The sequence below is a fragment of the Trichomycterus rosablanca genome, chromosome 5 (assembly GCF_030014385.1).
Source record: "Trichomycterus rosablanca isolate fTriRos1 chromosome 5, fTriRos1.hap1, whole genome shotgun sequence".
NCBI classification, from domain to species: Eukaryota; Metazoa; Chordata; class Actinopteri; order Siluriformes; family Trichomycteridae; genus Trichomycterus; species Trichomycterus rosablanca.
The window spans coordinates 35,463,585-35,521,355 of record NC_085992.1 but is presented as its reverse complement, the minus strand read 5'-3'; the positions used below and the strand labels follow the sequence as shown (position 1 = coordinate 35,521,355).

Genomic DNA, 57,771 nt, shown 5'->3' with positions numbered 1-57,771 from the left:
ATTAGCTTTAATTGCTGATATTAATAGACTTTAATATAATAGAACACTTATTTTAGCAGCTAATTATGTCTGCTTTATACACTTTTCTTAATGCTTGTTATATCATGACTTCTGTTGATTTATATTATGTTTAATAATTACAGTGTTAATTTCAAGACATATTATGTAAGCAAGTTACATTTGGATAAGAAGTGTGTCAGTTCTTGATAATGCTGCAAATAAAAAAAAATACACTTTGGTTTTTCCAAGGGACAGGGACAGTTAATAAACACCTCCTCCTATTTCTCCTGGTTTAATAACATTTAAATCCCACTGCTCTCGTGATACACTATGTACTTTGTGTTCCTCTACTCATGTCAGTGCTTTAATCAGTCAGTAGTAGTTACTGTTGCAATGGCAGGGGGATGTCGTCCCATCTGGCCTTCCTTCTCTCTAACAGACCAACTGTGTGAATCCAACCCAGGTCTCAGCAGTGCTGGGCTAGTGCAGTAGAACACTGTGCCACCCAAACACCCCCATTAAACAACAAAAATGAACTTGTTAGTACAAACGATTAAATAATCCGCAGGTAATTATGAAACTTGTGGAACTGTGAAACGTGCCTGTTCAGGTGTGCAACACAAGATTAATAATCATACTAATGATAAATAAGAAAATGCAGCAGTTACTCTTAAGAGTTGCAGGATGACCTGAAAACAGAGTAAACAACAAGCAATAAACTGCAATACAATTTTCTCCATAAATCAGCATTTAGACAAACTAAATATAATTTTTTAAACAGTAATTTAACTTGTCAGCACTAAACCATTGTGAGTAAATTTGATGTGGATATACACACAAAGTATATTAACAAAATCTGAGGTTGAACACTCCTTCACTGTACATTGGTTATAGGGCAGCACAGTGGCTAAGTGTGTAGCACTGTCGCCTCACAGCAAAAAGGTCCTGGGTTAGATCCCCAGGTGGGGTGGTCTGGGTCCTTTCTGTGCGGAGTTTGCATGTTCTCCTCGTGTCTGCGTGGGTTTCCTCCGGGTGCTCCGGTTTCTTCCCACAGTCCAAAAACATGCAGTCAGGTTAATTGGAGACACTGAATTGCTCTACAGGTGAATGGATGTGTGTGTGTGTGTGTGTGTGTCTGCCTTGTGATGGACTGACGCCCCATCCAGGGTGTGTGTGCCTTGCGCCCATTGAAAAGGCCCCCCCCATTTGGATAAGCGGTTAAGAAAGTGAGTGTGAGTGAGTAATAAATAGAGTTTTTTAAAATGCGGACATTTTTTGAAGAACCTTCGTAATAATCATTTTATTTACAATAAACTCAACATATATAACTTCCTTTACATAATTTTAAGCAACCAATTACCTGAATTTAGGTAAAGCATTCAATTATTAATAAAGTTAAATTATTAATGATTGTGGCTTTATGAAAAATACTTTGTTACTCATCTAGTGAAGTAAGCCAGGTGGATCAATTTTGCAACAGCGTCTACAGAAACACCCCCTTCATTACACAGTTCAAACTGCAACAGAACAAACAAGACACCTACAAAGAGATTTGCATTAATAACATTTTTGTTTGTTTCAATGTTGGCTATGCAATTCTTAAAATAAAAGTTCAGCCTAAATATACATTAAACATACAGTATATCACAAGAAACAAGTTATTTGAATTTTAAATAAAAGAATTATGATGAACTGTGGAACAAAGTGCAAAGCAACAGTTTAATATTTGTTCGTTAAATTGTATTACAAATGTGCAACATTTAGGTGGCCACCTAGTTTTGTTCTCTGCAGCTACATTCAGGTACAATTGTTATACTAATCCTTATACTGTATGTCAATGTTTTCCCAAAGCACATATACTGAACAGACATAGCACCACAACAATCACTGATATGGTTGAGATTTTCATTATACAGTAAAGTCAGCATGTTTTATGCAATAAGGACAGAATCAGCTCATGTGTAGTGATGAATTCCTAGATAAGCTGAAACATACACTGATCAGCCATAACATTAAAACCACCTTCTTGTTTCTACACTCACTGTCCATTTTATCAGCTCCACTTACCATATAGAAGCACTTTATAGTTCTACAATTACTGACTGTAGTCCATCTGTTTCTCTGCATGCTTTGCATGATGTTCTTTAATGGTCAGGACTCTCCCAAGACCACTACAGAGTAGGTATCATTTAGCACAGCAGTGTTGATTGAGTTTTTAAACACCTCGCTGTCACTGCTGGACTGAGAATAGTCCACCAACCAAAAATCTCCAGCCTACAGCGCCCCGTGGGCAGCATCCTGTGACCCCTGATGAAGGTCTAGAAGATGACCAACTCAAACAGCAGCAATAGATGAGCAATCGTCTCTGACTTTACATCTACAAGGTGAACCAACTAGGTAAGAGTGTCTAACAGAGTGGACAGTGAGTGGACACGGTATTTAAAAACTCCAGCAGCACTGCTGTGTCTGATCCACTCGTACCAGCACAACACACACTAACACACCACCACCACCATGTCAGTGTCACTGCAGTGCTGAGAATGACCACCTAAATAATACCTGCTCTGTGGTGGTCCTGTGGGGGTCCTGACCATTGAAGAACAGGGTGAAATTAGGCTAAAACAAAGTTTGTAGAGAAACAGATGGACTACAGTCAGCAATTGTAGAACTACAAAGTGCTTTTATATAATAAGTGGAGCTAATAAAATGGACAGTGAGTGTAGAAACAAGGAGGTAGTATGGCTGATCAGTGTATTTTCATTACTTCTTTAAATTGGTTTGATACCGTAGGACCACTAATACACAGCCTGTGCATATTTTACATTTATAGAAATACTGCAGGTAGGATTAGTAAGGTGTCTAAAAAGAAGGTCTCACAAGTAGTACAGATGCACAGCAACACCAAGTAGGCTTTTCATTGTGAAAAACATGCTGATTTCCTTAAAACATCTGTTGTCCGTATGAAAATGTTTAAATAGAAAACTATAATCCTTATGTTGGACCTTAAATAAAGGTTCTATAATGACAAATGGGAACACACAAAATAAACAGTTCTAAGAATTCATCATTTCAACCATCAAGACAAAATTAGATGCCTTTCTTCATTTCTCTCTGATAAAAGTATTGAGAGCATTGCTGACGAGAAAGAGTAAAACTCCACAGCATAGCTAAGTTCAAAGAGCTCCAGGTTAATGCTGAGCGTCCACTCAAAGATGGCAGAGATGTGCTTGTAGTAGAAGCCCTTTTGTGCAAAGAAGATGCAGTCTGATACAAGAAGAAGTTAAGGATTAAGCATCATAGTTTCAGATGTTGTGTATTTCTATCCTATTTCGGTTCCTAAAACTCTAAACAACCCACCGGTCAGTACACGGTCAGAACCAGTGGTGGGAATGAACCTGGGGACTTGCTGTGCAACTTGCTCCAATGCATTTAAACACAGAATGTAATTACAAAGCATGTTCTAAATGAACCTGCACCATAATAAGGCTGGGATTATTTATCACATAGTGAAGTCATCATGCTTTACACAATCAGAATGGATTCTGTGGATTGGATTTCTGGATTAGACAATAGAGGATTAAGGTATTGTGTAATTAGGATATTAAGGTATTTAAGAGCCTGCAGATATTGCATTTATTGTTTGTCTTTAGTGATGTCTTCATGCTGATCTGCTCTTCATGCTGATCTGCTCTTCCTGCTGATCTGCTAAATAGCCAAAATCTAAATCTAAATTTTCATGGACTATGTGATTGATTAATATGTTGCCCTAAAGACACATTTAGATTACATTCTGGATATTTTTTTCTGAAGGCACGTGGTATTTGTTTGAATAAGAAAAGCATTGTAACTTCAGGCATAGAAGCATTTGTGAGGTCAACCACTGATATTGGACCAGAAGACCTCGCTTGCAAGTGACATTTTAATTCATCTAAAAAATGCCCTATATGGTTAAAGTCAGGGTGCAGTGCAGGCCACTGAAGGTCTTTCAAACCAAGCTCATTAAACCAAGCCTTTTACACTTTATTTTGTGCACAGGGCCACAGTGATGCTGGATGCAGAAAATAACTTCTCTAAACTGTTGCTACAAAGTTTGAAATATGATATGTTTCATATAATTGTTGTGCAGCGATAAATGACAAGCCCACTACAACTGGGATCCAGGGATCAAATACCTGGTGGTTCTTTTAGCCTGTCAAGCATCTACATACAGGCATGACTGGCTATGTTTGAGGAGGGTGTTGGCTGCGGCCCCGCCATAGACTGGCGTCCTGTCCAGGGTGTATTACTGCATTGCGCAAAGTGATTCCAGAAAAACTGGACCCACCTTGATTACAACCAGATAAAGCAGTGGTAATACATGAAAATATATTGAAATAATGGGGTTTATACACTTGCTAGCAATACGTGTGGCTTAAACACTTACATCAGAGCAATTCCTGGCAATGTACAGTATAGAGAATCACTGGCGCTAGTTATTTATTCATTATTTATTTATCCTAAATAGGGTTGCAAGGCAAGAACATACCCTAAACAGGATGCCAATCTCAAGGCATCAACCACTCGTCATATCTATCTTTTTTGGAAATGTAGTTTCTTTGTACTTTCTAAAATGTAATGATAATGCATCAATATAATTATACAAAACCTAGATTTCTTAGATAATACAAGATAATTGTTGTTGAAAAAAATAGTTATGTTTTTTGCCCCAAAATATACACCGATCAGTCATAACATTAAAACCACCTCCTTGTTTCTACACTCACTGTCCATTTTATCAGCTCCACTTACCATATAGGAGCACTTTGTAGTTCTACAATTACTGACTGTAGTTCATCTGTTTCTCTGCATGCTTTGTTAGCCCCCTTTCATGCTGTGGTCAGGACTCTCCCAGGACCACTACAGAGCAGGTATTATTTGGGTGGTGGGTCATTCTCAGCACTGCAGTGACACTGACATGGTGGTGGTGTGTTAGTGTGTGTTGTGCTGGTATGAGTGAATAAGACACAGCAATGCTGATGGAGTTTTTAAACACCTCACTGTCACTGCTGGACTGAGAATACCCTGTGGGCAGCGTCCTGTGACCCCTGATGAAGGTCTAGAAGATGACCAACTCAAACAGCAGCAATAGATGAGCGATCGTCTCTGACTTTTCATCTACAAGGTGGACCAACTAGGTAGGAGTGTCTAATAGAGTGGACAGTGAGTGGACACAGTATTTAAAAACTCCAGCAGCGCTGCTGTGTCTGATCCACTCGTACCAGCACAACACACACTAACACACCACCACCATGTCAGTGTCACTGCAGTGCTGAGAATGATCCACCACCCAAATAATATCTGCTCTATAGTGGTCCTGTGGTGGTCCTGACCATTGAAGAACAGGGTAAAAGTAGGCTAATAAGTATGCGGAGAAACAGATGGACTACAGTCAGTAATGGTAGAACTACAAAGTGCTTCTATATGGTAAGTGGAGCTGATAAAATGGACAGTGAGTGTAGAAACAAGGAGGTGGTTTTAATGTTATGGCTGATCAGTGTAAAGGATAGTGACCTCACCATTTATATACCCATTGATCATTAGTATGACCTATGACAAATAAAGGCACAACACCAGCATGCAATAATGCCAAATATCAAGTGTATATGTTTAAAGAGGATACAGAAAATGGTCATTAGGACCTGGATGATGGAGAAGATAATGCGCAATGGGTAAAGGAAGTACTCCAGTCCGGTGAGTACACACTTGTTGGTCAGATGGGTCAATAGCACAGTGTAGAAGCAAATACAAACAAAGCTCAGAGCAGCACCAATGTTATGCAGTAACAACAGCTCTTTTGGCTGTAAGAAACAAAAACAAAATACAAAAATACAATTATTTTACAAAAGAACAAAACATTGGAGGCAGTAAAAGAAAAACACCCAATTAAAAGGAGCTTGACTTGAAAGTCATTCATTGCAAACAGCTTCACAGCTGAGTTATATCCAGTTAATTGTTAATCAGCTACATATTAGCAATAAAAGTGCTCAGACAATAAGTCATCTATATGTGAGATATCGAGGCAGCACTAAGCAACTAATTGAGTTCCAACAGGGCCAAATAGAGTTAGCTTAAACTGCTAGTACACATAGGGGTGGTTTCCCAGACAGGGTTTAACTTAAAACAGGAGTAGGCCTTAATCTGGAATAGTAAATCATGTCTTTAAAAAAGACTTTCTGGAACACAGATTAACTACTGATTACTAACACCTGGACTATGGAGTCCCAAACTAGCTTAATTTAAAACCACCTGTGCTAGTCTGAATTAGGTGGAGCAAAGCTGCCTACAAAACATGAAATGGATCCAGAAACGCTTACAATTGAACAACGGAAGTGGAGAAGCAAACACAAGTATGACCATGGCAGCAGAGAAGAGACCACAATCAAAAAACTTGGGACAGTATGGAAAATGCAAATAAAATAAAAACACAGAGTTTCTTACATTTACTTTGACTTTTATTTCATTGCAGACAGGATGAAACCAAGTTTGAACCCAAATTCATGTTTTGTCTGCTCAACTAATTTTATTTCTTAATATACCTCCATTATATTTATTTATTTATTTCTTAATATACATCCAATATACTTCCACACTTTCCAAAAAAGTTGGGATGGGGGCAATTTAGGGCTAGTATTTTGTTTGTTTATTAGGATTATAATGTCGTGTTTTACACTTTGGTTACATTCATGACAGGAACGGTAGTTACTCATTACACAAGGTTCATCAGTTCACAGGTTTATATTGAACACAATCATGGACAATTCAGTATCTCCAATTCACTTCACTTGCACGTCTTTGGAAACCGGAGCGAACCCACACAGACACGGGGAGAACATGCAAACTCTACACAGAAAGGCGATCAAACCCAGGACCTTCTTGCTGTGAGGCGACAGTGCTACCCACTTAGCCACAGTGCCACCCTTTAGGGCTAGTAATGAGGTGAAAAGACTAAATAAGGATGTGATTCCAAACAGGTGATGTCAACAGATGATTGCAGCATCCAGGAAAGGAAAGTCTTTAATGAAAGTCTTTGTTTGTCCACAAATGTGTATGAAAATGTTTGAAATGTTTAAAAACAATGAACCTCAAAGAAAGATTGGAAGGGATTTGCATGTTCTCCCTCTACAGTGCAAAATATCACTAAACAATTTAAGGAATCTGAAGGAATTTCAGTGTGAAAAAGCCGAGGGTGCAAGCTTAAGCTGAACGCTCGTGATCTTCCATCCCTCAGATGGCATCAACAACCACCACTCAACAACAGCTGATATAACCACATGGGCAGGGGAGTGCAAAAAAGAAGCCTTATGTTAACCATGTCTAGAAGCGGCGTTGACTTCTCAGGGTTCGGAGGCATCTAGGATGGACCATCACGCAGTGGAAACGTGTATTGTGGTCAGATGAATCAGCATTCCAGGACTTTTTTTGGAAAAAAGCCAGGGTCTGTCATGGTATGGGGTGTGTCAGTGCCAGGGTCTGTCATGGTATGGGGATGTGTCAGTGCCAGGGTCTGTCATGTATGGGGTGTGTCAGTGCCCGGGTCTGTCATGGTATGGGGTGTGTCAGTGCCAGGGTCTGTCATGGTATGGGGTGTGTCAGTGCCCGGGTCTGTCATGGTATGGGGTGTGTCAGTGCCAGGGTCTGTCATGGTATGGGGTGTGTCAGTGCCAGGGTCTGTCATGGTATGGGGGTGTGTCAGTGCCCGGGGGTGTGTCAGTGCATGGGTCTGTCATGGTATGGAGTGTGTCAGTGCCCGGGTCTGTCATGGTATGGGGTGTGTCAAATGCCAGGGTCTGTCATGGTATGGGGGTGTGTCAGTGCCCGGGTCTGTCATGGTATGGAGTGTGTCAGTGCCCGGGTCTGTCATGGTATGGGGTGTGTCAGTGCCAGGGTCTGTCATGGTATGGGGGGTGTCAGTGCCCGGGTCTGTCATGGTATTGAGTGTGTCAGTGCCCGGGTCTGTCATGGTATGGGGTGTGTCAGTGCCAAGGTCTGTCATGGTATGGAGTGTGTCAGTGCCCGGGTCTGTCATGGTATGGGGTGTGTCAGTGCCAGGGTCTGTCATGGTATGGGGGGTGTCAGTGCCCGGGTCTGTCATGGTATGGAGTGTGTCAGTGCCCGGGTCTGTCATGGTATGGGGTGTGTCAGTGCCAGGGTCTGTCATGGTATGGGGGGTGTCAGTGCCCGGGTCTGTCATGGTATGGGGGGTGTCAGTGCCCGGGTCTGTCATGGTATGGGGGGTGTCAGTGCCCGGGTCTGTCATGGTATGGGGTGTGTCAGTGCCCGGGTCTGTCATGGTATGGAGTGTGTCAGTGCCCGGGTCTGTCATGGTATGGGGTGTGTCAGTGCCAGGGTCTGTCATGGTATGGGGGGTGTCAGTGCCCGGGTCTGTCATGGTATGGGGGGTGTCAGTGCCCGGGTCTGTCATGGTATGGGGGGTGTCAGTGCCCGGGTCTGTCATGGTATGGGGTGTGTCAGTGCCCGGGTCTGTCATGGTATGGGGGGTGTCAGTGCCCGGGTCTGTCATGGTATGGGGGGTGTCAGTGCCAGGGTCTGTCATGGTATGGGGGGTGTCAGTGCCAGGGTCTGTCATGGTATGGGGTGTGTCAGTGCCCTTGGTAAAGGTCATTTACACTCTGTGATGCAGCATTAATACAGAAAAGTACATTGAGATCTTCATTAATAAATGAAATGAAGTTGAGCAGATAAAACATTAATTATTTCAGGTTCATCCTGTCTGCAATCAAATAAAACCAAAGTAAATGTAAGAAACTCTGTGTTTTTATTATTTGCATTTTCCATACTGTCCCAACTTTTTGTGAATTGGGGTTGTACATTCTAAAACAATCTCAAAAACTAATGTCATCAAAATTATGTAATGGGTCACTTGTCAGCAAGAACATGTCTAGCTAGTGGTACTCGCTGATCTTCATTGACATAGTGCAAGTAATCCATTTGTTTTCTTTGACAAACAACATTAATCTGAACATTAACCTGCCTCCTGTAACCCCACGGAGCCCCTAAGGTGACATCCCCTAAAAAAAAAAAAACACGTTCCCACGCCTTTTTAAGTCGTGGCCACGCATTATTAACGCGTGGGAACGAGATAATTAAGTCGTGGCCACGCATTATTAACGCGTGAGAACGTGTTATTTATTTTTAGGGGCTCCGTGGGGGGGTGGGGGGTTGTGAGTGGAATTCAGTGTTAACATAAAAAGGAATAGAGCCACAGGGTGTGTAAAAAGATGAAAACGAAAAACGATAAAAAAAACAATAAAATACGGTAACGGTAGCGGCAGCCAAATGCGCCAGCGTCCACCATCACCATGACAACCAAAATGTAAGAAGATGTAATAAATATAAAGTAAGCAAGTACAATGCTTTTATCGTCCATTCTGTTTATTGACACGATAGTCAAGAAAGGGAACAGAGTAAACAATGTTCAACCGTTTCAACCTTTTTAAGTCGTGGCCACAATCTCATTCCCACTCCTTACTAAGTCGTGGCCACGCGTTATCTCATTCCCACGCGTTAATAATGCGTGCCGTTATTTTTTTTTGGGGATGTCACCTTAGGGGCTCCGTACAGGAACATGAAACATTTGTGACCACACCTTGACTTATTCTAGGTCGTAAATGGATTTGACGTTAGATTTCATAACATGATAACTCAGGGGTGATGACCTTGCTACCAGAAAACCTGCTAACCTTAGATACAGCAGACACAAATTAGGGCCCAAATAGCTGGACATGACTGATTGTAAAAGCAAAATAGAGTAAACTTATTATAATTCTAATAAAAGTAATCAGGCGTTCTTGGTTAATATGACCATCATAAAGTAATACATGTTACTGTAACCACTGTAGATACTTCAATTGCAAACCAATTTTACTTTATTTAAATTATACTGTTTATACATACATTGCAGTTTCCAGCCACGAAGGCACCAACAGCTGCGCCACAGCCTAAGACCATTCCACATTTACTGAAGAAGGAGTGTGCACTGTTCTTATCCAGGATATGTGCATGATGAAAAATACTGAAAACCACAACTAGAATAAAAGAGAGGATACACATTATTATATATCTTTTTCCACACTTGTCTTTAACTGGCAAACCTGCCATAAATCAACATTAATACTTATATATTTATTATATTTAATAATATTAATGTAGTTCTATACTATATATATTAATTAAATGATGAAGAAATTTTCATTCTTTTATTAAACACTATGATATTATGTCAACAAAGGACCAGGACACTTACATAAAAACGAACTAGCATTGATTGTAGCACTAAACAAGGAATTTTCTGGAAAATTGGTTCCACTTCCACTGTAATGTAAGAAAATGTAATGAACATAATTGGAATAGCAAAACCAAAGTGATGGTCACACTTCAAGTAATTGTTTTATGTAAGAATACACAATTGGCTAACCTTATGGTGGGTACATTACTTCCTGTGCAGCAAGTATCAGTTTCATTTGTCGGACAAGAGTTACTGTATTGCCTGGAAAAACAATGAGTATAAATTTAAATGTAAAAAAGTACTCTTTCTTGGCAATTAGGTAACTTGATGTAACATCTGAACACTACAGTTGCAATCAAAATAAATTAACCCCCATCGCAAATTAGATTTATTAGCAAAATGTACAAACTTTCAGCTGTTTGCAATAAATTAGTCAAACAAGAGCAATTTAAATAGCTCAACACAAGTAATATAACAAGTGATTCCTCCAAATTCAACACAAAATCCCACTTTTAATGATTAATGCCATCTACCTGACTACAAAGAAAGATCCAACACTGACGTCTACAAGTAAGTTTCAAATTTTACATACAATTGTAAGGGATATGGCTGTCTTGGAACATATATCCTTTTCTGTTTTTAGAAGTACATTCTCCAATTATTCATTTAAAGTAAGAACAGTTGCAGGAACAGCTAAAGTCTCAAACATGCAGTGACACAGAAGTGTATGTAAACTTTTGACTTTACAAAAGGAAACAAGCTTTTTTGGACATACCAGTTACTTAGTGGGCAGACATGGTTGAAGTTTAATGCAATTGCATACCTGGATGAAAAGAAAATATGACAAAAAACAACCTTAAAACAACTTTCATATAAATACTGTAGCTTTCCTTTTGGAACAGAGCTTTGATTTCTGTTTACATTAAGCCATGCCCTGCTCAGTAGCTGAGGTGTGTAACAGCAGTGGTTTAATGTGTAACCCGGATCTTAGTGACTAATGAATACAAAGATGCATGACAATCAGATTTAATGGGTATTATCAGAGAATTTAGGGATTACAGATGTTACATTTCTCAATAAGCATAAATCATTTACCAATAGAAATAATCTAAATTATTGTTAATTTTATTGAAATTCTGTTTATAATAGCATTCCCCCTGTTCATTAACTTAGGACTTTTATAGTTATTGATAAAATCTTTTCCATTTCTAACAGCTAATACTGAATCCAAAAATGTATATGGACAACTAATAACAACAGAGATACAGATTATTAACGTTTGTAGCAAAAACCTTCAAACAAACTATAAAACAAGAAAAATAAATTGTCATAACTGAAACTTTTAAAATGATGTTTATCATGTCATATTTTACAGCTTATATTGCTGTTTGAAATCATGTTTGTCATATTTTACAGCTACAGTATATATTATATTGCAATAATAATAATAATAATAATAATAATAATAATAAACATGTCCACTTGTCATATGATACAACTGTCAAAAAGCAATTTTGTTTTAATATAGTTTTCAGAAGAGCATAGACAAACTAAGAAGTCATGAAAAAGACCCAAAATAACCTTTGTGTTTTAATGACACCAACGCTAAAAAATTTCATTTTTAAGACATAGTTAGGTTAGGTTTATCATTTTATTGCTATGACTTCAGGATTTCTAGGATGGTTTCTAACTTGGCCATGTGTATAAAATCCAAAAGATCAGCTTTGTACTGTCTTTACAATGTAGACACTACAAAGATTAGTTTAAACACGTACTCAGTAAATACAGATAACTTTGAAACATAATGTTTTCATTACTTTCTGGTCACTCTGCCAGACTTTCTGGAAGTGGAACACATAATTTTGTTTTTAAATAATTTATAACGACTTCTCAACAAATAATGAAAACAGAATATTATTTGCATGTACATAAAAACACCTGAGGCCCATTCTGAAACTTGTCATTGACCCTTAAATAGGTACAGTGTTCTGTCATTTCCACATGTTAAAAGTGAATGAGAGAGTCTGACTTACACAGTCCAGCACCCGATGAATGAGACAGCACTGAGACTGATGGGTATAACAATCCAGAAGACCATGACTCATTAAATATTAAATAGGGGAGCTGATTCTAAGTCCTTTTAAAATCCTCATCCAAATCAACATTCACCAGACAACCAGCAACTTCAGTGTAGTCCTATTTACTTGATTTTCAGCTGAAGAAAGGATTTTTCTGGTTTGTCATACATTCCACCAACCAGACTACATTATTTACGGACTGCCTTCTGTCAGATTTAAAGCTCTCTGGTCCCTCTAACCACTCCTTATAACATTAAACCTGTCAGAAAGCAGCAAGAACAACTGGGCTGGGTCAAGTAAGTCTTGAGTGTTTGCTCATGTCTACTGCTGCCTGTTCTTTCAACTCTACACTTCCAATGATAAGACTGAGTTTTATATATTTACACTTTTTTATTTACATAAATCAGACCAAACACATATGTCTTAAACAAGCATTTAGTTTAGACACAACGGTAGAAACTAAATGTTTATTATATGGTGTTGTTAACAAACTTACAAACAAGCCAAATTAACTAATCAACTTGGTCTAGCTTGCATACTAACGTACTAATTAGTATGTCACTAAAAGTACTTCAACGGAGGTAAGTCCACTTAGTAAAGTACTATGTAGTATGTTAGTATGGGCTTTTTACGTGCACTTCAGTAGTACTTAAAGACCCATGAAGAATCTAACTACACAAAAGCAACGCAAGCATACAGCTGTGATGCAGTTTTGATAAGAGAAATATCCAGACACTCTTTTAATACCATTTTTATTGTTTTTACCTATCAAAAAGCAATTATACCCGATCAAATATAGAGTTTACCTTTAACATAAACGTTGGATAAGTTGCAAAACACATACTAGCGTACTAAACAGTGTGTTAAATGAGTACCCACCCAACAGTGCAGTTACTGTTTTAACATACTCTGTAGTAGTGTAGTATGCGCTCTGGGACGTAGCGGGGAGCCTGTGGGTCCTTCGTTTCAAAACAGAAATGGCGGCGTCCTTAAGATGGGCTGTACTGCAGCTCTCACGAGTACAGGTGTCATCACGTCCTGTTAGGTTTGTACGAGTTGACTATTTCTTAAGCTTAGTTATAAACATTTTTCTCACATAACACTAAAAGAAATGTTGATAGAGAAAATATAGTTAACAAGTTAATGCCCTAGCCTAAAAAGCTAACGGGTGATAAATCAGGTAACATTAGCGAAATAAGCTAAGCTAAGCTAAGCTAACCACACGAAACAAACGTATTTTACATTATTACAATATACTTGCATATTAAACAGCTGCAAATAAGGGTTTGTTGCATATTTTTAAACCTGTATTAATTATACTTTTGCATAGTTTTGTATTTTGTAAAGTTTTCGATAGAGGAAGCTTATTCTATACTTTATAATGCAACTAAATGCATTCAGGAGGTTTAACACCAGACTTATTGCTACTATTAGAAGATTTAGTGTTCTCTATAGTTACTGCACATCATTAATAAAATGGTAAATAGAGGCTGGTATCTAAAACTTTAACAAATTATAACAAGCTGTATCTGCACCCCAAATACCCTGCAATTGAATAATGTACTGTCATCAATTAGAAAATGTATTTTATTTATTTATTTCTGTCTGTATGAAATACATCTTTAAACAGTCATATATAAAGTGTTGTTGACATTTCTAGTTTAAAGGGTTTGTCGTATATGATGTATTATAAGTAGGGCTGTCAAACGATTAAAATTTTTAATCGCGATTAATCTCAGAATTTCATATAGTTAATCGCAATTAATCGCATTAAAAAAAATCTGTGTAAATGTTATAGAAAACAAGGATTTTTATGTGAAATGTTACAATTAAAATGGTGAACACATTTTATGCTAAATGTACTGATGTTAAAAACTGCTGGGACAAGAGAAAACTGTAAGGGAGTTTATTCACTCACATACTAGGCAGTAAATGTCAGATTGTAGTTTAGAATTTCTCCATCAGCAAACATTGTAGATCAGCGGTGCTTTAGGTGGGATAAGGCGTAGTTATTGTAACAGACTTTTCTGTGGTTGTATTGTGACAATGGTTTGATGGCCGTTTCTACACGAAGTGAGTGTGTTTTGACCCTTTGGGGCTTCCATAGTTCATGGACTAACGTCCTTGACTCAGCTTTCCGGTATTTGGTACGTAACAGAATAAGTTAATAAAAGTGTTCTGCTCCCGACAACTTGTGAATATAGCGTGTATTTATTTCTTTATAAGTGCATCACTACAACGCTCGGTTACATTATGTTAACAAACCGCAAATGAAAAACGGTGGCAAGTCCGACATTAAAACGTTTTTGTTAACATAATGTTAACATAATGTAACCGAGCGTTGTAGTTTTACCAGTCAAGTCTCAACATTAACTAGAATTTGCGTTAACGGCACTATTATTTTTAATCGCGTTAAATTGAAATCGCGTTAATGCGTTATTATCGCGTTAACTTCGACAGCCCTAATTATAAGTGTTGCAAGATCAAAGCTTTAGGGACTGTGACTAAGAATGCATGGTGATAAGTTTCCTCTTGCTTAATCCTGTATACATTGGTTAAAGCTGCTCTTTGTTGGACAATGAAATCCCTAAAACTAAAAGTAATAGGTTTAGGAATTTCATTAGTAGTAATCTGTGAGTGAATCATTGTTTGGAAAAATGTATAATGTAAGTGTTCTCTCTAGGTTTTCAGTGAAAAGCAGAAGTCAGTGCTACTCCCAGTTGTTAGTTCAGAAGAACAGACAAGGACAACAGTTACAGACAAAACAACTCTCAGGTAAGACACCACAGGCCTCTAGGCTACATATTTCATACCATAATAATTAAAATCTAGATGCTATAGTTTTGATGTTTTACATTTATTGTGAGCTGTCCATCATGTGTGTCCATCATTAAATGAAACTGTAAACACTAAATATTAGAAAGTCTAAATGACTGTGCTAAAATTATTTACATTTAGTGCATTTAGCAAATGCCTTTATCCAAAGTGACTTTATTGTGACTGATTACATTGCAAACAATTGAGGGTTAAGGTGCTTGCTCAGGGACCCAACAGTGGGAACTTAGCAGTGGCAGGGCTTGAATCGGCAGCCTTCTGATTACTAGTCCAGTACTTTAACCACTAACTTACTTTTATTCATTTTATTTTAGTTCTGTCATATTAAAGACATGTGTTGTTTTACAGTACGATGGTTGTCAGTTTTGACAGAAGACACTCCAAACCCCAGGAGCTTAAAGTTCCTTCCTGGGAGGCCTGTGCTGGGAAAAGGAACTTTAGACTTTCCAACTTCAAGTTCTGCAGAGTGTTCATCATTAGCAAAGTAAGAACTTGGCATGTTAATGTTTTTCCAGTTAAATATGCCATTACTTACATAATATGACTTTTATATTTCTCCAACATACAAAATTTAGCAAATATATAGTGCCCATGTTTTTTAGTAGATGTGTTAACCTCTTTTTACAACAGAAAACAACAAAACATAGAATTTGAAAAAAAAAAAAGTGTCTAAACCTTTGCATAAGAACGTATGTGAAAGCACTCTTATAGAAAGTGTAGTATATTTGTGCTATGCTAAGTTGATTTCTTCAGACAGAATTTGAAGACATAGACAAGCACTTAATACTTATCTGTGTTTATTATTTAATGTTACACTGTGTCATTCTGTCCTTGTTCTCACGATTTAGCTCGAGTGCAGAAAGAGCAGTACTGTCTAAACATTAGACAACACGGATTAGACTGAAATCATGGTGTAAGATAAAGTTTACATTTTTTGATATATTTTTAATGTTTCAACAGGGATCTTTTTCAGGTTAAAGGAGTCAAAAGTGTGTTTTTTGGTCCAGATTTCATCACACTTACCAAGGTAACAATCACAGATCCTAATTTTAATAATGAATGTACAACAAACAACAGATGATTAAGTTGAGTGAAGAGTGATTCATAACGTCAGTACTTCTGATCCTAGATGGATGATGAGGTGAGGTGGACCGACATTAAACGTCAAGCCATTGAAGTTATCACAGAGTTCTTTGAGAGAGGAGAACTGGTCACAACAGGAGCAGCACATCCAGAGAGCAGTAAGTAAGGCACTGCAGAGCCTGCCAGAACAGATTTGTTGATTGGTTTGATGGTCCAGGTGTTAAACATTTCCTTCTACTTTGTGATTTTATTTTAGGTGTGTCAGATGACGATGATGAAATTGTGTCCCTGATTAAAGAGCTTTTAGACACACGGATCAGGTAAGCATACTTCAGTATGCACCAAAAGGGCTTAAAAGTGTCATGTTTAGGATCTTAACATGTTTCTTTATACAGACAAAGTCACAGTGGCTTCAGGTTTTTATACCAACCATGCAGCTGCTTAGCTTGCCACTGCACACATTTGCCTCATTAGTTTGTGATTTTAGCGCTTGCTGTTTTAGCTTCGGACCTTTTTAAAACACCTCCAACTCATTTTTATGACCTGGCAAAAGCCTCTCAGGCAGGACGAACATGGAGAAGATTGTGATTTTCATAATTTCAGTACCACCAGCTGTATAACACAAGTTTTAAGGGTACCATGACAGTGATGAAGAATCCAGCTAAACCTAGATACATGTGGTTGGTTTTAGTGAATTTGGTGGTTATTTTATACAAATGTTTTTTTTTTTTTGTATTGTGTTACAATGATGATGTTTTACTGCACTGCTCAAGCCAAGCGCTGAGCAAATGCAGCCTCTCAGTAAGCAAAATTCTAAATACACCCTTAGGGCTTTCTGTAAATATCTGAGACTGGAAAAGTGATTAGTGGCTTTACACCTGTCTGAGGAGGTGTGTACTTGCTTGTGACCCTTGTTTTTCTTATCACAGCCTTAAGGTTGTTGTTTTTATGAGAACATTTAGTATAGCTTCTGCAGTAACATTATTGGTCGTTTTTGTGGCAACAATTTATGCACATAGGATAAGGAATACAAAACCACCCCTTATTTATTTCACAGATTAAGAATATCTTGTCAATGAAATGACTCACTCATGTAGTTTGTTAATGTCATGATGGCACCTACAGCAAATCACAGGGCAGACCTACACAATACAGTGGGATGCTCATTGTATGGCTCATACAAAGGATATAAATAAATTATGTTCTATTCCCTTGCCCTTTAGGCCCACAGTGCAGGAGGATGGTGGTGACATTATCTTTAAGGGCTTTGAGGATGGCACTGTCAAATTAAAGTTGGTTGGTTCCTGCACAGGCTGTCCCAGTTCTACAGTGACTTTGAAAAATGGTATTCAAAACATGCTACAGTTCTACATACCAGAGGTGGATAATGTGGAACAGGTGATGCATTTTACTGACATTTAAATGTTGAAAAGTTCAATTAATTGGCTGATATCTCATGTATTGATCACATATGTTATATTTATCATTTTTACAGGTGGAAGATGAAGTGGATGAAATCAACATGAAGGCATTCTTAGAACTAGAGAAAAAAATAAAAGATGTGTAGAATGTATATATCATGTTAAATCGTAAGATTTGGCTACTGCTTTTAGAAATACCTATAGATTTACGTTGTTAAAACTACAAACAGTTGTAAACAAAAATCAGACCTGGAAATACTTTAAAGTTTTTTATTTTTGGTAACAATATTTAAGATTAATTTAAAGAATATTGACGTGTTTCTTACAACTGTAATAATATTTGTGAGTTAGGAAAGCTTAGCACAATTTATAATAAGTGATTTTAAATAGTGCCTTAAAATACCAAAACTTAAATCCAGCTTTCAATAATTTCCAACTAAAAATAACACAATACATTATTAACTATTCAGATACTCATCTGTATTGATGATTACTGATTTCAACCCCAATGTTGTTACCCTGACCTGCTAAATGCATTTGTTTTCTCTACCTGCATCTAGTGTGTTTAAAAGATTCTTACTAAACCCATAAGTACGCAGTTACCAATATTCAGCCCTGCCATGTTTTTCTAATTTTAGATGATCTCTTATAATTAACAAAGATGTTAGCTGAAATGTAGTCTGAATACTTTTACAACTGGTTGTTGTTTTAATAATCCACTATTCATTGTAAGACATGCAAAATTGTGATGTAGCCAAAATGAGCTTGAGTTCATGTGCTTAAAAATGACATTTAGTGTTGCATCACACAATCTATAGATGTAAATGAGATCAAAAATGTTAAGACTGTAAATAGCCTATCTGTATGTTACATATAAAAGCAAACCATTCACAGTTTACTGGTACTGTATTCCTGGTATGTTTATGGTCTGAGTGGTATACAGCACTTTAAAATTATTAAATTCAGATGTTCCACTGCTAACATTGTTTGGTGTGTTAGTCACCTGCACGGAGTCCTGAGCTCAACCCCTTTAAGCACATTTGTTAATTTGCAAGGCAGGCTTATTTTAAATCAAAAACTGTGGAAGTCCAAGGCAAAGGATCTTATAACCATGTTATATTATAAATTTGTATTAATGCCTGTGGTTGTGTTATGTCCAACAGGTCTGGGTGTCTACATCTTTTTAGTCATATATATAAATCAGACATACACTGAGCACTTTATTAGGTACATCTGTCTACACTTTTATTTTACATTTTATATGCTACACATACAATACAGATGATCTTTGTGGGTATAAAATTATTTATTGTAGCCTGTATGTTGCTCTTTACTGTTGCAACTAAAATTATTAAGCCCCTTTAGCAAATTAGGTTCATGTACCCCATTTATCAGTTGAAAGCAACCAATAGGACACCCACTGACCAGATGCTCTGTGGGTGGTGGACCATTCTCAGCACTGTGATTACACTAACATGGTAATGATTGAATAGTGTGAGTGTACTGATATGAGTGTATCAGGTGCAGCAGTGGTGTTGGGATTCTTAAATACTGTTTAAACGTACTGGCCTCTTTATTAGGAACACATAGGAACACTCAATGTAGGTATACAGTTAGAGAATATAGTTATCTATTTTATATGCTGTTGACTATATTTTTGGTTGGAGCTTTACTCATCTCCCAACATTGACAGTAAGATTTTTAAAACTCCCACTGCTGTACCTGATAAACCAGTGTTACAATGTTAGTGTCATTGCAGTGTTACAAATGGCCATAACAAATATGGCAACAAATAGGCTACAGTCAATTGTTTTGTATACACCAAGTGGATCTGTTTGGTAGGCACAGCTTATAAAGGAATCAGTAATTGTATATACCATATAGGGATACCTTAAAGTGCTTGGTTAGTGCATATAATGAAACACATAATATTGAATAAAAGAACTATAATAGTGTAGTTTTTTCACTGTCTGTACAATTATTTTGCTTTAAAAAATGCAAATAAAAAATTTTCATATTCTAGTAATGAATGTGAAGATATAAATAAATGCAAAACAAATATTAAAAATGCAAAGAAATACTGATAATTTCCTAATGAATGAAGGTGACCTTGTTACAACAATATTTGTTTATCTTATCTTAAAAGCACTTTATTAGGAACACTTGTACTCATGCTTATTTAAGTAACTTTTTTTTTGTCAGTTACATAACAGTAGTTCACATACCATCAGGATGAAAATATAATGTGTAATACAGATTAACTTTGGCAGGGTTGATGTCAGACCTGCTAATTTGAATACGTTAAGATCTTCATTACTGTATGAAGATTGCACAGAATGGTGAAAAAATCCAGTTATCAGCAGTTTTGAGGACAAAACGCTTTGGTAATGAAAGAGGTCAGAGGAAAATAGGCAAAACTCTATTGGAAATCAACAGATCTTCAAAGCAATGTGAAAGACTAGGAAAGAGCATGCCAAGACTCATTAATGCTGTAAAAATAGGGGTTATTCAGCTAATACAGTATTGTGTTCTTTTAAAACGTGAACTTGTTTTCTTTGCATTGTTCGGGGTCTGAAAACACTGCACCTTTTTGATTTCATCAACCTGGTAAGGGTCACAGTAGGCCAGGTTTCACCAGGTAACACACTGGTAGCAAGGCAGGAATATTATAATTTGGGAGAAATATTGTCAGTAGTTTATAGAATAACAGAAAAATGTTCATTACACACATAACTGAATAGTGGAACCACAAAAATAGACGAGTTTATACATGTTTAAGAGTTTGAAAAGGTTAAATCTATATGATAAATTAATGACATAAATAACTTAATTCATCGGTATATAACGGGCTGATATCCTGATATCCTCACAGTTAGAAAACAGCTGGAATGTAGATGTAGAAGACAATGTATTTGATTAATGACTCTGGAACAATGGTCTTTTTGAAGCTGTTACAGCCAAGAGAAGAGTCGTTAGTAGCGTGACGTCAACGCAACAAACTGCGCATGCGCAACTCTCAGCTCAGTGCATGCCGTGTACAGTACAACAGCAGGTAAGATGTTATGACAAATACACTGTAGCCCTGTAGTTGTGTGTAATTGTCTATAGCATTTATAACGCGCATTTGTGTAGCTAGTAAACATTGCGTTTCTCTTGTCGTTAAATGTGCAGCAATAGCTCTGAATTGACTGACTATGCAAGCTAATAGCTGGCCCACAATTAAAGAGCGCGATCACAACACGGAGCTAACTAACGATGCTAACGCTAAAACCTGATGTCAGCACTGCAGCTTTTCTGACTTGACATTTTCACCGCACTCCGTTTAACGTCAGGGGAGACACGTTATTCCCACTAAGCTTAGATAAAAGCACTACGTTTGCAGTTTCACACTGAAACAGTCGTTTAGCTTTGTACTAACACCAGCCTGTAGCCGGTATGTGGATTGTCATAGCTGGACGGCAAGCTAAGCTAATTGATCCTCTGTTAGCATTGTCGTTGTACATTGACTAGCCTGTTTTTACGTCAGGCTTATTTTGTGATTTTATATAAGTACAAAGCGTAAACAGAACTAGTCTCACCGGTTATTGCATTACTTTCCTCTAGTCCTTCCTGCTTGTTTATTTAGTTTTACTGGTTGAATGGATGGTTGAAGAGCAGTCCTGTCAGGTTTGTTTACATTAAGGTAAAGTTCACATTTACATAAAAATCACTATATTTCGTGCATTCTGTTTTCTGATTAATCACATTGTTTTTTGTAAATACACGTTCATGTGACGATGCTGGAGCTCGCTTATCACTGGGGTCACGTCTTACCTGCATTTTTAACCTTGATTTATTCTGTGTAGACCAGTCAGTATCGGATCAAGTTGTATTTCTGTCATTTAGTAGATGCACACAAATGCTTGCTGATTTTATCTTTTTGATGTCTTACTGTCACCATTGTGCATCGTAGATTTTTTTTGCTTGTATTAGACCTAATGTTCAGGTCAACTAGACGTTTTTCTCCAAATGATTTAAAGTTTTTAAACTTTCCATATTATAAACATTAAATAGTATTATTTAAAATTAATATTTTAACATTTATTGACACATTTTGCATTTACTTACATTTCACCAGCAGTTGCACATGGATTTTCATTTATTAATTAAGAACTATAAAACACAGCAATCATTTTGTTAATTGACCAGGATGTTAATAATATACAATTCAAGAATGAAGGTCAGTTGTCTAGAAGGCTAAAGCACTCTGAGTATTGTATAGAATAATGTGACCTTACATTATCTTTTAGAGATGCGTCACATAGTATTTGTAAAATTGTCAGGACATAGTCTTCTGAGGCATTGATTTTATATTGTTATACTTACAGTAGTGAGTCAATGAGTAATAGTCCAAATGCAAACATAAATTAACCAGGCTTGTTAAGTTAGTTTGCTTTATGAAATATACTTTAGATTTGTTTTTGTTTTTTTGTAATACTGTCTTAATAAGTGAGCTCATTGTTTCAACAGGACGTGTGTGCTGCTGATCTGTCAAAATCCAAAGCCAGTCTCCATGGCCCAGTTTGGGGGGCAGAAGAACCCTCCATGGGCAGCCCAGTTTACTGCGACAGCTGTGTCTCAGCCTGGCCACACAGGACAATCCATAGACCTGAACAGTCTACACTGTGAGTAGTAGAAAAAGGGGTATTTCTTATGTGTGTGAAAACATCATAAATAAAGAAACTAAAAAGATGCATATGTCACTGTTAGATAAAATGTAGATTTTTATATTAGTAGGTTTAGTAGTTGTAAAGTTTTTATTTTCTATTTTTGGAATGCCATTGATTAACTGTTTAACTGATAATTTTATGCTGTCAGCTAAAACATACACTACGCAAGCGCCATCAGATGCACAATCGGGAATTGGAAATGTGTAGATTGGGATAGTATGCATCTCTGAGATATATATATATATATATATATATATATATATATATATATATATATATATATATACTGTATATATATATATATATATATATATATACTATATACTATATATAACTAATATATAACTATACTTTAGTATGCAGCGTTGTAGTGTTTAGTTATCTTTTTTTAGGCTTTTTCTGCTACATTAAAAAGTCAACTTATTTTGGCCAATGAGACACAAAACTTTGCAAATTTACAGTGTTGGAAGGTGGCATATAATTTCTTATGGCCTGTTTGTCCCACTGCAGCTTTAGGTGTTCAGCAGCCATCTCTCCTGGGTGCTTCCCCCTCCATGTACACGCAGCAGTCAGCCCTGGCTGCAGCGTCCCTCAACACACAGTCTGCTGCCAATTACCAGATCTCCCAGCAGACTGCAGCTCTCCAACAGCAAGCAGCAGCAGCCGCCGCTGCTGCAGCTGCTCTGCAACAGGTGTGCAACCTCTTTATGTTTTATTGGAAAACTGAATGTTAATGTGTGAATGTTTTGTTGGGCTTGTACTGTTGTGTTGGCCTCATCTTAGCACAGCTGTAACAGCTGCTCATTCATAGCTCCAATGAATAATCCTAGAGCTCTAATGTGTATTTTAGTCTCAGATTAATTCGGCTCTACAGCAGTATCAACAGCAGCAGCAGCAGCAGCAGCAGCAGCCACCTCAAGTTCCCCCACCTCAGCCACCCCCTCAACAAACCCTCTACAGTGTCCCTCATCAGGTACATATGCTCAATCAATTTGTTCTTTATTACTCTGACCTTTCAGTTAGTTTACTTACATTTGGTAAATTAGCTAATATACTCTATGGTCCAAAACCACAGGGGATCAAATACACTTTTAATGCTTGGAATGTTATGATCATGAACACACAAATAAGATGCATTGTCTTGGACGGATGTTAAAATCTGACTGCTTGAATGCACTAGGCTCTAAGGTCCAAAAATTAATGTCTATTTTCTATTAACAGCTTCCACAGCCTCAACCTGCCCTGCTTTCACAGGTGAGCCATGTTATTTATATTTATTCTAACTAAATCACTCACAGTTGCTCAGGGATGTCCCTGTCTGAGGCTGACCTAAATTGCAGGATTTGTATGTCATCCAGTCGTCCGTTTCCAATTGTACAAGGGTACTTGTGAACTTAGGAAGAGTTTGCTGAAGGTGAGGCTGTGATAGCATTTCCCACCAGATGCTGTGAGCAAATATGCACAGCATTTGTTAGCAGTAGCAGTCGCAACAACAGGGCAGTTTTTGTTTTGCCCCACAGCAAATCCTGCAGTTATGTTTGAAATTGGGAACTTGTGTTGTCTCACTCAAGTAGCGATTCTTTTGACCAATCAGCATTCTGCATTGTTTCACACTCTACTCATACAGCCTGCTTCTGTGCACTTAGTCAAGAAAGGTCACTCTTTCTTTTAATTATTTGGGAATTGAAGATACTTATGTTATTGTATACAATACAAGGTGCTCAACAGTCCAAAGTTCTGGCAGGCCAGTCAAGCACACACACACACACGCTGTTGTAGCTTGTGCAGAATGAGGCCTGGCATTGTCCTGCTGAAATAGACATGGAGTTCCTGGGAAAAGATACCTTATATAAATGTTTTAATGTTTTTGCATTTTTAGAAAGAGTCCCAACTTTTCTGAAAAAGTGGTTTGTACACACAAAAAAAGTCTGTGAACACCTGGCCATGAGCTTGTTGGATTTCTCATCCCAAAACCATGGGCATTAGTATATGATTGCTATGTATTATAGTCTCCACTCTCTTGGGAAGGCTTTTCACAAGATGTCATTGTGTCTGAACGTATGCTATTATAATATAATATTTATTATATAAATACTTATATAAACCTTTTAATGAAATGTGTGGATTGAACATAAAAGCATATATACTCTTCTTAGTATTGCTTTTATAATATTTAATGCAGAAATGACAGAAACTTAGTTTTTTGTGTTTCTCAGCCCCCTGTTGCTTTGCCTACCAGTTTGAGTTTGTCCAACCCACAGCAGACAGCCCAGATCACAGTGTCGTATCCAACTCCACGCTCTAGCCACCAGCAGCAGATCCAGCCCCAAAAACAGCGTGTCTTCACTGGAGTCGTCAACAAGCTGCATGACACGTTTGGTTTTGTGGATGAAGATGTATTTTTCCAGCTTAGGTAAGAGATGACATTTGTATTCCAGTCTCCTCCTACATGGTGTCAGTCTATTTACTGGCTGTTTTTACTTAGCAAGTGAGTGGGTTGGTAGGTATTTAGGTTGGTGTGGATGAGTGGGGGAGGGGTTAATGGTGTTTTATTGGATTGCTAAGTTTATCATGTATCCAGGGTTTTCATTGTGTTGCCAGTCCCACCATAATTCCTCTTCGAAGAAAGTAATTACTGAAGATAATTCAATGAATGCTTCTGTTTGGTCTCCAGTGCGGTAAAGGGCAAAACACCACAAGTGGGTGACCGGGTACTAGTGGAAGCCATCTACAATCCCAACATGCCCTTTAAGTGGAACGCCCAGCGCATACAGACTTTACCTCAGTTGCCCAACCAAACGGTGAGCTAGCATAGTTAACCAAACAGATCCCTTACTATGAAGTGTTATAATCACATTACGGCTTGTCCTGTTTTTGGTTTTGTTTGCATAGTGTGTCATTACAGTGCTGTTGATTGCTGTGTTCTTAATCTCCATGTAGCACCAGGTGCCCCAGCCCTTACCTCAGGTTTCCCCACAGCTGTCCAGCTTTTACACTGATGCCGGAGTGCAGCGCTACTCTGACATACACACGGCGGTGGATTCAAGATCAAATGTAACCATTGCAATTTAAAGTGTTCTTTCTGTTCTCTTTATCTTTTGATAATGCATTAACGTCACGTCTGAATTATGGTGATTAAACCTAACCTAAGTTAACCAGTTTTTGTATATAGATATTTTGGCATGAGTAGTGTATTATGTCATGTTTGTTAATGACTTCAAATACTGTCAAACTATAACTTAATCTCAATTGAGTAAAATTTAACTGTGGCATTGCAAACTGCCTGTTAATCTGTATTGTATCTATTTATCTTAGTGTTGCTATGGAAGCAACACATTTACTAGTTCAGTTCAGTGACCAGCTCATTTATTTGAATTGTCTTTTTATGATTACCGTAATTCAGGCATGTAGGAATTGTAATGCTTCTTCCTTCTCCCAGTGCACAGACAGGCGTTAGTCACACTTCTTTGGTGCTCTTTCATTCTTCACATAATAAGTTGCTTTTAAAACGGTTTTCTTCTGTTTCTACAGCTTGAAGCTTTATGTGTTAGGTGCATTTTTCTACATTTTCCCACAGCTAGAATATTTGTGTCTTTAAAGCATAGTTTATTTTCTTTTCAGATTGGCTTAATACAGGCATGTGTTGAAGCAGGTGCATGATAAAACACTATAGGTCTGCTTTGTTCTTTGTAACATAAATATTTAACTGTAGATGTAATGGCGTTACTCCTTAATTTAAGTACAAATGTGTCCTATTCTTAACACTTTCTTAACCAGAAAAAAAACATACAGGTGCATACACAGTACATGATTTTGTAAATATTTAAGTAAAAGAACGTAGATTGAAGCCACATGGGACCCATACTAGGGATAATATGGAATGTAAAAATAGTTGAACACAAGCTTACAACAAATAGGTAAGATTAAAGCGATACATTGTAAACTGGTGGATTGCCTTTACATGTATATTAAATTGGTTCTATTCTATTTATTCTAATAGATGTTAAAAGAGCATTTATGGATGCTTTTGTGACGGTTCATTTGAGTTTTTGACCGTTGTTAAAATATGTAAGTCATCATCGGCAAATACTGCTGTTTATAATTTATTATAGCCAGCTAAAAAAGCGCCTGGGTCCTGGAAACCTGAACTTGAACTTTGCCTCTCGTCACTGTCTGTAATGAGTTTGTTGTGTTCTCACAGTGTGGTTTTCTCCCAAAACTTGAAGGTAGATTAGCTGTTGAAAGTTTTGCATCATTTTTCAAGAGAGTAAACAAGCAAACTTGGATACTTCGTGGAAACAAGTTAAAGACAGATTTGCATAAAGTTAGCTAATTATTTATACATGATTGTTGGTAGAGAGTAACAGTACCAGTTTTGTTTGTCTTTTTATATATTAACAATTGACCATTTCTATGTAACAACACCTTTGGACTTGTGTCTTTTAGCAATGCTGCCTAAAGTTCCTTTAGACTTTAATACAGTTCTCTCTCGGGTTATAGCCAGTTCAGAGCCTTTCATTCAGCCTCATATATCGGAAGAGAAACATCACCATCCACACATTTGTTGTAGTAGCTTGTGTATTGCTTCAGACGGGTGGTCAATTCTAATTCATGTCTGCTTTTATCTTTTAGAGCCAGCCTCCTGCCCCAAACATGATAAAGCCGGGCCCTTCCATGCTTCAATCTTTACCTCCACCCACTTCGTTTAGCGTTCAAGCCCAGGGTCCCCCTCCCTCGCTTCTACAAGCTCAGCTTTCCGCAGCATCTTTAGCCCCACTGCTCCAGAATCCCCCCCAGCCTCTACTGCCGCAGCCACCTCCAAAAGGTAAGGCAGCTTATCCAGTTCAGTATCCAGAGAAGTTTGTTGGTTGTAATACGATCTAATGCTGTTTCTGCTGTTTTTATCTCCTGTAGATTCAGTTTTTTCAGGGGGTTTGCTTCAGCATCCGGTGCGGATGATGCCTCAGCCACAGCCTGTAAGACGTATCGACCCCTCTCCTCGTTTTCCCAGCCGCAGCGACCGACCAGAGCTCATCCTAAGAAAAGATGACAGAAGGCCAGTAACATTAAAACGTCCTTGTTGTGTTTTGCCACTGTGACTGTCGTGCAAGTGCATTTACCATATAGACTTCTGTTTGGGGATTCTTCTAACTATCACTATATGGCCAGAAGTACTCCTTGCTAATAGGTGTATACAAATGATTGACAAAGTGTATTTTGCACTTTCAACTTTGTGGCAACAGTTTGAGGAAGGTCCTTACCTGTTCCAGACTGTGCCATGTGCACAAAGAGAGGTTAATAAACACATGGTTTAATAGGTTTGGTGAAGGAACTTTAGTGGCTTGCATGAAGTCCTGGCCTTAGTGCCATTGAACACCATTGAAAGCTGAACATCATTTGCAGACCAAACCTTTTTGTTCAGCATCAATGCCTGACCTCACAAATGCATCATGGGCACAAATTCCTACAGACACACAAAAATGTTCTGGAAAGCCTTCCCAGAATAAAGTAGACTGTGACATCTGCAAAGTGGGGCCAACTTTATACTTATACACATACTTTGGCTATGTAGTGTACTTTGTTTAGGTAAATGTAATTAACCATGCTTTATGATTTATCCTCATGTAGTAGGGAGAGAGACAGAGAGCGAAGGAGATCTAGGGAGCGCTCCCCAACACGCAAACGTTCAAGAGAGCGTTCACCTAGAAGAGACCGCTCTCCAAGACGGCCACGCCGAGCTGCACCACGATATACTGTGCAGTTTTCCAAGTTCTCCCTTGATTGGTAGGTTATCTTATTAGCTAATGAAAAATTTTGTAGTAATGCTAAAACATTTTAAATAAATGTAACACATTTAACACGTCCTCGATCTTTACAGTTATAACTGTGACATGATGGAGCTCCGACGAAGGTATCAAAGTCTCTACATCCCCAGTGACTTCTTCGATGCTTTATTCACCTGGGTGGATGCCTTTCACTTATCGCGACCTTTTACTTTTGGAAATTACTGTAATTTCCACATCATGCATAAAGAGGTGGACTCTTTGGTAAAAAACACAGCTGTACTTGACCCTCCTGATGCCAACCACACCTACAGTGCCAAGGTGTGAGGTCACATTTATAATTTATTTATTATTTTTCTTTATTATTCTTTTTTCTGAATTTTGGGCCAGTATTTTTGGATGTGAACATGTAAACAATGCTGTTGCTTATGGTGCTGTAGGTGATGCTCCTTGCCAACCCAAGTCTGGATGAAATGTACCACAAGTCTTGTGCCCTTGCTGAGGACCCACAAGACCTGAAGGAATCTTTCCAACACCCAGCTCGTCTTATTAAGGTAAAGCCAAAAGCTTTTATCTTGAAAGTTACCACTCGGCTATAATTATCGTGTTTATTTTATTCACCTGACTTGCATATCTTGGAATGTGGGAGGAAACCGGAGCTCCCAGAGGAAACCCACACAGACACAGGGAGAACATGCGAACTCCACACAGAAAGGACCCAGACCGCTCCACCTGGGAATCGAACCCAGGCCCTTCTTGCTGTAAGGTGACAGTGCTACCCACCGAGCCACTGTGCCCACATCATAGGATGTTATGGGTGAACTGTCTGATGAAAGCAGAAACAGAAATAAAACACATTTGTCTGTAATTAGATGGAAATATGTTGATTGTCCCATTAGCTTTTAGGTACGTAAAGGTTTTAAGAAAATATCTCCAAAACAATGGCAACCCATGGGCAACCTTTTTTCTGGATTTTTTTAGTACTGACTGGATTTTAGTTTAGTTCCTGACTGTGAATCCACTGCTATTTGTGTTACCTCTGATCTGACCACGGAAATCTGTATCACCACACGCCCCCCTCTTGCACATGTCTAATTTGCACATGTGTAAGTTGTATTACTTTACCCCTATGATAGTCATCAAATGTCTGGCTACCAAATTATTGAAATTAGGAGGCTTATTAAACAATTTCGGCTGTACCCCAAAGCTCAGTTGTCTGTTTTTTAAACACTAAGTTTGTGTTGGTGCCTGTAGTTGGGGTTAGAGTGCCCCCCCCCCCCCCCCCCCCCGCTTTATGACGCTAATGTATGTTAATTTCAATTTTTTAGCACTAACATGTAAAGCATGTGACCTTATGTGTTTTAATTATTTATTTATTCAATTTTTCTGTTTTCAGTTCTTGGTGGGGATGAGAGGCAAAGACGAGGCCATGGCCATCGGTGGCCACTGGTCTCCTTCACTGGATGGAGCCGATCCAGAGAACGATCCTTCAGTCCTTATAAAAACAGCAATACGTTGTTGTAAGGCACTGACAGGCATTGATCTGAGTTTATGTACCCAGTGGTAAGTACTAGTCATTAGTAACGTTATTCTGGTGTCCTGTTACTGCATGGATATTACAAAAGCTGTATTTCCTGACGTTAGAGGATTTTTTACTGTAAATGATCCAGTGCTCCAGTCATCTTTATTTTGCCATGTCCTTTTTCGCTAACTTGTGTAGCAGTGATGTGGTTGAATGCATTCAACCTGTTGCTTGAAAAGCAGAGCCAGAGGAGGAGTCACCACCATGACTTTGTTTTCTGACCTTTGATGTGCTAAATATCTTACATATCTCACTGTGTCCTTAAATCTGTCTTCCTCTTACACTGTTGGTTTTTTCACAAACCTCCAGTTCAGACTCACATTGTTATGGGACCGGTCTGACAGTAAGAAAAGGGAAAATGTCCAGGTTGTTAATGTCTATTGTGTGTGTTGATTTTCCTAATACACGGACGCCGTCATCATCAGAACCTGTGGTGGAGATCTGCAGACTGTTATGTTTCATATCACCTGCTCTAAGATTGACTTATAACGAAAAGGGATAGGGAAATGAAAGCTGTTTGTTTGTGTGTGTGTGTATAGGAAGTGTATAGGGTTTGGGTTTAGTTATATGTCTGACCGAATGTTTCTTTCCAATGCACTTCTTCCTTTGCGACAGGTATCGCTTTGCAGAGATTCGCTATCACCGCCCTGAGGAGACTCACAAAGGGCGGACAGTCCCCGCACATGTGGAGACAGTGGTTTTATTTCTCCCGGATGTATGGCATTGTCTTCCTACCCGCTCAGAGTGGGAGGGGCTGTCCCGTGGATTCAAGGAGCAGCTGGCAGAGAAACTCTCGGCTGAACGGAAGGAGGCTGATGGAGAACAGGCACTGAATGCTAATCATTTTCTTCTCATTTCCGCTTCTCACAGGCACAGGAATAGACAGACAAACACTCAGAACACAAAATGTATCACAGACATCCTACAAAAGCCCCTTTTTTACTGTCCCTGTGTTCCATCTTTTTTACTTCACCCCTTCCCCTCCTGCTTCTTCTACTTGCTTTCCCAGCACTGCCCTCGCCACCCCACCCCACCCAGCCCGCAGTCACATACAGTGGAACAGATTAGGACGTACTTTATTGAAACTGGTAAAACAGATTCTAGCTCTGCCCGCTATGTAAAAAAGCACATTTCAATAATGAAAGAAAAGGAATTTTCTGTTTAGTGTCAAATTTTAATAAGAACGTTACTCAAATTCCACAGTTTGCATATTGAATATACATATTTTTAATGCTGAAATTGTTCAGATCATTGAATGGCGGGCTGGAATCTGGAGAGCCAGTTGTTGTAAAATGTGTATTTCGGTATGTTTTCTGTCATGATTACTTTTGCATTTTAAATCAATATTTGCTGAATTTTAACAATTCCTTAAGTTATTTTTCTTATTTATTTTTTATTTTTTATTTTTACGCTATTCTCTGATTGGGCTGAACCTAGATATCTGGACTCGATTTTCCAGGAAGTTTGGCTGATCTAAGGACAGTCCCCAGTGGCTTACTGTTAGAAAGAAGGGGAAAAGGCGTAAATTGAAATGTAGTCGTAGGGATCCCTTACACACTTTGAGTTGGAGACCATCTCTGAGTGCATCCGTCACAGTCTGGACCGCTTTTATTGATTATCTTTTTGTATTCCACAGAACTGGCATTGATTGGCTGATTGGTGGGGTTTGGATCTGTTTTAAAAGCTAGGAGCCTTTTATGTAAACTAGAAGTGAACTTTCTTATCCAATCGACACCTCAGTTGGAGGAGACAGTGACAGTTGTGACCTTGCTTCTTGCACGGATCAACTTTTACTTCAAAAGTAAAAAATAGTTTAAAGTTGCTGTGTAACTTTTTGCCTCTTTCTTTTCCTCTTCCCCTTTGACCTGAGGTAGGAGGAAGATGAGAAAGATGAGGAAGATTCCAAAGAGATTTCTGCCCCCACTCACTGGTCTAAGCTTGATCCTAAGTCCATGAAGGTAGATTGTTATGAACATCCAATCTAATCATCTCCTGTCCTGATGAGCTGCTCCAGCTTTAGTTACGTTTGTCTGTGCTTAGGTAAACGACCTGCGTAAAGAACTGGAGAATCGATCTCTGAGCTCCAAAGGATTAAAGTCGCAGCTCATAGCTCGGCTAACTAAGCAGCTGAAGGTGGAGGAGCAGGTGGAGGAATCTAAAGAGTCGGTGAAGACAGAGCCTGTTTTTGTGCAGGAGGAAGAGCCATGCAGAACCAATGATGATAGAGAGGTGGGTAGTCCCAGTACCCTGAACACTGTTTCAACCGCCAACCTTTTTTCTTTACGTAAATAATTATCTGAAGCTGAGTATCATTTAGTTCACTTTTTTATAGATACTTATTCAGTAAATATAATGCTACAGGGAGTCTTTACTAACAGCTGCCATCAGACTATTCAATCATTTATAAAGAATACCTATAATTATTATATGCTATGTATACATCTTTTTTTTTGTTTCATTTTCATCAACCGCTCTATCGTAGTCAGGGGCACAGCAGGTCCAGTTTCACCAGGAAACACTTGGCGCAAGACAGGAATACCCTGGTCAGGGCGCCAATCCATCACAGTTCTTTGGCCACAAAGACAAAGCCGAACATGTCTGTATAGCTGCCTGGCGGGTTGATAGCCGCCTGATAGAGATTTAGACCTGAATCTAGCATAATAGACTGCTGCAACACCAAAAGGCATGAAGTTTCTTGTTACATTTAACAAATATTTGAAAGACTTTGTTTTTTTTTATTTTGACCACTACAGAGCAGGTATTATTTAGGTGGTGGATCATTCTCAGCACTGCAGTGACTCTGACATGGTGGTGGTGTGTTAGTGTGTGTTGTGCTGGTATGAGTGGATAAGACACAGCAATGCTGATGGAGTTTTTAAACACCTCACTGTCACTGCTGGACCAGCCAACAGTGCCCCATGGGCAGCGTCCTGTGACCAATGATGAAGGTCTAGAAGATGACCAACTCAAACAGCAACAATAGATGAACGATGGTCTCTGACTTTACATCTACAAGGTGGACCAACTAGGTAGGAGTGTCTAATAGAGTGGACAGTGAGTGGACACGGTATTTAAAAACTCCAGCAGCGCTGCTGTGTCTGATCCACTCATACCGGCACAACACACACTAACACACCACCACCATGTCAGTGTTACTGCAGTGCTGAGAATGATCCACCACCTAAATAATACCTGCTCTGTAGTGGTCCTGGGGGGGGGGGGGGGGGGGTCCTGACCATTGAAGAACAGCATTAAAGGGGGCTAACAAAGCATGCAGAGAAACAGATGGACTACAGTCAGTAATTGTAGAACTACAAAGTGCTTCTATATGGTAAGTGGAGCTGTCAAAATGGACAGTGAGTGTAGAAACAAGGAGGTGGTTTTAATGTTATGGCTGATTGGTGTATGTTGTTTTTAAAAATGTGAGACTTAAACACAAATGTTGTTGCAATTGCTGAATGCTTCTGTATTTCTGTATTCTGTAATACAATACACATTTTCAAATAAAATAAAATGCATATAAAAGCAGCTGGATATGTGGAAGTGGATTGGTAGTTCTTTGTTTAAATTATTTGTAATATCAGTCTGATTAAGAAGATATACTTTATTTGTCATATATACATATACAGGTGTACAGTACAATGAAATTCCTTCTTCACATATCCCAGCTTGTTTGGAACCTGGGGTCAGAGCGCAGGGTCGGCCACCTTACGGCGCCTGAAGCAGACAGGGTTAAGGGTCTTGCTCAAGGACCCAACAGTGGCTGCATAGCAGAGGCTGGATTTGAACCGCCAATCTTCCGGTTGATAGCCCAAAGCTCTATCCACTAGGCTACCACTATCCCCTTTAACTTAATACTATTAACTTTGTATCTCTTAGGATGAAGAGCGTAAACGGCAAGAAGAACTTGAGCGCCAGCGTAGGGAGAGGCGTTATGTACTCCCTGATGAGCCAACCATCATTGTTCACCCCAACTGGGCAGCCAAGAATGGCAAGTTTGACTGTAGCATCATGTCTCTGAGTGTGCTGCTGGACTACAGGCTGGAGGACAATAAGGAGCACTCCTTTGAGGTTGGGAAAGCAACTCCACTCTGAATTACTTGGTTAGAAAAAAACAAAAAAACAATGCAAATCTAGTAGACGTTTGATAGACGGTGTTATCTCATTCTTTTGACTTTGACATTACTTTCCCCATTGACTTAGGGATAATCATCTTCTTTTGGCATTGCCATAGCAGATCATTCGTCTCCATCTTACCCTGTTTTGAACATCCTCCTCTGTCACACCAACCACCTGCATGTCCTCCCTCACCACATCCAAAAAATTCCTCTTTTACATACCTGCTGGCTCCACCATCAGTACCCTTCTCTCCATAGAACTCGCATCCCTTCTTTGCACATACCCAAACCATCTCAGTCTCGCTCCCTATCTTTGGATCCAAAACTTCCTAGCTTCGCTGTCCCTCTAATAAACTAATTCCTAATCTTTTCCATCCTCATCACTCCCAGTTACACTATGGCTTAACCATGGATAAATAGCATACAGCTGCATGCTTCATCCTAAGTATAAAAAGTTATTCACAAGTTTGGATATCGCTGAATAAATTCCATATTTTGTTGCTTTTGTAGGTAAAACTAGTTAACAAAAATCTGTTTCAGGTGACCAAAATCTGTTTCTGTGTGAATATCTATTTTTTGCCACATTTAACATAAAGACCCAACAAATATTTAATTCCAGCCCTGTTTAGCTGCCTGAGCTCATCCAGTGGATGATTAAATATTTCTCTGAAGATTGCATTTTGAATTACATACTCATGAAGTCTCAGAAATAGACTGAAATCTTTGTAAAAAGTGCTTTAAATAAAAGTTGTCTTTCTCTGTGTTTAGGTCTCTTTGTTTGCTGAACTGTTTAATGAGATGCTTCAGCGGGATTTTGGATACAGAATCTACAAAGCTCTTTCTGCTCTTATGAGTAAGGATGAGAAAAAAGAAAAGAAAGACAAGGCAAGGAAAGAAGTTGACAGAAAAGAAGTGGAAAGGAGAGACGGAAAGAGGGAAAAAGATGCCGATAATTCTGAGCCTGCAACAAAGAGATCGAGAGAGGATGAGGAGAAGAGACGGGTTAGTACATATGTGTTTTTTTCTCCTCATATTTCCCCCTTCTTTATCTCTTAATCTAGTCATTTTCAATTTCCGCTTGTGAATCCGCTGCTGCCTGCACAACCCCCAATCTGATCAAGAGGAGCCAGATCACCACGCACCCCCTCCGACACGTCCAATCTTTGGCCACTTCTTATCACCTGCCAGTTTTAAGTACCCACACATAGCCATATACAGTACAAGAGTTATGCTAAGCTTCATGTGAGCACCCCCAAACCACTCCAAGAGATTGCATATTGCAGCGGCAGCAAGTAGAGACACTGTCTGGCTTTCCCTTCCTTAAACGTGGCCAATTGTGTTTGTGTAGACGCCCAGCCAGGTTGGTGACTCTGCTGTGATTTGAACATTTATGTTTGAACACTTTGCAGTGGTGAGCTAGCGTGTTAGACCCCTGTGCCACCCAAGCACCCATATATTTTGTCACTTCATCTACATTAGGTGTACTCCATTGACAGTGTGGTGTACTATACACTGACCAGGCATAACATTATGACCACTGACAGGTGAAGTGAATAACACTGATTATCTCTTCATCACAGCACCTGTTAGTGGGTGGGATATATTAGGCAGCAAGTGAACATTTTATCCTCAAAGTTGATGTGTTAGAAGCAGGAAAAATGCTAGCCAAATTGTGATGGCTAGACGACTGGGTCAGAGCATCTCCAAAACTGCAGCTCTTGTGGGGTGTTCCCGGTCTGCAGTGGTCAGTATCTATCAAAAGTGGTCCAAGGAGGAAACGGTGGTAAACCAGCGACAGGGTCATGGGCCGCCAAGGCTCATTGATGGACGTGGGGAGCGAAGGCTGGCCCGTGTGGTCCGATCCAACAGACGAGCTACTGTAGCTCAAATTACTGAAGAAGTTAATGCTGGTTCTGATAGAAAGATGTCAGAACACACAGTGCATTGCAGTTGCAGGGGGACCAACACAATATTAGGAAGGTCATAATGTTTTGCCTGATTGGTTTATATACAGTGCACTTTTAACTGGAGTAAAAGTCATTGTTTAATTTCTAGTTTGTCAGACTGCTTTGTATTATTGTTTGTAGTTTTCTTCTGCTCTAGCAAGTATTTTGTGTATGAAGTATTTATCTGTGACTCAACTTGGTAAAATTTGCCTCTCCAAATGAACTTGCTTTTTGTCTGTTGTTAAATACTTGAATTTGCAGCACTTCAGCAAATCTGTGATTGGATCGTTTGGATTGTCTTGCTTTTTGTGTAAGCTTGGTTAATTTCCATTAAAAAATATTCAGTCTAAAAGTCAGTCTTCCTCCCGTCTAACAGGATAATGGAAAGGAAAGGACACTGAAGAAAGAAGAATCTAAAGACGAAGATGATAATGACGATGAAGGAAGCAACACCAATGCTGACGAATACGATCCAATGGAGGCTGAGGATGTGGATGACTATGACTATGACGGTATGAGCTATGCATTATTGTATTCGGAGAAGGTTACAGTTTTGCCTATTGTAATTTTCAGCAAATATTAATAATTACTCTTTATTACTTTTTAGAAAAAGATGACGAGGACTCCAACGGAAGGGATAGAAGGGACGACCGTCGAGATGACCGAAAATCAAAAGATAGATCTTCCAAAGATAAAGTAAGTGGTGTGTGAGGTTTATAAAGTTATTAGCAAACATTTTACCCTCCTCTTTTGTTGGAATAAACTAATACTGGACCTCACTTTGTCAGGATGAGAAAAAGAAGCAGATGGTGACATTTGACAAAGACCTGCTAATGGCTTTCATATACTTTGATCAAAGCCACTGTGGCTACCTGCAGGAGAAGGACCTGGAGGAGATCATATACACACTGGGCTTGCATCTCTCCAGAGCTCAGGTACTAGAGGTTTTAAAGTGGTAAATCTTTGTGTCCCTGCTCCTCTTCATAGCAATCATTCAGTTGGAGCACAGTATGAGAAAAAGGCTTTAGTAAATTAGAAATTGTTTAATCTAATGTAATTATTTAACAATCCAAATAATGTAATTGTTTAATTTATAAAACGGCAGTGTGCCACTTGGTTAGAGCTAATGGGTCAACATTTATTACAGGTGAAAAAACTGTTAAGTAAACCCCAGGTGAAAGAAACTTGCAATTACCGTAAGTTAACTGACCGACCCAAAGACGAGGTATTCACCCCAGTATTCACAGCTGATGCTCAACAGGATAACCTCTTGGGTGAGTAACAATGCCAAGCTAACAGCCTGTGAGTACAACAACATATTATTGGTAACGATGCTGTGATTTAACACAGTGTGTGTTACTTTTGTGGTCTGCAGGTAACAGACTTCAGCTGCCCAGTGTGAAAACGAGGCGAGAGACACAGGAAGGCAATGAATCAGGCGGTCTGATGGTTTATAATGGTGCTTTAGTGGATGTTGGCAGCATGCTACACAAACTAGACAAGAGTGAAAAAGCCAGGGAGGAGATTGAACAGAAACTCATGCAGCAAGACACAAAAATAGGTAATTCATATTGAATCATTACTGAATAAAAACAACAGTTACAACACAGTCTTGTTTCAAGTTGTGCAAGGAGCAAAGACAACAGGCAGCTTCATAGGTCGCTCATAAGAGAATTTTAAATGGTACAGAAGGTCACAGTACAGAACACTGGGATTTATATTTGTGTGCATGCAGATTTTTTTGCATTTTTCCTTACTTATCCTCTAGTTTTAGTTGTATTCAATTACCCGATTGCATTTTGCTTTCCTCTTTACTGCTGCTGACCTCCACTCCTGACCGAGGAGAGCCATGACTAACACTCCAGGCGAGTTCATATGTCCGGAGAGTCATGCACCAATCTCCACTATCCCCCGTCTCTGTGCAGGCGGCATAAATCAGCCAGCAGGGGTTGTAATTGCATCAGTCATGAGGAATCCCCTTGGGCAAACAACCCAATGAATTAGCCAATTGTGGTCTGTGTAGGCGCCAAGCCTGCCGGTAGCAGAGCTGAGATGTAAACTCACAAGCTTTAAGGCGATCAGTACATTGTGATGTGATGTGTACATTTTCAGTATCTGGAGGTTTCAATTGGGTTGTTTTTTCTATGTTACTACAAGTATTTAGTGTCTAGTTTCATGACAAAAACAGGGCTGAAACTTGATTCATATTGTTTATTTTTGCTAAGAAATGTATACCCAGATTGTTTTTTTTTTTTAAAGTCGCTTCCTGTAGAACAGCTTGTAGAGAGTGTGATTGGGATCGTCTCTAATCCAGCTGTGTGTGCACATTTAAATGGCTTTCCTAATGCACTGCTGTAATAAACATTGAAGTGGCTGAAGCAAGGGTTTGTTTTTTTTAGACGTGGATGCTAAGCATATAGCAGAACTGGAGTCTGCTAACCAAGGTCTAACGAGAGAGCTGGAGCAGGTGAAGGCCAGTCTGAAGGAGACGGAGAAGAACCTCCAAGCCTGCGAGCAGCAGAAGAACAGCTACCAACATCACCTGCACAGCACACTCTCCAGCCTTAGCACAGTGATGAAGGACCTGCAGAGCGCCTTACCTAAAGTACGTACTAACATGCTGAATTTCCCTCTCTTACCTTACCGTTTTTGATACGGTCAAGTGCAAAAGTTTGCATGATCTTTATGTAAAGTTTAAACACGACCCACAAAATGTCACTTCTAAAAGAAAGAAAGGCATTCAGTGCTTACTAATTATTAGCAAGTGTACCATGACTTTATCCTGGTCAGGGGTGCTGTGGGACTGGTTCCCCCAGACCTGACCAACCTACTGCCCAAAAGCACCACTGGGGATTCGAATCCTGACTCGGACCTGGAGAGCAAGTGTAAAGAAATGTAAATTTTCCTTTTTTCTGGAAAAATGGGTGCAAACTTTTGCACATTTGTATTTTGTTTTATTTAATTAAAACATCATAAGTGTTTGCATTAATATTTCGTTTATTTGGTGTAGGACGATCATCTTGAAGGAGGCGAGCAGAAAACTCAAGCTAATGGTGCAGACAGTTGAACGGGTTACATCTGACGTTGACTCAGTCCTGCGTTCAAATCTGTAAATAAGCACTGAGCTCATTGAATTGGATGCTACTGTTTTAATAAATGTTGTTGTTTTTTTATTTTTTAGCACGGATGTCATTTTCAAGACAAAGGAGTACATAGTACACATAGTACACTTTGTTTTCCTCTCAGTAACTTGACATGCTATATTTTTGAGGATGCTTACATAGTTAAATGATGTTCACTACAAAAAAGTTTATCCAGTTTGTCATATTTAAGTTTATTTTCAAGTAGCAACAATGTTTTTGATCTAAACGTCCTGTTCTGAAGAACCCATGCCCATTTTTTGTTTTGTCAGCATTCAAGCTGTTTGAATGTGTTTTCTAAGCTTCATTAGCAATAATATAATTATAAAAAAGTATGATTAATTGATAACCTTTTTGACATGAGGACTGAGGTAGAGTTGCGTAATGGATGCAGTCACACTCAGGATAGAGATTTTTGTTATCCAGATACCATACAGTCGTCACTACTTAATGTCTTTGTTGTGCATTGCTAACTTGCTGCTGCCTTTTCATGATATGCATCCAAACTAATGCATGTATATTTTCTTAATCCTGACAGTTGAGGTTCTGTTTGATGTAATGTTCAACTTCAGTGGGTTTTTTTGTTATTTCAAAGGAAGGTTGTGGCATGAATGGCTTGTCTGTTTTGAAATAGTGGGTATTGGAATTAACTTGAGTTCATATCTGTACACTTGAGAAGTAAATTACAAGAAATTCAGGACTAATTCAGGGGTGGACAAATCAGTAGCCGTGGTGCCCGGGACAAGTACATTGTTGATTCAGGATATAAGTGTTTTATTTAAACAGACCTAGTGGTCAAATCACTCACTATGTAGCTGTAAGAGGTGATCCCCATTATTTCTTTAATTAACTTGAAAAGTAAAACGTTTCCATTTTGGCTTTCTTTCAGGATTTTAGAAAGTTTCCCGATGGTTCATGTATTTTGTGGTGGTGTGACAGAAAAAATTACCAACTACTTAGATTTGTGGGCAGTGCTGAAGGGGACACCCTTCCACACTAAATTACTACTGTTTCTAAATGATTTAGGTTTACTCTGTTTTTCGGGTTTCACCTGCCATTTGTGAGGATTTAATCAAGTCAATGACACTGTAATGAGTCTTTACTTGATTACTATCTATAAACTATAAGATTTGCCCCTTACTGATGAGTTCTTTTATTATTGAACTTTTAAATAAGTATTCATTAATGCATTTACCATGTTTGGTCATTAACGCCACTGACTACTTGATTCAATCCGTATCATCTATTGTCAGGTTGGGCGGCACGGTGGCTAAGTGGGTAGCACTGTCGCCTCACAGTAAGAAGGTCCTGTGTGGAGTTTGCATGTTCTCCCCGTGTCTGTGTGGGTTTACTCCGGGTGCTCCGGTTTCCTCCCACAGTCCAAATACATGCAAGTGAGGTGAATTGGAGATACTAAATTGTCCATGTGAACTGATGAATCTTGTGTAATAAGTAACTACCGTTCCTGTCATGAATGTAACCAAAGTGTAAAACATGATGTTTAAGTCCTAATAAACAAATACCGTCAGGCTTTATTAATTCACCCTAACAGCCATTTTATTTTGTGTATTATCTTTAATATATATCCATTAAAATTACATACTATGTATAAATGGAATTTAATATTACACAAGCTTTTTTAGCACTGTTTATTACGTTTCTGGGCACCCACATAATGGCTCTTGGCAAGCACATTGATGGATTGAGCTTCAAAATGTATGATTTGTCCACCCCTGTTGGTATTACATGGAAGTGTGCCAACCTGGAAATAGGAAAGAATGATTGCATTGATTTTAAGTTAATGTTTGCTGCAGTAAACTAATTATAGGAAATGAAAAGCTTACCTTAGTAACAATGAGCCCCAAGCCAACCAAGTGCAGAATATTTTTCTATTTCAGATGTACCATGGTTGTTCTATGTAAACATTAAAATTGTTCATTTTAAAACGTTATGCTCTCTCTCTCTCTCTCTCTCTGTGCTGTCCTCTAGAGGTCAGTGTTCGACTATCTGGGAACTTTTATTCGGTCAACTGATTAAAACAGCTAGTGTTTACTGCTCGGAGTCGATTCTAAATGTTCTTGTTTGAAACGAAAAAAAAAAAAATCACATTACCTGCTGGAAGTACTGGTAATTTTCTACACACTGACTGCATGGTTACATTACATACTATTACATACTATTTTCCAACCTGTGAGAAAAATGGCGGTGAAACAACTAATCAATCTTTTTTGTTAGCTAATATCTTAGAGTGCACATAGCCGCATTTACTTTACAGGTAGGCTTTGGACTCTGTACTGCACAGATATATAGAAGAATATATACATATACAGGTGTACAGTACAATGAAATTCTTTCTTCGCATATCCCAGCTTGTTTTTGGAAGCTGGGGTCAGTGCAGGGTCAGCCATCGTACAGCGCCCCTGGAGCAGACAGGGTTAAGGGCCTTGCTCAACGACCCAACAGTGGCTGCATAGCAGAGGATAGATTTGAACCGCCAAACTTCCAGTTGATAGTCCAAAGCTCTACTCACTAAGCTACCACTGTCCTAAAAGGTGTATTTATAAGTTTAAACATTTACATTTTCAGCATTTAGCAGACGCTTTTATCCAAAGCGACTTACACAATGAGCGGAACACGATGAGCAATTGAGGTTTAAGGTATTGTCAATATTAAAGCATATTTAATATGAAATTCAGGGCTTCTTTGATTTATTTTCTTTCTTTATTTTGTAAAAACTGTTGTATAAAAGCAATAGAACACTCGAGGTCGTGTGTTATCGCGAATAACATCACGGACCGAATCACAGCCGTGATATTATTCGCGATAACACACTCCCTCTCGTGTTCTATTGCTTAATTAAGGGCCTTGCTCAAGGACCCAACAGTGGCAACTTGGTGGTGGCGGGGCTTGAACCGGCAACCTTCTGTTTACTAGTCCAGTACCTTAACCACTGAGCTATCACTAAACAAATATACGTTTTAGTTAACTAATTAACAGTGGCAAGAAAGTATTCAGACATTACATACTGAAATAAAGCTTCAGTTTGTACTTTGTTACAAAGTTGTAGTAGACAACAGAAGACTGACCTAATTTTGGTTAAGCTACTTTTCTAGAAATAAATGTTCATATCTGCAATATGTGGTTTGAAATGCTTAAACATGGCCTTCTTGGATCACATTCCAGTACATATTACAGCCCAACCAAATGAAGACCTGGCAATGTTTTGACTGATCTGTAAGCAGATATAGAAACATTGTTCAGTTGGTTAAAAACACATTTAATATGTCATTGTGCAAGTTGACATTTACTTGCAGGATAAATTTCTACATTTTCTACATTTTTCTGTGCACCAGTTCAATAGTTGTTGAATTAGAAAAATGATAAGTGTTTTGTTTATATCTTTTTTTTGTCTATCAGGTAGATTTGCACCATGTTTTTATTGCACTTTTTCATTTTTATGTACATGCAAGCATGTTTGCCTTTTCACTGTTAAGGAGGTACCTCTGTCATTCAAATGCTGCAGGTTGGGTGATTTAAAATGTTGCTGGTGGGGCAAATTCAATTGCATAAACTAACACCCGTAAAGTACATGATTCAAGTGGAATGATGAAGGTCTGTCAGAGGATTAAGGTGCCCTGTAATAATTCCTATTAAAATGACAATGTCCTTTGACATTACCGTGTTCTAAACAAATCTAACAAAACCACAAACTCCTTAGCCAGTCAGGAATTACTTTAGTACAAAATGAGGGGAAATCAGTTATGACTAGTGTCCTCAACTTGTGTGGCAAATATTACGATTCCCCAGGCAACTGTTTCCACTGTGTGCATTTAAAGCACACAACCATAATAAGTCACAAGTACAGCTACAAGTTTAAACTTGGTTTTCTCTGTTGCACTAAAAAGTGTCACTCACAGCATTTGATTGACAGTAAATTACTGACAATAAAAATGCAAGCACAACTGTCATTATGTTTTATTTATGGCAGAGAGAAAGTGCAATCCAAACAGAGGGATTAATTTGTTTTATAATTTATTTATTTATTGCATTTTCTCCATTTTCCTCCTAATCTAGTTTAATTTACCTGATCACATTTTGCTATCCCTACTTCTGCTGACCTCCACTCCTGACCGAGGGGGGCCACACCAACACACGCCCCTTTCAGACACGTGCTGCAGCCGACTGCTTCTTTTTTTTTTCTTTTTACCAGCATGAGGCGGGTTAATATGGAGATCTATGTATATTGGGCGCAAAGAGTCATGCACCGATTTTCATTATCCTGTTTCTTTGTACAACCCCTGGCAAAAATTATGGAATCACCACTCTTGGAAGATGTTCTGTCAATTGTTTAATTTTGTAGAAAAAAAATAAATCACAGACATGCCACAAAACTATCATTTTTCAAAATGTCAACCTTCTGGCATTAAGAAACAATAAAAAAAAGAAACAAATATAATAGTTGTGGTCAGTCACAATTGCTTTTTTTAGATCAAGTAGAGGAAAAAAATATGGAATCACTCAAATCTGAGGAAAAAATTATGGAATCACTCTGTAATTTGCAGTTTAAAAACAAAACATCTGCAGCAGATTAGATTTGCTAATTATTCTTCAGTTTAAAAAGAGTGCTTACACCTCGGAGAGCTGTTGCACAAAGCAGATTGTCATGAATCATGGTTCCAACACAAGATATGTCAGTTGAAACAAATGAGAGGATTATAAAACTCCTTCAAGAAGATAAATCATTGTGGAATGTCGCAAAAGATGTTGGTTGTTCCCAGTAAGCTGTGTTTAAAATCTGGACCAAGTACAAACAAAATGGGAAGGTTGTAAAAGGGAAGCATACTAGTAGACCAAGTAAGACATCAAAGCATCAAGATAGAAAACTTAAAGCAATATGTCTTGAAAACAGAAAATGCACAACAAAACAAATGAGAAACAAGTGGCCGGAAAGTGGAGTCAATGTCTGTGACTGAACTGTAAGAAATCACCTAAAAGAAATGGGATTTACATACAGAAAAGCCAAACAAAAGCCATCATTAACACCTAAAAAGAAAAGAACAAGGTTAAAGTAGGCTAAAGAAAAGCAATCGTGACTGGATAAAAGTGATCTTCAGTGATGAATCGCGAATCTGCATTGGGCAAGGTGATGATGCTGGAACTTTTGTTTGGTGTCTGTCCAATGAAATTTATGAAGATAACTGCCTAAAGAAAACATGTTAATTTCCACAGTTGTTGATGATATGGGCCTGCATGTCGGGTAAAGGCACAGGGGAGATGGTCTTCAATAAATGCCAAAGTCCACATTGAAATTTTGGACGCTTTTCTTATTCCATCAGTTGAAAGGATGTTTGGTGATGATGACTTCATTTTTCAAGATGATAATGCATCTTGCCATAGGGCAAAGGACGTGAAAACTTTCCTTCAAGAAAACATATAATGTCAATGGCATGGCCTGCAAATAGTCCGGATCTCAATCCATTTGAAAATCTCTGGTGGAAATTGAAGAAAATGGTCAATGACAAGGTTCCAACCTGCAAAGCTGATCTGGCAACAGCAATAAGAGACAGTTGAAGGCAGATTGATGAAGAATACTGTTTGTCATTAGTTAACTCCATGCCTCAGAGAGTTTAAACCATTATAAAAGCCAGAGGTGGTGCAACAAAGTAATAATGGTGCAGTGTTTTCTAATGATTCCATAATTTTTTCCTCAGATTTGAGTGATTCCATATTTTTTTCCTCTACTTGATCTAAAAAAAAGCAATTGTGACTGACCACAACTATTATATTTGTTTCTTTTTTTATTGTTTCTTAATGCCAGAGGGTTGACAGTTTGAGAAATGATAGTTTTGTGGCATGTCTGTGATTAATTTTTTTTCTACAAAATTAAGCAATTGAAAGAACATCTTCCAAGAGTGGTGATTCCATAATTTTTGCCAGGGGTTGTAGGTGCCATCGATCAGGCAGCAGAGGTTGTAACTGCAGCAGTTATGAGGAATCTCCTCCGGCATTCCCACCCTTTGGATGAACCAATTATTGTCCATGTAGGCAAAGGGCCTGCCAATAACAGAGCTGAGATTTGCACTTTGCGAATTTGAGATGTCAGCTCTGGTGTGCTAGTTTGTTTGTAATCAAGATTTTTATATATGAAAAATATACCTGACTTTTACATTATGATACAGAGATGCACAGTGATGTTGCTGCAATCAGTTGACAGGAATCTAAAAAACATACATGACCTTCTATCGAGTAAAAGTAATTTACTGGCACCTGTGTGCACCCGCTTAAGCATGTTGATCTGCCAAATAACATTGCATAAGCTAGTCTGGAAAAGACAGTGACTGGTTTTACATACTTTGGAGCTCTGATGTTATGGGGAAAATAAGAGTTTAGAAGTGCCAATGATTAAATGTAAAAACATTTTTAGAAATAATGCATTAAATTAAGCATACTTTAAAATAAGATTAAATTGCACACACATTTCAATTACAGATTAATTTTCTAATTAAGAAGAAAACTGTGGCTAAAAGAAACATTTCTGTTGCCATATTCAGGATAAATAACTGTTGCATATGAAGACTTGTGCCTTCTTCCTGGAGCAAATGAGATTAACATAATTTCCTTGTTTTGTTTTGGAGCATCCAGTTCAGACTTCCTCAGTGTTAGTCATAGCTGAACCTTCCTCCCAGTCCTACAGTTTGCATTTTTTGTAACATACCTAAAGGAAATACCAGTGAATTATACAATGTGGCAAAAACATAAGCTGGAACATTTTATCTTTTATTTTTAAATAGCTTTGGCTTACATAAACATAATTTGCTTTATAACATATTTTATACAAAAAGTTGACAACTGACTTTGCTTTAATTTAGTTATGGCTCAGTTGCACGACTTATTGGATTGACAACTATCAAAGTTTCACTGTACTAGCTATCTGACTAGCTAGTAAATTGAACATTATTAATAAAATAAATATCATGATTTACAAATATGAGTTGAACAATGGTGCTTCATAGTGCTATTGGAATGGAAACCTGGGTTGTTTTTTTTTATCTGTAGTTACTATCCATGTTTGTCTCTGGGTACTCCAATTTTAGGTACTGAATGCACTGCATTCAGAAATAAGTTACTAAAGATGAATAAATGAATGCTTTAGAAATATATCTACTTGAATAGTTCATCCTCACCTGGTTATGTAAGTACAAAACATGCTTTAGATACCTGCAGATAAGCTTATGACCCTTTTCCACTACACAGTACAGTACATTTTTAAATGTGTGATCCCACATTAAGTGGGTGTTTACATTGCCTTTGGGCTTTATAGATGTAGCAAGAAACAGAGGACCAATGATTGGCCAAACAGAATCGCCACTGGAGTGAGAGAATACAAGTGCCATATTTAAAATGGCAACTCCTCACCAGCGGCGAGATTCTGAACACCCCGGTTCGAATCTCAGCTCTGCTACTGATCGGCTGGGCACCACCTAGCGGGCATAATTGGCAGTGCCTGCAGCAGACACAAATTGGCCACCGTGTCTGCTGGGTCGGGAAATGACCGGACCATGTGGGTGAAGTCTTCAATGTGCCTCTGCAAAAAGATGGGGTTTGCTAGGACTGCGCACGTGTCGGAGGGCACGTGAGCAGCAATATACTCTCCTCAAATGCAATCAGGGATCCACAGCAGCAGAAGTCAAATTGACTAAGCTATATCAGGAGAAAAAGGGAGAAAATGCATAAATATATATATATAAAAAAACAACTCCTACAGATCTTATTAAAGACATGGCATGAAAAACACTTTTATTGTCTTCCAATAAAGATGGTTCTGGATTTGGATGTATACCATATTGTACGGTTGGGTACTGTGCAATGGGAAAGGAGCTTAAAATACATGCTCTAGTTTTGTTTGTTGTGTGATTGCAGGTAGATTAGTTTCTAACATGTTGCTAGCTAACCTTGGCTAACTAGTGTTTGACCTTTAAGTCCTCTAGTGTATTTTCCTCTAACACTATCCTTGACTTTGCAAAACAGCTTATTAACCGACAGGGTCAATCTATTACAGAACCCATGATAGAACATCAGCACAGTTTTAGAGATCCATGCTACACTTTAACTCTGTGGTGCAGCTGCTGTAAATGAAGGGTGAATATTTTGAAATTTGAGTATGTGCAGGTAGGTACAGTTTCTATCTCAGACAGAAGGCTTTTGTGCCTCCAGCTTCTTTCAGGTTCATTGGCTCGGCCAGCAATGGCAGATTAGACAGCCATGGCACAATCGGCTCATTTAACACAGGCTTAGTGTGTTTTTTCCTTCTTTTCTTTTCCTGGACAGAGCTTGGGTGCCTCTGTTGATGCAGCTTTAGAGAAAAGATTAGGTTGCCTACTCCTCTCATTGATGGTACAATCAAATCTTTGAACAGGGAGAGACACTCTGTAGCTTTCTGAAAGAAGAATACCCTTGTATAATGCAGAGACTTCATGATTAATTCATACAGGTCACTGGTTGAAATGCAGGATTGCAAAACCATTGGCCCATTGTGGCTTTCCAAGATTTTTGAGCATTTGGGAGTCTAAGCTTATTCAGTCCTTAATGTTTGGGAAGTCCGACACTGATGTTGCCCCTGAGGGCCTGGCTCACAATTAATGTTCCAATTCATTTTAAGGTTAGTAGTTGAATTAAGGGCAGGGCTCTGTATAGGTCACTGGAGTTCTTTCAAACCTTTTAAACTTGCCAAATTATGTCTTTATTGACCTGACCTGTTGAATCACGTTGGAACAAAAAGGGCCTTCACCAAATTCTTTTATATAGTTGTTTTTGTATACTTATTAGCAATGGGCTGAAACATCTGAACTCAAATTAGGAACTTTATTCAAAAGAATAAAAGCTGTGTCTACTGAAATATATGTTTGCTTATTAAATTAAGCCACTTTCAACAGCTTTTACAGCTAGTGGTGCAATATAGGAATGAGCTCCCAATGCATGTCAAGACGGCCCCTACACTGACTGTTTTTAAGTCTCGGTTAAAACCATATTTTTATTCTTTGGCTTTTAACACAGTATGAGAGTTGTGTAATTGCTCATGTTATGTGGGTTTTATTGTATACTGTTTATTGTTTTAATGCTCATAGTCCTTTGTAATGTAATTTTATGTTTTATTGTAGATTGTACAGCACTTTGTTCAACAGCTGTTGTTTTAAATGTGCTTTATAAATAAATTGACATTGACATAGGCACAATACATTTTGCAATTGATTAATTAACCATATAATTGTGCAGTTGGGACATTTCTCATTACAAAATGTTAAGGTTCTGTTAGTTTAGTTAAGTAGCAAGTGTTGAACAGCTTTTTTGTTTATGGTCTAGTCCATTTCAGGGCTTTCAGAACAAAAATTAAGCCAGGTAATTGTTGTTTTGGCAGTATGTTTCCTTCCCAATTCAAACATTCTGACAAAGGAAAGCATGCTTTTATCTAATACCTCTCTATACTGTACACTTTTTTGCATTTATGTTTTACCAGACTGCTAGATCTTGCAGCTGAAAAGTATTTTTATAATACTGTATATTGCCACTACCATATTGCATTGACTACCATGTGTCTTGAGTTACCTGGCTGATGTGGCTTATTAGATTTACACCCATTACACACATACTGCTAAAATATGTCAAAATATTGTTATAGACTCATCAGACCCCAAGACCTTCTGCCACTTTGATGGCCACATCTGGCCAATTCTTTTATAAGGCTCTTTTCCAAAAGAGTTCTTTTGGTGTAACACTGTGGATATGGTTAATGCATAATGGTTCACACCTTTTGTTACAGCCTGACTTAGTAGTCACAGTGACCATTCTCGCCTGTGCCCTGTTCATTTTTTGTCCAAGTTTAAAGTCTGTCCCCAAGAGGACCAAGGGATGATTATCGGTGTTTAAGACTAAGTCTACTTCTTATTTGTGCTGTTCTGATATCTCTGACCTATTTGTAATGGGTCGACTTTTTTAAATTTATGTAGCCAGTTTCTACCATAATGATGACAAAAAGTCCTGGAAATCTAAGCCTTAATTCTTATGACTTTTTTTGAATGAGTTGACTAGGTACTGCATTGCAGAAGATCAAAACTAGTTTTAAAATGTTAATCAAAAGAAATACTTTTGCCGTCTTCACCATTTCATTGATTACCTGTGTGTGTGTGTTGTATTTTTCTTAGGTCCTGTATGTTATAGTGTTTTTGGCACAAAAGGACACACACAATGATATTTTATCAGCTTTTGACAAGAGATTAAAAATATGTATTTGAATTGGCTGTCGGTTTCAGATTTAATGCAGTTTATAAATTTAAATAGACAGGAGGCCAGTCCTGTGTGATTGTAAATGACCACTGATTATCACAGACAGATTTTGACTAATGTCACATTGTTTTTGCAATGCAGCCTACACCATCAGCGTGTTTACTTTTAAGGTGGTGATTGTCTCACCAGTTGTTGCACTTCTCCTTTTGTTTCGTTAAAGCCATTATGGGATTTTGTAAATAGAAAACGTCTTTTTTAGGTTCCACCCATTAGTTCCTGGTGTGTGTCAGGACTGCATTTTCTAACTCCCCCTCCCTTTGTTCACACTCTGCCTTGCTTTCTTAGCTTGGACCCCACACCATGTTTAAACCCCACTCTTCTTCCCTAAGGGTACTCCATGACAGTTTTGTAATTACCAAGTCATCATCATTGTAAAGTCTTGTCTGGCTTAACCTGATAGCTTTTAGTTATAGGTCAACCTTATTTACATTTGCCTGATGTTGCCTGAAGTTATAGAAGCTGTCATCTGATAAGGTAGAAAAAAGTAGTGACACAGCTTATACAAAAAGAAAGTGAATAGATAAAAATGCTATAAGGTTATAGAAACTGCACTGAAAAGAATTAAAAAATTACATTTGAAAAAGAAAAAAAACATCTTCAGTGCCTGACCTAATAAGTGCACTTGTGATTAAATGGGGACAGATTTCCAAAGACACACTCCAAAGTTTAGTGGAAAGCCTTTCCAGAAGATTGGAACATGTTACAGCCACGAAGTAATAAAGGGAGAAACTCCATAATAATGCCCATGGTTTTACAGTAATGTGTATTTAAAGTTAAAAATGATACTATACACTATTATGAAATAAGCTGATATTACAAACCCCATTTCTAGAAACGCTGGGACATTTTTAACTTTAAATCAGCCATAACATTAAAACCACCTCCTTGTTTCTACACCCACTGTCCATTTTATCAGCTCCTCTTACCATATAGAAGCACTTTGTAGTTCTACAATTACTGACTGTAGTCCATCTGTTTCTCTACATACTTTTTAACCCCATTTTACTCTTCAATGGTCAGGACCCCCACAGGACCACTAGAGAGTAGGTATTATTTGGGTAGTGGGTCATTCTCAGCACTGCAGTGACACTGACATGGACTAAACACTTGACTTTCACTGCTAGACTGATAATAGTCCACCAACCAAAAATATCCAGCCAACAGCGCCCCGTGGGCAGCGTCCTAGATGACCAACTCAAACAGCAGCAATAGATGTGCGATCGTCTCTGACTTTACATCTACAAGGTGAACCAACTAGGTAGGAGTGTCTAACAGAGTGGACAGTCAGTGGACACAGTATTTTTAAAACTCCAGCAGCGCTGCTGTGTATGATTTACTCATACCAGCACAAAACACACTAACACACCACCACCATGTCAGTGTCACTGCAGTGCTGAGAATGATCCACCACCTAAATAATACCTGCTCTGTGGTGGTTCTGTGGGGGTCCTGATTATTGAAGAACAGAGTAAAAGGAGGTTAAAAAAGTATGTAGAGAAACATATGGACTACAGTCAGTAATTGTAGAACTACAAAGTGCTTCTATATGGTAAGTGAAGCTGATAAAACAGACAGTGAGTGTAGAAACAAGGAGGTGGTTTTAATGTTATGGCTGATCGGTGTATGTAAAATGCAGTAAATGAGAAATCTGTGATTTGTGAGCTTGGACAGAGGCTTGGGAACTGAGGATACTAATTGTTGCACTTTTGCAAGGGAAATATTTGCCCATTCTTGCTTGTTACAAAACTTCACCTTCTTCTCTTCATGATGCACTTATCATTTTCAATAGAAGATGGAATCAAAGTGGTGAGCTATGGCCCACCTTTGCATGCAAAGACTGTGCCATGGGTGAATCCTTCTTTTATACCTAATCATGATTCCCTCACCTGCTTATTGTGAAATGTTTTAAAATGGTGTAACTTAATTATTCTATAAACTTTTCACTCTTGCTTTGCCCCATGCCAACTTTTTGAGTATTTGAGCCATGGGTGAATCCTTCTTTTATACCTAATCATGATTCCCTCACCTGCTTATTGTGAAATGTTTTAAAATGGTGTAACTTAATTATTCTATAAACTTTTCACTCTTGCTTTGCCCCATGCCAACTTTTTGAGTATTTGAGCCATGGGTGAATCCTTCTTTTATACCTAATCATGATTCCCTCACCTGCTTATTGTGAAATGTTTTAAAATGGTGTAACTTAATTATTCTATAAACTTTTCACTCTTGCTTTGCCCCATGCCAACTTTTTGAGCATGTTGTAAATGCATTACATTTCAAAAATGACTTTTATTTACATAATACAATTAAGTTGGTCAGTCAAAATATTAAAACTCATTTTTGTGCATGTTTAAATATAGGTCCATGTAAATTAACAAATCACAGATTGTTGTTTTTATTGCATTTTTTAAATGACCCAACCTTTTTGGAAGTTCTTAAGCATTGCAGACCTTGAAAAGTCAGGATGTAATACACCCCATCAGTCTGAATGAGAATGACAGCACTGAAAACCACCCACTTCTGTGATGTTTGATACCTCAGTTTGGTGATACATGAGACGAAACATAAACAGGAGTCTTTAACGCTGGCTCTCTTATCACTTGCTGGGGCCTCTGTGGTGTCTGAGGGTTCCTTATGTTCTGCTCTTCAATTGCCGAGCCGCCCCAGGACTAACGAAAGTGGTGTGGTTGTTGAGGAAATTATCCTGTTTCCTGACTCTGAGGCCAGGGAATACAGGGTTACAGTGTGAGAAACCTGTGCAGTTGTTTTTGCTTGCCCCCTGGGCATTTCCCAATGGGAGCGTCACACCCCTGTACAATCTGCAGGACAAACCTAGATGCTGACACAGTTGCAGACTTGCCCTACAATCCTCGTAGACACCAGGGAGCTACAACTTAGCTAAGAAATATTGTCAATGTTTGTTCTATTTAGGTGGTTTATTGTGTCTCTGCACACATTGCAAGGGGGGAGGGTGCTAGTCTATGGCTCTCCTAGTCCAGCGTGGAAGTGGTGCAAGCAGGAATTGCAAAACTTTTTACACTAAACTAAACCTAAACTAGAACCAAAGTCATACAAATGTTGCCAGGTATTACTTTTTATTTTGATTTAATTCTGTTGTTTTTTGTTTGCCAAAATGTAGTTGTAATTTTAGTTTTCATTAAGTATAATATCCTAGCTGCTCAGGTGGTGCAGTGATAAAGTATGCTAGCCCACTACCGCTGAATCTCAGCCGGTTGGGCATCTGAATGGACATGATTGGTTAATGTCCAAGGGCATAGCCAAAACAGCCTAGCAATTGGGAGAGACACTTGTAGGTGTGCTCTAAGTTCCAGTTCCAACTCTCGTATTTTTCCGAATGGAAAGGGCATCAAGAAGGGCCAATCTGGTAAGCTGACCAGATCCACTGTGATGACCCCCAAGAGCAGCCAAAAAAAACACTATTATAACAAGTAATCAGACTGATTTATAGTTGTCCAGTACAGCTTTGGAACAAGAGACCATCTCACTCCCAGTCATAAAATCCAAACACATTTCCTCATGCACTTTATAAACAAAATTTAAGAGGTGTGGTATGCTTGAACATGAAATTTGCGTTCCTCATTCCCTCAGATTTCTCCCTAGCCTTTTAGATTTCAGCGACTGGATCTCTTTGAGGTTGTTTGAACGCAAATTCTCTCCTTTATTATGACTGAAAACCCTTGTATATTAAGCCGGACCTCTTTTTCAATGATCTGCAGAGGCATTTCCTGCATGCTTTGGGTAACCCTGGTGCAGGGTCATTGCAATCAGCAGGAGCTCTTTTAAAATGCCAAAATTTTTTACTGAACTCCACGTTTCAAGTTACTTTTTATTAGGCACTTACTATTGAATTGTCACTAAAAGCAACAATCCTACTCTTGAATTATTACATTGTTAAGATATTAGTTGGCCTGTGACAGAGCCATTTTAAGCCATTACTAATAATCTAAGTACAACAATATAGTTTAAGTATGTTTCTGTTTTACTTTGGTCATCTGTTACTATTTTTACTAGTTTTACTGTGGTCTCCAGATATTTTTACCTTATAGTAAGAACCATCAAATATTACCAGTGCCGCTAGTAGTAAATATTGTAAGAATTCAAATATTGTTTGAATTAAGCTTAAACCTCAAGCTCCTTTAGTATTTTTCTCTGAAAGTACTGGGCAAATACACTGATCAGCCATAACATTAAAACCACCTTTCTACACTCACTGTCTATTTTATCAGCTCCACTTACCATATAGAAGCACTTTGTTGTTCTACAATTACTGACTGTAGCCCATCTGTTTCTCTGCATGCTTTGTTAGCCCCCTTTCATGCTGTTCTTCAATGGTCAGGACTCTCCCAGGACCACTACAGAGTAGGTATTATTTGGGTGGTGGATCATTCTCAGCACTGCAGTAACACTGACATGGTGGTGGTGTGTTAGTGTGTGTTGTGCTGGTATGAATGGATAAGACACAGCGATGCTGATGGAGTTTTTAAACACCTCACTGTCACTGCTGGACTGAGAATAGTCCACCAACCAAAAATATCCAGCCAACAGTGCCCCATGGGCAGCATCCTGTGACCAATGATGAAGGTCTAGAAGATGACCAACTTAAACAGCAGCAATAGATGAGCGATCGTCTCTGACTTTACATCTACAAGATGAACCAACCAGGTAGGAGTGTCTAATAGAGTGGACAGTGAGTGGACACGGTATTTTAAAACTCCAGCAGCGCTGCTGTGTCTGATTCACTCATACCAGCCCAACACACACTAACACACCACCACCATGTCAGTGTCACTGCATGGCTGAGAATGATCCACCACCTAAATAATACCTGCTCTGTGGTGGTCCTGTGGGGGTCCTGATCATTGAAGAACAGGGTGAAAGCAGGCTAAAAAAGAATGTAAAGAAACAGATGGACTACAGTCAGTAATTGTAGAACTACAAAGTGCTCCTATATGGTAAGTGGAGCTGATAAAATGGACAGTGAGTGTAGAAACAAGGAGGTGGTTTTAATGTTATGGCTGATCAGTGTATTTGTATCAAATACAAACCACATTTTTAGAAAATTTGGTACATTTTGTAAAACAGAATGAAATCAACAATCTCTTGAACCTTTATTTAACTGACCAAAGTACAAAAAAATGGCTGACCAGTTTGATTGTATGTTGTATATATGAACTAATTTTGAATTTGATATCTGCAACACTATCTGCACACCTCACTTATATTTTTATTTATGCATGCCACTTGGTCTCATGCAAGGACAATTAAAGCAGCCAGACCACCTTCTACATGTTTTAAAGAGTATTGTAAGTGTCTTTTCTACAAGGACATGCTTTTGTTTCAGCACAGTGTGTAACTGTAGTTCTAGTTATAATGCTTCATTAAAAATAAAATGACAATATGTTTTTGAGTTTTAATAATCAAAAACAAACAAACAATATGTGGAATAACTGTAGATAGTTATTCAATTTTATTCCTTTGTCTTCCAGTTAAAGAAAATCTTGCTGTAACAATCAGTGGAGACTTTTTTTGGAACAATTCCACATGGCAATTTAGTTCTGAAAAGCAACATTCAGTATCACATTAATTTAACCCTAAACTTTAATGGTACTTCAGCCTGTAAGTGGCCTCTTAAACATCAGTGCACACCATAAAAATTTCACAAGGAGTGGTGAAAAGCGTCTTTGATCCAGTTTACAACCTGGTGCATATACAGTACATGCACCCACCATAAAACAGTGATGAGTCAAAGCAACATTTTATACCATAAGAACACATTATTTCAGAATACAAATCCAGTTTTAATGTGTTTTGTTTTCAGGGATTCATGAATTTAGAATTATTGGAAGGACAAGAGAGATTTGGTTTAAATAAACATTATATGACCAAACGTATGTCAACACCCATAATAATTGTTAAGTCATTGAGGTGTTTTAGTTGCACCCAATGCTATCAGGTATTTAAAATCAATTATATAAAATAAATGTTATGCTCTCCCTTTTGTGGTGAAGGGCATATAATTTTCCTGGCACAACTAGGCCACTGTGAACAAAGTAAGGTCCATTAAGAGTTTTGTGTGGAGCTCCAGTGGCCTGCACAGAGCCCTTATCACCTTTGGATTGAAGTGGAACATTGATTGCGAGCCAGGCCTTCTCATCCAACATCAGTACCTGGACAAATTATCTTTTAACTAAATGGGAACAAATTAAAAATTAAAGATGTCACTTCAGATTAAACATTGTAATCTGTCTTGCTTTATGTCTTTTGGGCCAGTGTTAATAATAATAATAATAATAATAATAATAATAATAATAATAATAAAGCAAAGTTATTATTAATCTTACTTTAAATGTTAACATGAACATTTAAGAGATTATTGTAGTATATAAAAGGAAATGTTAAGTGTCTAAAAAGATTCAGATCACTGGTCAGTGTATATTAGAATGTTGAATACATAGACCATATTGTCTTAGTTCTTTCTGAGGTGTGTAAAGCTTATCACACCTTTCTTCAACAGCAGTTATTTATAAAGGGAAAGCGTAATGTAGTTAACATATAAGTACAATATCCTATTTCACTACTGGACATTTATTCTATGGCCAAGCACACACCACAGCTTGTATTTTATTATGCAGCAGATCCTTTGATTTCAGGGAGTTGATATATGAGGCCACAGTCCATAAAACCCTGATTCACATCCTGATCTAATTTATAAGATGGAAGTTTTAAACAGAACAGACCACAAATGTTTATACTCAAAAACAAAACATAGTTAAGTAAAGAAAACAAAGACTTTTTGGTGAATTCATGCCAGCATATTAACAATTTCAAAATGGCACAGGCTAGTGTTTTGGGTTTTTTTGCCCCCAGGTATGTCCATGACTTCACTTTTCTTGAGCAGATTTACTTGATTCTAAAATCCAAAACATGAAATATGAAAAAAGAAATGTGATATAACTTAGATACTTACATATATTAATAATACAAAGAAGGTAGTGTGAGTGGATCCTGAGGACTTGGGTTCCAGCCCCACTTCCGGTCATTGTCTGTAAGGTGGAAATATTCTTCCCGTGTCTACATAAGTTTCCTTTTGGTACTCCAGTTTCCTCCTATCTTTCAAAACATGCAGAAAGTGAAGTGGCTATTCTAATTACTGCTAGATGTAAGTGAGTGAAATATTTGATGTATAGTGTAAAAAATTATAGTATAATTTATCTTGCAGAATGTATATTTGGTTCTTCAATTAAGCAGATATTCAAAGTTGTTAGAAGCCTGTTTGGCCAACTTAAATGGGCCCATCAAATTTATGTTGTGTATAATGGGCCAGTTTATATTGTGTGAGGGATTAAAATACATTGTCAGCAATTTGCTAAAATCAATGTTGTAACCAGACACTGCACTATATTTGGCATTTTCTTCTAGCAACATTGGTATTTCAAATTCTGGATTTGTTATACACAGAGAAACATTGTTAGCTTATATATTTTTTTTCTTGGCCAACTATACTAAATGCATTTATATGTAATGACAGCCTATACAAATGGCTCAAGATAATAAGAAGAATAAGGAGCACACATTCCCACAACTTTGACCAACTGAAAATCTTTCAGGTAGTAGTATTTCTGTAAACATAAATACATAAAAAGAATACCTTATGTGGGGCTGAAATATAGCAATTAAATATTATTAACTTTGGTCTCTGAATTTTGTTTTGCCAAAATAAAGTGCATATTAACATGGCAAATGTGTTACAGATGTCTAAAGAACGTATTACAGCAAGGCTTTCGCATTTAAGATTTTTCTATATATTTCTATAAATATAAGTCTTTTATATTTAAGACAAATGTGCAAATTAAACAGTTGTTTTTACCTCTTTTTGGGGGGGTTCAAGTATTAATTAGAGGGGTCAGACCCACAAATCCCCCTCGTAATTCGAACCATCTTTAAAACTTGTCTTAGATTATCACTGTCTAGATTTCACTAAGCCTTTCTGGTTCTGTTGTTTATTGTGTTGCAGTAAGCACAGTTAGGTTTATTTTCTTGTCTAATAATTGAATACAATTGAACACTAAAAGACAATGTCTCTGGACACTCAAATTGTTTTCGACCAAAACCTTTTAAACAAAGATTCAGCTGCTCAGGTGGCGCAGCGGTAAAAACACACGCTGGAACCAGAGCTGGGATCTCGAATACATCGGCCACATGAACAACGATTGGCCTGTTGTTCAGATATGGGCGGGACTAAGCCGGATGGGGTCTCTCTCCCATGACTGGTGCACGACCTCTGCTGGCTGATTGATGGCGCCTGCACAGCGATGAGAAAAGAGTGCTCTCATGGTGTGTCCTCTCCGTACACAACGCTGAGCTGCACTGCACTCGTAAACATGTAGGTGATAAGATGCATACGGCATGCTGCCCACATGTCGGAGGGG

General features: G+C 38.2%; 3 protein-coding genes across 3 annotated transcripts; 2 read left to right on the top strand and 1 right to left on the bottom strand.

Moving 5' to 3' along the window:
* Window positions 1-3,076: 3,076 nt before the first annotated feature.
* si:dkey-228d14.5 (uncharacterized protein LOC796266 homolog) lies at window positions 3,077-12,383 on the bottom strand. Its single transcript, XM_062995117.1, has 7 exons — window positions 12,319-12,383; window positions 11,061-11,108; window positions 10,475-10,546; window positions 10,304-10,371; window positions 9,955-10,085; window positions 5,660-5,837; window positions 3,077-3,264 (listed from the first exon to the last, which is right to left on the bottom strand). The coding sequence occupies exons 1-7, from the start codon at window positions 12,381-12,383 to the stop codon at window positions 3,077-3,079; spliced, it is 750 nt and encodes a 249-aa protein (XP_062851187.1).
* A 952-nt stretch (window positions 12,384-13,335) lies between these two features.
* Window positions 13,336-18,838, top strand: zgc:110319 (uncharacterized protein LOC796111 homolog). Its single transcript, XM_062995116.1, has 8 exons — window positions 13,336-13,408; window positions 15,047-15,138; window positions 15,547-15,682; window positions 16,159-16,225; window positions 16,328-16,439; window positions 16,538-16,601; window positions 17,505-17,679; window positions 17,777-18,838. Exons 1-8 carry the CDS (start codon window positions 13,341-13,343, stop codon window positions 17,846-17,848), a joined length of 786 nt encoding a protein of 261 aa, XP_062851186.1. The 5' UTR covers window positions 13,336-13,340; the 3' UTR covers window positions 17,849-18,838.
* A 3,373-nt stretch (window positions 18,839-22,211) lies between these two features.
* Window positions 22,212-40,926, top strand: ccar1 (cell division cycle and apoptosis regulator 1). Its single transcript, XM_062996083.1, has 25 exons — window positions 22,212-22,366; window positions 22,922-23,103; window positions 23,262-23,384; window positions 23,633-23,665; window positions 24,628-24,824; window positions 25,086-25,212; window positions 25,352-25,465; window positions 27,044-27,236; window positions 27,326-27,467; window positions 28,040-28,195; window positions 28,290-28,515; window positions 28,635-28,748; window positions 29,591-29,757; window positions 30,392-30,602; window positions 31,651-31,734; window positions 31,817-32,005; window positions 33,656-33,847; window positions 34,663-34,896; window positions 36,217-36,352; window positions 36,448-36,536; window positions 36,629-36,775; window positions 36,988-37,114; window positions 37,216-37,401; window positions 38,240-38,445; window positions 38,851-40,926. The coding sequence occupies exons 1-25, from the start codon at window positions 22,255-22,257 to the stop codon at window positions 38,905-38,907; spliced, it is 3,744 nt and encodes a 1,247-aa protein (XP_062852153.1). The 5' UTR covers window positions 22,212-22,254; the 3' UTR covers window positions 38,908-40,926.
* The last annotated feature ends 16,845 nt before the right edge of the window (window positions 40,927-57,771 follow it).

Excerpts from the sequence above, each read along its gene's own strand:
- zgc:110319 (XM_062995116.1), top strand. The coding sequence starts at position 13,341 with ATGGCGGCGTCCTTAAGATGGGCTGTACTGCAGCTCTCACGAGTACAG. Across the intron at positions 16,226-16,327 it reads ATTTCATCACACTTACCAAG|ATGGATGATGAGGTGAGGTG; the intron begins GTAACAATCACA and ends TTCTGATCCTAG. Across the intron at positions 17,680-17,776 it reads AGGTGGATAATGTGGAACAG|GTGGAAGATGAAGTGGATGA; the intron begins GTGATGCATTTT and ends TCATTTTTACAG.
- ccar1 (XM_062996083.1), top strand. The coding sequence starts at position 22,255 with ATGGCCCAGTTTGGGGGGCAGAAGAACCCTCCATGGGCAGCCCAGTTT. Across the intron at positions 24,825-25,085 it reads GATGTATTTTTCCAGCTTAG|TGCGGTAAAGGGCAAAACAC; the intron begins GTAAGAGATGAC and ends TTTGGTCTCCAG. Across the intron at positions 36,537-36,628 it reads ATAGATCTTCCAAAGATAAA|GATGAGAAAAAGAAGCAGAT; the intron begins GTAAGTGGTGTG and ends TCACTTTGTCAG.
- si:dkey-228d14.5 (XM_062995117.1), bottom strand. The coding sequence starts at position 12,383 with ATGGTCTTCTGGATTGTTATACCCATCAGTCTCAGTGCTGTCTCATTC. Across the intron at positions 10,372-10,474 it reads AGTAATGTACCCACCATAAG|TGGAAGTGGAACCAATTTTC; the intron begins GTTAGCCAATTG and ends CTTACATTACAG. Across the intron at positions 10,086-10,303 it reads CAATGCTAGTTCGTTTTTAT|TTGTGGTTTTCAGTATTTTT; the intron begins GTAAGTGTCCTG and ends CTTTTATTCTAG.